Here is a 72,089-nt window from a genome sequence, read left to right on the forward strand (position 1 = left end):
TGGTGTGGGTAGGTGATGTGTTTGGGGTGTGGGTAGGTGATGTGTTTGTGGTGTGGGTAGGTGATGTGTTTGTGGTGTGGGTAGGGTGATGTGTTTGTGGTGTGGGTAGGTGATGTGTTTGGGGTGTGGGTAGGTGATGTGTTTGGGGTGTGGGTAGGTGATGTGTTTGTGGTGTGGGGTAGGTGATGTGTTTGTGGTGTGGGTAGGTGATGTGTTGTGGTGTGGGTAGGTGATGTGTTTGTGGTGGGGTAGGTGATGTGTTTGGGGTGTGGGTAGGTGATGTGTTGGGGTGTGGGTAGGTGGTGTGTTTGGGGGTGGTGGGTAGGTGATGTGTTTGTGGTGTGGGGTAGGTGATGTGTTTGGGGTGGGGTAGGGTGTGTTGGGGTGTGGGTAGGTGATGTGTTTGGGGGTGTGGGTAGGTGATGTGTTTGTGGTGTGGGTAGGTGATGTGTTTGGGGTGTGGGTAGGTGATGTGTTTGGGGTGTGGGTAGGTGATGTGTTTGGGGTGTGGGTAGGTGATGTGTTGGGGTGTGGGTAGGTGATGTGTTTGGGGTGTGGGTAGGTGATGTGTTGGGGTGTGGGTAGGTGATGTGTTTGTGGTGTGGGTAGGTGATGTGTTGTGGTGGGGGTAGGTGATGTGTTTGTGGTGTGGGTAGGTGATGTGTTTGGGGTGTGGGTAGGTGATGTGTTTGGGGTGTGGTAGGTGATGTGTTTGGGGTGTGGGTAGGTGATGTGTTTGTGGTGGGGGTAGGTGATGTGTTTGTGGTGTGGGTAGGTGATGTGTTTGGGGTGTGGGTAGGTGATGTGTTTGGGGTGTGGGTAGGTGATGTGTTTGTGGTGTGGGTAGGTGATGTGTTTGTGGTGGGGGTAGGTGATGTGTTTGTGGTGTGGGTAGGTGCTGTGTTTGGGGTGTGGGTAGGTGATGTGTTTGGGGTGTGGGTAGGTGATGTGTTTGTGGTGGGGGTAGGTGATGTGTTTGGGGTGTGGGTAGGTGATGTGTTGGGGTGGGGTAGATGATGTGTTTGGGGTGGGGGTAGGTGATGTGTTTGGGGTGGGGGTAGGTGGTGTGTTTGTGGTGTGGGTAGGTGATGTGTTTGTGGTGTGGGTAGGTGATGTGTTTGGGGTGTGGGTAGGTGATGTGTTTGGGGGTGTGGGTAGGTGATGTGTTTGGGGTGTGGGTAGGTGATGTGTTTGGGGTGTGGGTAGGTGATGTGTTTGTGGTGTGGGTAGGTGATGTGTTTGGGGTGTGGGTAGGTGATGTGTTTGTGGTGTGGGTAGGTGATGTGTTTGTGGTGTGGGTAGGTGATGTGTTTGTGGTGTGGGTAGGTGATGTGTTTGTGGTGTGGGTAGGTGGTGTGTTTGGGGTGTGGGTAGGTGATGTGTTTGTGGTGTGGGTAGGTAATGTGTTTGGGGTGTGGGTAGGTGATGTGTTTGGGGTGTGGGTAGGTGATGTGTTTGGGGTGTGGGTAGGTGATGTGTTTGGGGTGTGGGTAGGTGATGTGTTTGGGGTGTGGGTAGGTGATGTGTTTGTGGTGTGGGTAGGTGATGTGTTTGGGGTGTGGGTAGGTGATGTGTTTGGGGTGTGGGTAGGTGATGTGTTTGTGGTGTGGGTAGGTGATGTGTTTGGGGTGTGGGTAGGTGGTGTGTTTGGGGTGTGGGTAGGTGATGTGTTTGGGGTGTGGGTAGGTGATGTGTTTGGGGTGTGGGTAGGTGATGTGTTTGGGGTGTGGGTAGGTGGTGTGTTTGGGGTGTGGGTAGGTGATGTGTTTGGGGTGTGGGTAGGTGATGTGTTTGTGGTGTGGGTAGGTGATGTGTTTGTGGTGTGGGTAGGTGATGTGTTTGTGGTGTGGGTAGGTGATGTGTTTGGGTGTGGGTAGGTGATGTGTTTGGGGTGTGGTAGGTGATGTGTTTGGGGTGTGGTTAGGTGATGTGTTTGGGGTGTGGGTAGGTGATGTGTTAGTGGTGTGGGTAGGTGATGTGTTTGTGGTGTGGGTAGGTGATGTGTTTGGGGTGTGGGTAGGTGATGTGTTTGGGGTGTGGGTAGGTGATGTGTTTGGGGTGTGGGTAGGTGATGTGTTTGGGGTGTGGGTAGGTGATGTGTTTGGGGTGTGGGTAGGTGATGTGTTTGGGGTGTGGGTAGGTGGTGTGTTTGTGGTGTGGGTAGGTGATGTGTTTGTGGTGTGGGTAGGTGATGTGTTTGTGGTGTGGGTAGGTGATGTGTTTGTGGTGTGGGTAGGTGATGTGTTTGGGGTGTGGGTAGGTGATGTGTTTGGGGTGTGGGTAGGTGATGTGTTTGGGGTGTGGGTAGGTGATGTGTTTGTGGTGTGGGTAGGTGATGTGGTGTGGTGTGGGTGGTGATGTGTTTGTGGTGTGGGTAGGTGATGTGTTTGGGGTGTGGGTAGGTGATGTGTTTGGGGTGTGGGTAGGTGATGTGTTTGGGGTGTGGGTAGGTGATGTGTTTGGGGTGTGGGTAGGTGATGTGTTTGGGGTGTGGTAGGTGATGTGTTTGTGGTGTGGGTAGGTGATGTGTTTGTGGTGTGGGTAGGTGATGTGTTTGGGGTGTGGGTAGGTGATGTGTTTGTGGTGTGGGTAGGTGATGTGTTTGGGGTGTGGGTAGGTGATGTGTTTGTGGTGTGGGTAGGTGATGTGTTTGGGGTGTGGGTAGGTGATGTGTTTGGGGTGTGGGTAGGTGATGTGTTTGTGGTGTGGGTAGGTGGTGTGTTTGGGGTGTGGGTAGGTGATGTGTTTGGGGTGTGGGTAGGTGATGTGGTGTGGTGTGGGTAGGTGATGTGTTTGGGGTGTGGGTAGGTGATGTGTTTGGGGTGTGGGTAGGTGATGTGTTTGTGGTGTGGGTAGGTGATGTGTTTGGGGTGTGGGTAGGTGATGTGTTTGGGGTGTGGGTAGGTGATGTGTTTGTGGTGTGGGTAGGTGATGTGTTTGGGGTGTGGGTAGGTGATGTGTTTGGGGTGTGGGTAGGTGATGTGTTTGGGGTGTGGGTAGGTGATGTGTTTGTGGTGTGGGTAGGTGATGTGTTTGGGGTGTGGGTAGGTGGTGTGTTTGGGGTGTGGGTAGGTGATGTGTTTGGGGTGTGGGTAGGTGATGTGTTTGGGGTGTGGGTAGGTGATGTGTTTGTGGTGTGGGTAGGTGATGTGTTTGGGGTGTGGGTAGGTGATGTGTTTGGGGTGTGGGTAGGTGATGTGTTTGTGGTGTGGGTAGGTGATGTGTTTGGGGTGGGGGTAGGTGATGTGTTTGGGGTGTGGGTAGGTGATGTGTTTGTGGTGTGGGTAGGTGATGTGGACAGGTTCCTGCAGTTTGTTGGATATATTAACCAATGCCATAGTACCATTCAGTTTACCATGTGTCACAGCAGATCAGAGGTTAATTTCCTGGATGTCACGGTATCCCGTAATGAACATGTACTTACAACTGATTTATATGTGAAAGCCACTGACAGTAATAGTCTGCTTCTAGCAGACAGTTTCCACCCACATGGCCTAAAGAAAGGTTTACCCTACAGCCAACTTGTTCGTGTTAAACGAATTATAAAAGACACCCCCAAGTTGCCCATGCGGTTAGAAACAATGGGGAAGAAATTTCTAAATAAAGGCTACAGTAGTAAAACCATTAAGGAAGCAGTGACCAAGGTAGAACACCTCACTAGAGGGGAATTACTACAACAGAACCCCAAACCAAGAAGGGAAGGTGTGCCGTTCGTTACTACCTACAGTATAGCCTCACAGCAAATTAAGAGAGCAGTCTCAAAACATTGGCATCTTCTGCAAGGTGACCCCACAATTTCCCATCTTTTCAAAGACCCTCCCATTTTTGCCTATAAAAGGCCACGTAACATCAGGGATAGAGTGGTCAAAGCTGATTTATTGCAAACCGCACATCAAACATTTCTGACAAAACCCCAATTTGGTACCTTTCCCTGCAGGAGCTGTATCCATTGTAATGGAATAATTAGGGGTGAACACTTTTGTCACCCCCATACGGGGAGAAAATTTAAAACCAATGGTTTTTACACATGCCTAAGTTCTTACATTGTATACCTACTGAAATGCCCCTGTGGGATGTTATATGTGAGGAAAAGAATTAATTCACTGAAAGAACGTATAACTCAACATAAGAGTAACATCAGGAACCCGTTATCAGACACATCAGTGGCAGGACACTTTCGAGAAAAAGGACATAATATCTCGCAGCTTAGGTATCAAGTGATTGACCATGTGAAACCCCTCCGCAGAGGAGGGGATAGAGAGAGAACTCTTTTACAAAAAGGGGCTAAGTGGACCCATACACTGGATACGGTTGCCCCTAGGGGTATGAATGAAAGATTGGAGCTTCACTGGTTCCTATAATAACGGGCCGGCCTCCTAAATAGACCCACTTTTTTGCGGATGGCCAATAAGGGGTTACGATCCCCAATAAAGACCAGGACTGCTAAGGGTCTCCTTACTCACTTACCACTGCCTTGTACCTTTTTAACATTCCAAGGTTACCCTAACTATTTTGTACCAATATGTACTGAAATGAATATTTATTTCATGAGGGTTGTCTATCCTGCCACAAAGATTGTCTGAAGTATATACAGTATGCAGTATATGTACATACAATGGCATAATGTTCTAACAAAGTTTCATTCCATTTACAGCTATCTGTCAATTATATGGACCTCTTTTTCTCAAAGGACTGTCAGCAATGGATTACATTGGACACAGCAATAGAATGCTACATTGATGCATTATGGCACTATTAATAGCTTCACTTTATGCTTCCAGAAATAAGCCCTGCTACTTTACCAGTTAGTAAAATATCTCTGTTTATGTATTTGTTTTTTGCTCCTCCCTTTGGTGCCTGTTTCCCTAGCAACATGACGTCATTACGTTTTTACGTCGTGACGTCACGTGCGTCGTGACGTCACACCACGTGACGCCGTCAATCACTGTGGGCAGACATCTTGGGGTTGGCTCCAGGACTCTCCACTCTCTCACTCCTTCTGTGGGCCGTCACTGGGCTGAATGACGTCATCACGTTGTGACGTCGCGTGCGTCATGACGCGACGCTGCGCGGTGACGTCGGGGGCGTGCACAATTAGGCTGTGAGATTGGATGCAGCCCTGCACTTTTGGTTGTTACTGGGGAAGGTAATTATTTTGACCTTTGGGGGTATAAATAGATGTGCTAATGTGTTATCACTTTTGAGGTGTTAGCGCTGAGGAAGGGACTGCGTGTCCTGAAACGTTACCACTGTTAGCGCTGAGGAAGGGACTGCGTGTCCTGAAACGTTACCACTGTTAGCGCTGAGGAAGGGACTGCGTGTCCTGAAACGTTACCACTGTTAGCTCTGAGGAAGGGACTGCGTGTCCTGAAACGTTACCACTGTTAGCGCTGAGGAAGGGACTGCGTGTCCTGAAACGTTACCACTGTTAGCGCTGAGGAAGGGACTGCTTGTCCTGAAACGTTACCACTGTTAGCTCTGAGGAAGGGACTGCGTGTCCTGAAACGTTACCACTGTTAGCGCTGAGGAAGGGACTGCGTGTCCTGAAACGTTACCACTGTTAGCTCTGAGGAAGGGACTGCGTGTCCTGAAACGTTACCACTGTTAGCTCTGAGGAAGGGACTGCGTGTCCTGAAACGTTACCACTGTTAGCTCTGAGGAAGGGACTGCGTGTCCTGAAACGTTACCACTGTTAGCTCTGAGGAAGGGACTGCGTGTCCTGAAACGTTACCACTGTTAGCTCTGAGGAAGGGACTGCGTGTCCTGAAACGTTACCATTGTTAGCTCTGAGGAAGGGACTGCGTGTCCTGAAACGTTACCACTGTTAGCTCTGAGGAAGGGACTGCGTGTCCTGAAACGTTACCACTGTTAGCTCTGATGAAGGGACTGCGTGTCCTGAAACGTTACCTTTGTTAGCTCTGAGGAAGGGACTGCGTGTCCTGAAACGTTACCACTGTTAGCACTGAGGAAGGGACTGCGTGTCCTGAAACGTTACCACTGTTAGCGCTGAGGAAGGGACTGCGTGTCCTGAAACGTTACCACTGTTAGCTCTGGGGAAGGGACCGCGTGTCCTGAAACGTTACCACTGTTAGCGCTGAGGAAGGGACTGCGTGTCCTGAAACGTTACCACTGTTAGCGCTGAGGAAGGGACTGCGTGTCCTGAAACGTTACCACTGTTAGCTCTGATGCATCAATACATTTGAAATCATTTGATTCCACTACAATTTGTGCCTCCTCCTTTCTCCTATCTTACTATGTGGGATCCTATAGCTGCACTCCGTGTACCACACTCACTATGTGGGATCCTATAGCTGCTCTCCGTGTACCACACTCACTGTGTGTGCCTATAGCTACACTCCGTGTACCACACTCACTATGTGGGAGCCTATAGCTGCACTCCGTGTACCACACTCACTATGTGGGAGCCTATAGCTGCACTCCGTGTACCACACACACTATGTGGGAGCCTATAGCTACACTCCGTGTACCACACTCGCTGTGTGTGCCTATAGCTACACTCCGTGTACCACACTCACTATGTGGGAGCCTATAGCTGCACTCCGTGTACCACACTCGCTGTGTGTGCCTATAGCTACACTCTGTGTACCACACTCACTATGTGGGAGCCTATAGCTACACTCCGTGTACCACACTCACTATGTGGGAGCCTATAGCTGCACTCCGTGTACCACACTCACTATGTGGAAGCCTATAGCTGCACTCCGTGTACCACACTCACTATGTGGGAGCCTATAGCTGCACTCCGTGTACCACACTCCCTATGTGGGAGCCTATAGCTGCACTCCGTGTACCACACTCACTATGTGGGAGCCTATAGCTACACTCCGTGTACCACACTCACTATGTGGGAGCCTATAGCTGCACTCCGTGTTCCACACTCACTATGTGGGAGCCTATAGCTGCACTCCGTGTACCACACTCACTATGTGGGAGCCTATAGCTGCACTCCGTGTACCACACTCACTATGTGGGAGCCTATAGCTGCACTCCGTGTACCACACTCACTATGTGGGAGCCTATAGCTGCACTCCGTGTACCACACTCACTATGTGGGAGCCTATAGCTGCACTCCGTGTACACACACTATGTGGGAGCCTATAGCTGCACTCCGTGTACCACACACACTATGTGGGAGCCTATAGCTGCACTCCGTGTACACACACATTATGTGGGAGCCTATACAGCTGCACTCCGTGTACCACACACACTATGTGGGAGCCTATAGCTGCCCTCCGTGTACCACACTCACTATGTGGGAGCCTATAGCTGCACTCCGTGTACCAGACTCACTGTGTGGGAGCCTATAGCTGCACTCCGTGTACACACTCACTATGTGGGAGCCTATAGCTGCACTCCGTGTACACACTCACTATGTGGGAGCCTATACAGCTGCACTTTGTGTACCACACTCACTATGTGGGAGCCTATAGCTGCACTCCGTGTACCACACTCACTATGTGGGAGCCTATACAGCTGCACTCCGTGTACCACACACACTATGTGGGAGCCTATAGCTGCACTCCGTGTACACACACATTATGTGGGAGCCTATACAGCTGCACTCCGTGTACCACACACACTATGTGGGAGCCTATAGCTGCCCTCCGTGTACCACACTCACTATGTGGGAGCCTATAGCTGCACTCCGTGTACCAGACTCACTGTGTGGGAGCCTATAGCTGCACTCCGTGTACACACACTATGTGGGAGCCTATACAGCTGCACTCCGTGTACCACACACTATGTGGGAGCCTATACAGCTGCACTCCGTGTACCACACGGTCGGGGTAGGCATAGCCGGCCTTCATTAATAAAGGTGGAGCCCGGCTGGCTGACCCTGAAACCATATGGTATGGGCTGAGAGTGTCAGCTCTTGGGTCTAATATTGTACCTTACTGTGTTGCTGTAATTCTGTTCCTCTGTTATACTGTCCCCCATAGGGTTATAAACTAGGCACTATGTATGTGGGGTTAACTGTGTAAGCCCAGTGGGCCAGTTAATGCATTATCTGTGTATTCCCTTTGCCCCGTGGGCCTGCAGCTGCCTGTGTCAGCTTGTAAGTGGGTTGCCTTGTATGGGTGGCCTCTTATGAGAAATAGCTGCAGGGCAGGGGCTTCTGGAACATGAGGGGAAAGGGGGGGATATTTTAACCTGTCTTGCCTGCCAGCAAGGTATTCTTAGCTGGTGTCTTAGAGAAGAGAAGGTTTTAGAACCCCACATGATAGGTGCAGATGGTGGAGTGCAAGCTCTTCTGTCTAAATGTTGGTTCTCTGTGTTTTAAAACTGCAATGCATTGTGTTTGTCCTGTGATTTAAACCCAGGTTGGTGACAAAAGGCAGTGTGAATTAGCACGTGAATTACCTGTGAATTAGCATTTCAATGCCCCAGCTCAGATAGGGATTTCGAGCCCAAATCTCTCCAAGTTATTTCCCTTATAAGTATAAGCTCCCCCAAAGTATATTCTGTAAGGAAGTGTACTTTATATTGTGTTTTAATGTTTACTATAAGGTTCTATACAGAAAGCACAGGCATATATATATATATATGGTAAAGATGCTAGCTAGTTTGCATAGAATCCATAGTTCAGAGAGGAGAGGAATGGCAGAGGGGGGAAACCATTTGGTGAGCAGGATATTCAGATTAGGATGTCTTTGTTTTACATAGAAACCGCGGAGCCAGGGAAAAATGGCCCTGTATGTCAAAACTCATAAGCATGTTTTCCATTGGCAAATTTTGAATTTATCCCTCCTATCAGTGAATGCGTAATTTCAATCCCTGCTGTAATTGGCTATTACTCCTCAATGATTTAGATAGGAATCCAGCCTATATAAGAGCGTGCAGTAAAAGCAGCTCTCTCTCTTTTTCCTGTTGGAGATCTGAAGACAAGCAGCTGCTGGCAGGCCTCTCACATCGTGCTTCTGTGAACGAGCTATTCACACATGGAAGCCTGGGGAGGCCTAGCCAGCAGGCTGGATTTCGGTCCAGGAGCCCAGAACCAGGGCCCTATCAAGGTAAGCCTTTGCTGAACAGGCGCCTTGCAACTAGGAAAGGGTAGATCTCTTCCCCAGACCCCAGTAAGTGTGTATATTCTCTGTTTCTTGTATTTCTGTGTGTTTCCGAGGTCTTATCCGAATAAACCGCAATTTATTTTACTGCCTGTTTTGCCTTGTGACTGATCCCTTACATATAAAGGTGTATTTGGCCTGCCCTCCCGTGACACACACTCACTATGTGGGAGCCTATAGCTGCACTCCGTGTACCACACTCACTATGTGGAAGCCTATACAGCTGCACTCCGTGTACCACACTCACTATGTGGAAGCCTATAGCTGCACTCCGTGTACCACACTCACTATGTGGATGCCTATAGCTGCACTCCGTGTACACACACACACTATGTGGAAGCCTATAGCTGCACTCCGTGTACCACACTCACTATGTGAAAGCCTATAGCTGCACTCCGTGTACCACACTCACTATGTGGAGGCCTATAGCTGCACTCCGTGTACCACACTCACTATGTGGACGCCTATAGCTGCACTCCGTGTACCACACTCACTATGTGGATGCCTATAGCTGCACTCCGTGTACACACTCACAATGTGGACGCCTATAGCTGCACTCCGTGTACACACTCACAATGTGGACGCCTATAGCTGCACTCCATGTACAAACACACACTATGTGGAAGCCTATAGCTGCACTCCGTGTACCACACTCACTATGTGGGAGCCTATAGCTGCACTCCGTGTACCCCACTCACTATGTAGAAGCCTATAGCTGCACACCGTGTACCACACTCACTATGTGGAAGCCTATAGCTGCTCTCCGTGTACCACACTCACTATGTGGGAAAGTTGTGCGTTTCCATGTGGCAGAATCCCAGACGTGCGTTGTGGGAAGCGGATTACAACATGTAGTTTCTTATTCTGTTTTTTTGGTGATATCTGCGCTCGCCAACGCTTCGAACTAACCATAAGGAAGAAGAAAAACAGAAACCTTTCTTCAGAGGGCTGAGCTGCCAATTATTACTTAATATTTGCTTTTTGCACGTTCACATTATTCATACACTTATTGTACACGTGCTTATGTACCTTCATCACTAATTTAATGCACAAATTGCCACTCTATATAGGAGCGCAGTAATACCACTTTTTGTAATTAACAACACATACTCCAGCTGCAGGACGGTGCAGGGGGCTGCAGGACGGTGCAGGGGGCTGCAGGACGGTGCAGGGGGCTGCAGGACTGTGCAGGGGGCTGCAGGACGGTGCAGGGGGCTGCAGGACGGTGCAGGGGGCTGCAGGACGGTGCAGGGGGCTGCAGGACGGTGCAGGGGGCTGCAGGACGGTGCAGGATGGTGCAGGGGGCTGCCGTACGCTGCAGGACGGTGCAGGAGGCTGCAGGACGGTGCAGGAGGCTGCAGAGGGCTGCAGAGGGCTGCAGGACGGTGCAGGGGGCTGCAGGACGGTGCAGGAGGCTGCAGGACGGTGCAGGAGGCTGCAGGACGGTGCAGGGGGCTGCAGGACGGTGCAGGGGGCTGCAGGATGGTGCAGGAGGCTGCAGAGGGCTGCAGGACGGTGCAGGGGGCTGCAGGACGGTGCAGGGGGCTGCCGGACGGTGCAGGGGGCTGCAGGACGGTGCAGGGGACCGCAGGACGGTGCAGAGGGCTGTAAGACGGTGCAGGGGGATGCAGGACGGTGCAGAGGGCTGCAAGATGGTGCAGGGGGATGCAGGACAGTGCAGAGGGCTGCAGGACGGTGCAGGGGGCTGCAGGACGGTGCAGGGGGCTGCAGGACGGTGCAGGGGGCTGCAGGACGGTGCAGGGGACCGCAGGACGGTGCAGGGGACTGCAGGACGGTGCAGAGGACCGGAGGACAGAGCAACACATCTATATCCTCCCTTCTGATGTCTACACCGCTCGCTGCTGCTGCCAGCACATGGATTAACCTGTTCGCTACCAAAGCGGTGGCCAATATTGTAGGAACCATTAAAAAAAGCGCACAAGATGTGGCAGAGCAGATAGGAATTTCCTGCCAGAAATACAAATCCCAAAACTCAGATAAGAATGTGCACAGCCTGACCCCTATATCCTGCAGCCGGGTCTGTGTCCTGTGATGGGCGTGCAGTGACCAGTCCCAGAGGTCCCCTGCTGGCATCTTCTAGAAGGTCCTCTAGTAGGAGGGACACAAAGGCAGCTCCTGGCAGGGAGGTTTGAAAAGGTGAAGGAGGAGGAACTGTGGTTCTGAGGGGAAACTTACCTTGTTTTGGGTAATGCTGAACAAAGGGGATGTCCTGGGGGACGGACTTCTCCCCTCTGGGCTCCGGTGGGAGGCAGAGGAGAGGGACTCTGTCTCTAGGTAGCCCAGCTCTGAAGGGGTCTGTGACCTGTCCGTACTGTGCACAGATGGCTGCGTTGCTCTATTCCCCTCCCTGGACCCTGACCTAGCCGGCTCTACATGGTCACATGCAGCCTGTCTGCACCTGGTCCTCTCTGCTGACCTCTTCCTGCCCCTCTCATGCTTTGGAGACCCTTCCCTCCTGTGAGCGGCCCTGGCTGGGGCCTCCACGTGTCCCATCTTGTTCTTGTGAGATGCCTCGTCAGGGAAGGCCCCCTCCACGCTCCGCCTGCCCCCCGGCTCCTTGGTGGGGCTCAGCACTCTGGAGGTTATCTCGTCCAGGAACTGGGAGAATTTGGCTTTGTCCTGGCGGCTCTTCCTGTCTGGTGAGGGTGTCTCGCCCATCCCCTGGTCTCCCCAAGCGGGCGAGAGCATGGAGGGCGAGCGCTGTCTCTCCGATGTCCGACCTGGGATAATGGCGGTTTCGGGGTTTAAGTGCAGTGGGCCTGGATGCTTGAGGATGCTTTTCAGTGGCTGTGGGCAGGGGGAGCGCGGGCTCTTCCTGGGAACCAGCACCTCTGCCGGCTCTTTGAAGACCAGGCTCCGCTCCAGGCTCCGGCTCTTGCCGTCTCGCGCCTCTCCTGCTGGGATGACCATGTTCTCCTCGCTGCGGCTCAGGAATCTGCGCAGCCCGAGGAGTCGCGAGGCTCTGCCCTGCTTCCCTCTGCTCCGGAGGGATTTCACCCGGCGGAGAAGCGTGGGGGTCCTGGTCCTGCCCCTGTGTGGCGCCTCCCATTCGCGCCGCTCTGCGTCCCTGTCGTTGCTGGATGCGAGAGACCAGGAGGAGGAGCAGCTGACATTGCAGGCGTCCGAGCCCTCTGCCTCCCTCAGCCTTATTGCGTCCGCGCTGCTAATACAGGTGCGCTGGTACAGTGCCGCCCGCGCTGCAGTGCGCTGGTAGAGTGCCGCCCGCGCTGCAGTTACCTTGCTCTGCTGCTCCGCCGTGTCCTCCCGGGGCCCTGGCGACTGGTGACGGACCTCGCGGTGCTGCGGCGGGGCCTTGCGGTACGGCTTCTTGTTTGGGGCGGTACTGGTCATCGCGTTCGCCTGGCGGAAATGAAAGCAGAGAGCGTCAGGCGCATCATATGCGGAGGAGCCGGTAATGTTCTCCTCGCTGGGAGAGACGCCAGCTGACTAAGCTCCGGCAGGACACTGGGCACCCTCGTCCCCGCCTGTGTCACACACACACAGTCACACCCACGTGAGCAGTGACAGAGAGCTGCCACAGGCAGATTATTGATCGGAGAGGCTTTCCATCAGGGACACATTTATCGATGGGATTGATGGGGACGGGCTGCAGAGTGACATGTTAAGGCTGCAGTCCCACTTAGCAATCTATATTGGGACAATACACCACAGACTGGGATCTCTCCGGGGCAGGGACTCTCTTCCCTGCCGGTTAATGTCTGAAGGGTTTATTCCCACCATGTGTTATAATATTATGTCACACATATTGTAACGCGCTATGTACCTGGGTGGCGCGATATAAATAAAGATCTATATATATACACAAATAATGGAAAACACACGCCAGTTCCCCATGTCAGCAGTGGGACTCGGGCTCCGTGTTGGGGCTGTTCTGTGTATTTCAAAGTGTTTTCCTTTTGCACTTCTGCTTTCTGTGGCTGCGCTTATAGTGCCCGCGACATCTCTCCAAAACAAAACAATTGACTCCGTTGCGAGCGCTTATAGTAAGCGCGACAGGGGCGATGGAGCGACCAACAATTTGGAAGCGGGTTAAATTTGGTTTTCCAGAGACTGTCGCCACATGTGACTGTCTCTGAACTAATCAATGACCCCGTCGCTAGCGACATCGCTGAAAGTTAAATTATAACTTTCGCGGGTGGCAACGGGGACGGGTGACGTCATCAGTCACATCGCCAGCACTATAAGCGCGGCCTAAGTTGGAGGAGACACATGGGCTTCCTGCCACTCTCGCAGGCTTTCTGCCACTCTCGCAGGCTTCCCCCCCACTCCCGCAGGCTTCCCCCCACTCTCGCAGGCTTCCTGCCACTCTCGCAGGCTTCCCCCCCACTCTCGCAGGCTTCCTGCCACTCTCGCAGGCTTCCTGCCACACCCACAGGCTTCCCCCCCACGGCCGCAGGCTTTCCCCCCCACACCCGCAGGCTTCCCCCCCACTCTCGCAGGCTTCCCCCCCACTCTCGCAGGCTTCCCCCCACTCCCGCAGGCTTCCCCCCCACGCCCGCAGGCTTCCCCCCACTCCCGCAGGCTTCCCCCCCACTCTCGCAGGCTTCCTCCCCACTCTCACAGGCTTCCCCCCACTCCCGCAGGCTTCCCCCCCACGCCCGCAGGCTTCCCCCCCACTCTCGCAGGCTTCCCCCCCACTCTCGCAGGCTTCCCCCCACTCCCGCAGGCTTCCCCCCCACGCCCGCAGGCTTCCCCCCACTCCCGCAGGCTTCCCCCCATGCCCGCAGGATTCCTATCGACCTGTCTCCCTCCTGCCTTTTGCCTCTAAACTCCTTGAACGTCTTGTATTCTCTCGCTTGCTCCATTTTTCTCAACACCTATTCTCTCCTAGACCCTCTACAATCTGGCTTCCGCACTGCTCACTCCACCGAAACAGCCCTCACTAAAATAACTGACGACCTCCATGCTGCCAAAGACAGAGGTCATTACACTCTGCTCATATTACTCGACCTCTCTGCAGCATTTGACACTGTGGACCACCCTCTTCTCCTTCACATTCTCCATACTCTTGGTATTTGGAACAAAGCTCTATCCTGGATCTCCTTTTACCTCTCCCATCGTACTTTCAGTGTCTCTCTTGCTAACACCTCCTCTTCCTCTATTGATCTCTCTGTGGGGGTACCCCAGGGCTCTGTCCTGGGACCCCTTCTCTTTTCTCTGTATACACTTTCTCTTGTTGACCTAATCACATCTCTTGGGTTCAAATATCACCTCTATTCTGACGACACACACATTTACCTTTCAACCCCTGACCTTACCCCTGCTGTACAAACCAAAGTTTCTGAATGTCTCTCTGCGATATCATCCTGGATGGCCCTCCGCCGCCTTAAACTTAACATGGCAAAAACAGAGCTCCTCATACTTCCTCCCAAACCTGGCCCTACTACCTCCTTCCACATTACTGTTGGAAGTACGATCATACATCCAGTAGCCCAAGCACGCTGCCTAGGGGTCACACTCGACTCCTCTCTCACATTCAAAACATATCTGAAACCTGTCGCTTTTTCCTCTGCAATATAACAAAGATACGCCCTTTCCTCTTTTGCTCGACTGCTAAAACTCTGATTGAGACCCTCATTCTCTCCCGTCTCGATTACTGTAACCTCCTGCTGTCCGGCCTTCCTGCCTCTCACCTGTCTCCCCTACAATCTATCCTAAATGCTGCTGCCAGAATCACTCTACTCTTTCCTAAATCTCCTCACTTTTAAAGCTTTACACTCTTCTGCCCCTCCTTACATCTCAGCCCTAATTTCTCGCTATACACCTGCCCGACTCTTGCGTTCTGCTGAAGGATGTCTTCTCTCTACCCCCTTTGTATCTAAAGCCCTCTCCCGCCTTAAACCTTTCTCACTGACTGCCCCACACCTCTGGAATGCCCTTCCCCTCAATACCCGACTAGCACCCCCTCTATCCACCTTTAAAACCCACCTTAAGGCACACTTGCTTAAAGAAGCATATGACTAGCACTTTGGCTAATACTATACATGATACATAAAGCTTGGCCCCCTGCAGACGCACTTATTTGAATTCCCTCCTACTGTCTCTGTACTTTCTACCCACCAATTAGACTGTAAGCTCTTCGGAGCAGGGACTACTCTTCCTAAAAGTTACTTTTATGTCTGAAGCACTTATTCCCATTATGTGTTATTTGTATTACGTGTTATTTATATGATTGTCGCATGTATTACTGCTGTGAAGCGCTATGTACATTAATGGCGCTATATAAATAAAGACATACATATATACTCACACAGGATTCATCACAAAGGCTTCCTCACACTCACACAGGCTCCCTCACACTCACACAGGTTCCCTCACACTCACACAGGCTCCCTCACACTCACACAGGCTCCCTCACACTCACACAGGTTCCCTCACACCCACACAGGCTCTCTCACACTCACACACTCACACAGGCTCTCACACACTCACACAGGCTCTCACACAGGCTTCCTCACACTCACACAGGCTTCCTCACACTCACGAAATAGAAAATAGCTACCGCTCACCATTTATTAATTCTTAAAATGCACTGGTAATAGAAGGATAGGGTGCATACGGGATGGATAGTTAACTAGAATAGGGTGAAGGATCACGGAGGTGGCCTAAAAGACTCCTATTTGCACTCGCTAGACCAGATTTGCTAGGCTAGGAAAAATTCAATCCTTGGAGTTGCCCCCATAGCCATACATAAACACTTATAAAATCACATTTATTAAACATATATACAATAAACCTTATATCTAAAATACCACTGTGTGGCTCCAGTAAAACACAGAGAGAGCAGGGGTAGGGGAGTCCCATGACCCTGACGAAGCGCCTACGAGCGTGAAACGTGCGTTGGTACGTGATGACGCACTTCCGGTGACGTCATCCGGAGTCACAGAGAAGCAGGAAGCGGGAAGCCAAGAGCACTGAGAGGCTGTCAGGTCGTATGAGCACATAAGGGAGCTGTATATCCACTAGTGTTTGCTCTTAGATAGTACCAATGGCATAAACCTGTGTAAAGCAGCTAGACTGATCTGCTTTGCTCCGAGAGACAGAGGCGCCACGCTACACACAGTGACGCCCTGACTGTTATCTTAGGGATCAAGCGGTGCGTTCTTAGTGAGCACACTACAAAGGCAATATTCGGGCGCCTCCTGCACCTTATAAGAGGAAGGTAAAGGGATAAGTCTATTGGGGTCCCAGTACCACTCGGTCTGTATATAATATACCATACCATATATAGGGACGCTACTTATGACTATATATCCCCATGCTACACTGATATAAGGCACTCACTACTACCTAGCAACCTTTCCCACGCCGGGACTCCTGTCCACACCATATAGGGTATACGCCTCAATTACACCAATAGAGGATTGTGGTGGGAATCTCTCCTAAGAGTGTATAGGCATATCAATACGATCCTGTATACAATAGCAGTCTCTCAACATTTGGATAACTTTCTTGGCAATTACTCCCCTACCCCTGCTCTCTCTGTGTTTTCCTGGAGCCACACAGTGGTATTTTAGACATAAGGTCTATTGTATATATGTTTAATAAATGTGATTTTATAAGTGTTTATGTATGGCTATGGGGGCAACTCCAAGGATTGAATCTTTCCTAGCCTAGCAAATCTGGTCTAGCGAGTGCAAATAGGAGTCTTTTAGGTCACCTCCGTGATCCTTCAGCCTATTCTACTTCCTCACACTCACACAGGCTTCCTCACCCTCACACAGGCTTCCTCACACTAAAACAGGCTTCCTCAGCTCTCACACACACACACAGGCTCTCACACACTCACACAGGCTTCCTCACACTCACACAGGCTTCCTCACACTCACACAGGCTTCCTCACACTAAAACAGGCTTCCTCAGCTCTCACACACACACACAGGCTCTCACACACTCACACAGGCTTCCTCACACTCACACAGGCTTCCTCACACTCACACAGGCTTCCTCACACTCACAAAGGCTTCCTTACACTCACAAAGGCTTCCTCACACTCACACAGGCTTCCTCACACTCACACAGGTTCCCTCACACTCACACAGGTTCCCTCACACTCACACAGGCTCCCTTACACTCACACAGGCTTCCCCCCACAGGCTTCCTCTGTCTCTGTACGTTCTTCCCACCAATTAGATTGTAAGCTCTTCAGAGCAGGGACTCCTCTTCCTAAAAGTAACTTTTATGTCTGAAGCACTTATTCCCATTGTGTTATTTATATGATTGTCGTGTGTATTACTGGTGTGAAGCGCTGTGTACATTAATGGCGCTATATAAATAAAGACATACATATATACTCATACAGGCTCACTCACACAGGATTCCTCACACTCACACAGGCTCTCTCACTCAGGCTCTCTCCCACTCACACAGGCTTCCTTCCACTCACACAGGCTTCCTTCCACTCACACAGGCTTCCTCCCATTCACACAGGCTTCCTCCCACTCACACAGGCTTCCTCCCACTCACGTTACAGCCCCTCGTGACCTCTACGCGTTTTGCACTACGTGCTTCATCAGGAGATCACGTAGGGGGCTGCTCGTGAGTTTAAAAAAATCCTCCGACAGCCAATACGAGAGGTTTATCATGATTCATGGGTGTGCCAGTGCAAATCACTATCAGCTGAACTGAGGAGATAATATAATGTCACTCATTTACAGTCAGCATGATATTAACGACTCCTAAATGTTCTAAGTGTTTACATAATTCATGGTATATTAATACTTAGTATGTATAAGTATTCTATAATATAAAGTGGTGAAATAATAAATTTTATATAATGAGCAAACTAATATGAAATAATAAATAGAAATGGGTGTGCTTATATGTGTGAAGTTCTATGTGAAGAACTCAATTTGATGGGCTGTATAATATTTATATGATAGAATACTTATACAGATTAAGTATTAATATACCATCAATTATGTAAAAACTTAGTACCTTTAATAGTCATTAATATCATGCTGACTCTAAGTAAGTGACATTATATTATCGCAGCTACTGCCTGACTTTGGGCACTATTGCTAAGCCTGCTGTCTACAAGCACTCCTAAATCCTTCTCCATCAGGGATTCCCCCAAATTATCCCCATTTAATTTGTAAGTCGCCTTTTTATTCTTGAATCCCAAATCCATAACCTTACATTTATCTGTATTAAACCTCATCTGCCATTTACCTGCCCCCGTTTCCTGTCTCTCCAAGTCCTTCTGAAGAGAAATAACATCCTGCTCTGATTCTATTACCTTACATAATTTAGTATCATCAGCAAAGATGGAAACTTTGCTCTCGATCCCAACCTCAAGGTCATTAATAAACAAGTTAAAAAGCAGGGGTCCCAGTACCCATCCCTGAGGTACTCCACTCACGACTTTAGCCCAACCTGAAAAAGTTCCATTTATGACAACCCTCTGTTGTCTGTCCTTTAACCAGTTTTCAATCCAGGTGCATATATTATTACTGAGTCCAATTTCCTTTATTTTGTACATCAACCTCTTGTGTGAAACCGTATCAAAAGCCTTTGCAAAATCTAAGTAGACCACATCAACTGCATTACCCTGGTCTAAATTCCTACGTACCTCCTCAAAGAAACAAATAAGGTTAGTTTGGCAAGATCTATCCTTCATAAATCCATGCTGACTATTACTAATAATTTTGTTTTCCATTAGGTATTCCTGAATATTATCCCGTATTAAACCTTCAAGTAGTTTCCCTACTATTGAAGTCAGGCTTACAGGTCTGTAATTTCCCGGTTGTGATCTAGCTCCCTTTTTAAATATAGGCACCACATCTGCTTTACGCCAATCTTGTGGTACTGAGCCTGTGGAAATGGAGTCCTTGAATATTAAATATACAGGCAGTCCTCGATTATCCGACACAATGCGTTACTCAAAATGGCGTTGTAAAGCGAAACGTTGTAAAGCGAAACACGCTTTCCCATAGGAACACTGTTTAAATGAAAGGTTCCGTTCCTGAAGGCATTTTTAACACTAAAATACACCAAATATTTTATGCAGGCAATAAGATATGCAGCACACACATACAGTATATACAGTATTTATTATATATATATATATATAATATAACATAATATTATATAGTATAAAATTATATATATACGCTCTTACGACGCTTTGCAACGTTGTTTATGTGAATGTGTATATATATACACACATACACAACGTTGCAGAGCGTTGGATAAGCCGTTTTGGCGTTGTAAAAATGAACATAGGTATGCATTGCATAGCGTTGGATAAGCCATTCGTTGTAAAGCGAAGCGTTGTAAAACGAGGACTGCCTGTAATGGTTTGGCTATTACTGAGCGTAACTCCTTGACAACCCTTGGATGTAATGAGATGTAAGGATGGGCTGAGTATGCTGATGTATGAGAACCCTTGCATGTAATGAGATGTAAGGATGGGCTGAGTATGCTGATGTATGAGAACCCTTGGATGTAATGAGATGTAAGGATAGCTGAGTATGCTGATGTATGAGAACCCTTGGATGTAATGAGATGTAAGGATGGGCTGAGTATGCTGATGTATGAGAACCCTTGGATGTAATGAGATGTAAGGATGGGCTGAGTATGCTGATGTATGAGAACCCTTGGATGTAATGAGATGTAAGGATGGGCTGAGTATGCTGATGTATGAGAACCCTTGCATGTAATGAGATGTAAGGATGGGCTGAGTATGCTGATGTATGAGAACCCTTGGATGTAATGAGATGTAAGGATGGGCTGAGTATGCTGATGTATGAGAACCCTTGCATGTAATGAGATGTAAGGATGGGCTGAGTATGCTGATGTATGAGAACCCTTGGATGTAATGAGATGTAAGGATGGGCTGAGTATGCTGATGTATGAGAACCCTTGCATGTAATGAGATGTAAGGATGGGCTGAGTATGCTGATGTATGAGAACCCTTGGATGTAATGAGATGTAAGGATGGGCTGAGTATGCTGATGTATGAGAACCCTTGGATGTAATGAGATGTAAGGATGGGCTGAGTATGCTGATGTATGAGAACCCTTGCATGTAATGAGATGTAAGGATGGGCTGAGTATGCTGATGTATGAGAACCCTTGGATGTAATGAGATGTAAGGATGGGCTGAGTATGCTGATGTATGAGAACCCTTGGATGTAATGAGATGTAAGGATGGGCTGAGTATGCTGATGTATGAGAACCCTTGGATGTAATGAGATGTAAGGATGGGCTGAGTATGCTGATGTATGAGAACCCTTGGATGTAATGAGATGTAAGGATGGGCTGAGTATGCTGATGTATGAGAACCCTTGGATGTAATGAGATGTAAGGATGGGCTGAGTATGCTGATGTATGAGAACCCTTGGATGTAATGAGATGTAAGGATGGGCTGAGTATGCTGATGTATGAGAACCCTTGGATGTAATGAGATGTAAGGATGGGCTGAGTATGCTGATGTATGAGAACCCTTGGATGTAATGAGATGTAAGGATGGGCTGAGTATGCTGATGTATGAGAACCCTTGGATGTAATGAGATGTAAGGATGGGCTGAGTATGCTGATGTATGAGAACCCTTGGATGTAATGAGATGTAAGGATGGGCTGAGTATGCTGATGTATGAGAACCCTTGGATGTAATGAGATGTAAGGATGGGCTGAGTATGCTGATGTATGAGAACCCTTGGATGTAATGAGATGTAAGGATGGGCTGAGTATGCTGATGTATGAGAACCCTTGCATGTAATGAGATGTAAGGATGGGCTGAGTATGCTGATGTATGAGAACCCTTGGATGTAATGAGATGTAAGGATGGGCTGAGTATGCTGATGTATGAGAACCCTTGGATGTAATGAGATGTAAGGATGGGCTGAGTATGCTGATGTATGAGAACCCTTGGATGTAATGAGATGTGAGGATGGGCTGAGTATGCTGATGTATGAGAACCCTTGCATGTAATGAGATGTAAGGATGGGCTGAGTATGCTGATGTATGAGAACCCTTGGATGTAATGAGATGTAAGGATGGGCTGAGTATGCTGATGTATGAGAACCCTTGGATGTAATGAGATGTAAGGATGGGCTGAGTATGCTGATGTATGAGAACCCTTGGATGTAATGAGATGTAAGGATGGGCTGAGTATGCTGATGTATGAGAACCCTTGCATGTAATGAGATGTAAGGATGGGCTGAGTATGCTGATGTATGAGAACCCTTGGATGTAATGAGATGTAAGGATGGGCTGAGTATGCTGATGTATGAGAACCCTTGGATGTAATGAGATGTAAGGATGGGCTGAGTATGCTGATGTATGAGAACCCTTGGATGTAATGAGATGTAAGGATGGGCGGAGTATGCTGATGTATGAGAACCCTTGCATGTAATGAGATGTAAGGATGGGCTGAGTATGCTGATGTATGAGAACCCTTGGATGTAATGAGATGTAAGGATGGGCTGAGTATGCTGATGTATGAGAACCCTTGGATGTAATGAGATGTAAGGATGGGCTGAGTATGCTGATGTATGAGAACCCTTGGATGTAATGAGATGTGAGGATGGGCTGAGTATGCTGATGTATGAGAACCCTTGCATGTAATGAGATGTAAGGATGGGCTGAGTATGCTGATGTATGAGAACCCTTGGATGTAATGAGATGTAAGGATGGGCTGAGTATGCTGATGTATGAGAACCCTTGGATGTAATGAGATGTAAGGATGGGCTGAGTATGCTGATGTATGAGAACCCTTGGATGTAATGAGATGTAAGGATGGGCTGAGTATGCTGATGTATGAGAACCCTTGCATGTAATGAGATGTAAGGATGGGCTGAGTATGCTGATGTATGAGAACCCTTGGATGTAATGAGATGTAAGGATGGGCTGAGTATGCTGATGTATGAGAACCCTTGGATGTAATGAGATGTAAGGATGGGCTGAGTATGCTGATGTATGAGAACCCTTGGATGTAATGAGATGTAAGGATGGGCTGAGTATGCTGATGTATGAGAACCCTTGGATGTAATGAGATGTAAGGATGGGCCGAGTATGCTGATGTATGAGAACCCTTGGATGTAATGAGATGTAAGGATGGGCCGAGTATGCTGATGTATGAGAACCCTTGGATGTAATGAGATGTAAGGATGGGCTGAGTATGCTGATGTATGAGAACCCTTGGATGTAATGAGATGTAAGGATGGGCTGAGTATGCTGATGTATGAGAACCCTTGGATGTAATGAGATGTAAGGATGGGCTGAGTATGCTGATGTATGAGAACCCTTGGATGTAATGAGATGTAAGGATGGGCTGATGTATGAGAACCCTTGGATGTAATGAGATGTAAGGATGGGCTGAGTATGCTGATGTATGAGAACCCTTGCATGTAATGAGATGTAAGGATGGGCTGATGTATGAGAACCCTTGGATGTAATGAGATGTAAGGATGGGCTGAGTATGCTGATGTATGAGAACCCTTGGATGTAATGAGATGTAAGGATGGGCTGAGTATGCTGATGTATGAGAACCCTTGGATGTAATGAGATGTAAGGATGGGCTGAGTATGCTGATGTATGAGAACCCTTGGATGTAATGAGATGTAAGGATGGGCTGAGTATGCTGATGTATGAGAACCCTTGGATGTAATGAGATGTAAGGATGGGCTGAGTATGCTGATGTATGAGAACCCTTGGATGTAATGAGATGTAAGGATGGGCTGAGTATGCTGATGTATGAGAACCCTTGGATGTAATGAGATGTAAGGATGGGCTGAGTATGCTGATGTATGAGAACCCTTGGATGTAATGAGATGTAAGGATGGGCTGAGTATGCTGATGTATGAGAACCCTTGGATGTAATGAGATGTAAGGATGGGCTGAGTATGCTGATGTATGAGAACCCTTGGATGTAATGAGATGTAAGGATGGGCTGAGTATGCTGATGTATGAGAACCCTTGGATGTAATGAGATGTAAGGATGGGCTGAGTATGCTGATGTATGAGAACCCTTGGATGTAATGAGATGTAAGGATGGGCTGAGTATGCTGATGTATGAGAACCCTTGCATGTAATGAGATGTAAGGATGGGCTGATGTATGAGAACCCTTGGATGTAATGAGATGTAAGGATGGGCTGAGTATGCTGATGTATGAGAACCCTTGGATGTAATGAGATGTAAGGATGGGCTGAGTATGCTGATGTATGAGAACCCTTGGATGTAATGAGATGTAAGGATGGGCTGAGTATGCTGATGTATGAGAACCCTTGGATGTAATGAGATGTAAGGATGGGCTGAGTATGCTGATGTATGAGAACCCTTGGATGTAATGAGATGTAAGGATGGGCTGAGTATGCTGATGTATGAGAACCCTTGGATGTAATGAGATGTAAGGATGGGCTGAGTATGCTGATGTATGAGAACCCTTGCATGTAATGAGATGTAAGGATGGGCTGAGTATGCTGATGTATGAGAACCCTTGCATGTAATGAGATGTAAGGATGGGCTGAGTATGCTGATGTATGAGAACCCTTGGATGTAATGAGATGTAAGGATGGGCTGAGTATGCTGATGTATGAGAACCCTTGGATGTAATGAGATGTAAGGATGGGCTGAGTATGCTGATGTATGAGAACCCTTGCATGTAATGAGATGTAAGGATGGGCTGAGTATGCTGATGTATGAGAACCCTTGGATGTAATGAGATGTAAGGATGGGCTGAGTATGCTGATGTATGAGAACCCTTGGATGTAATGAGATGTAAGGATGGGCTGAGTATGCTGATGTATGAGAACCCTTGGATGTAATGAGATGTAAGGATGGGCTGAGTATGCTGATGTATGAGAACCCTTGGATGTAATGAGATGTAAGGATGGGCTGAGTATGCTGATGTATGAGAACCCTTGGATGTAATGAGATGTAAGGATGGGCTGAGTATGCTGATGTATGAGAACCCTTGGATGTAATGAGATGTAAGGATGGGCTGAGTATGCTGATGTATGAGAACCCTTGGATGTAATGAGATGTAAGGATGGGCTGAGTATGCTGATGTATGAGAACCCTTGGATGTAATGAGATGTAAGGATGGGCTGAGTATGCTGATGTATGAGAACCCTTGGATGTAATGAGATGTAAGGATGGGCTGAGTATGCTGATGTATGAGAACCCTTGGATGTAATGAGATGTAAGGATGGGCTGAGTATGCTGATGTATGAGAACCCTTGGATGTAATGAGATGTAAGGATGGGCTGAGTATGCTGATGTATGAGAACCCTTGGATGTAATGAGATGTAAGGATGGGCTGAGTATGCTGATGTATGAGAACCCTTGGATGTAATGAGATGTAAGGATGGGCTGAGTATGCTGATGTATGAGAACCCTTGGATGTAATGAGATGTAAGGATGGGCTGAGTATGCTGATGTATGAGAACCCTTGGATGTAATGAGATGTAAGGATGGGCTGAGTATGCTGATGTATGAGAACCCTTGGATGTAATGAGATGTAAGGATGGGCTGAGTATGCTGATGTATGAGAACCCTTGGATGTAATGAGATGTAAGGATGGGCTGAGTATGCTGATGTATGAGAACCCTTGGATGTAATGAGATGTAAGGATGGGCTGAGTATGCTGATGTATGAGAACCCTTGGATGTAATGAGATGTAAGGATGGGCTGAGTATGCTGATGTATGAGAACCCTTGGATGTAATGAGATGTAAGGATGGGCTGAGTATGCTGATGTATGAGAACCCTTGGATGTAATGAGATGTAAGGATGGGCTGAGTATGCTGATGTATGAGAACCCTTGGATGTAATGAGATGTAAGGATGGGCTGAGTATGCTGATGTATGAGAACCCTTGCATGTAATGAGATGTAAGGATGGGCTGATGTATGAGAACCCTTGGATGTAATGAGATGTAAGGATGGGCTGAGTATGCTGATGTATGAGAACCCTTGGATGTAATGAGATGTAAGGATGGGCTGAGTATGCTGATGTATGAGAACCCTTGGATGTAATGAGATGTAAGGATGGGCTGAGTATGCTGATGTATGAGAACCCTTGGATGTAATGAGATGTAAGGATGGGCTGAGTATGCTGATGTATGAGAACCCTTGGATGTAATGAGATGTAAGGATGGGCTGAGTATGCTGATGTATGAGAACCCTTGGATGTAATGAGATGTAAGGATGGGCTGAGTATGCTGATGTATGAGAACCCTTGCATGTAATGAGATGTAAGGATGGGCTGAGTATGCTGATGTATGAGAACCCTTGCATGTAATGAGATGTAAGGATGGGCTGAGTATGCTGATGTATGAGAACCCTTGGATGTAATGAGATGTAAGGATGGGCTGAGTATGCTGATGTATGAGAACCCTTGGATGTAATGAGATGTAAGGATGGGCTGAGTATGCTGATGTATGAGAACCCTTGCATGTAATGAGATGTAAGGATGGGCTGAGTATGCTGATGTATGAGAACCCTTGGATGTAATGAGATGTAAGGATGGGCTGAGTATGCTGATGTATGAGAACCCTTGGATGTAATGAGATGTAAGGATGGGCTGAGTATGCTGATGTATGAGAACCCTTGGATGTAATGAGATGTAAGGATGGGCTGAGTATGCTGATGTATGAGAACCCTTGGATGTAATGAGATGTAAGGATGGGCTGAGTATGCTGATGTATGAGAACCCTTGCATGTAATGAGATGTAAGGATGGGCTGAGTATGCTGATGTATGAGAACCCTTGGATGTAATGAGATGTAAGGATGGGCTGAGTATGCTGATGTATGAGAACCCTTGGATGTAATGAGATGTAAGGATGGGCTGAGTATGCTGATGTATGAGAACCCTTGGATGTAATGAGATGTAAGGATGGGCTGAGTATGCTGATGTATGAGAACCCTTGGATGTAATGAGATGTAAGGATGGGCCGAGTATGCTGATGTATGAGAACCCTTGGATGTAATGAGATGTAAGGATGGGCCGAGTATGCTGATGTATGAGAACCCTTGGATGTAATGAGATGTAAGGATGGGCCGAGTATGCTGATGTATGAGAACCCTTGGATGTAATGAGATGTAAGGATGGGCCGAGTATGCTGATGTATGAGAACCCTTGGATGTAATGAGATGTAAGGATGGGCTGAGTATGCTGATGTATGAGAACCCTTGGATGTAATGAGATGTAAGGATGGGCTGAGTATGCTGATGTATGAGAACCCTTGGATGTAATGAGATGTAAGGATGGGCTGAGTATGCTGATGTATGAGAACCCTTGGATGTAATGAGATGTAAGGATGGGCTGAGTATGCTGATGTATGAGAACCCTTGGATGTAATGAGATGTAAGGATGGGCTGAGTATGCTGATGTATGAGAACCCTTGGATGTAATGAGATGTAAGGATGGGCTGAGTATGCTGATGTATGAGAACCCTTGGATGTAATGAGATGTAAGGATGGGCTGAGTATGCTGATGTATGAGAACCCTTGGATGTAATGAGATGTAAGGATGGGCTGAGTATGCTGATGTATGAGAACCCTTGGATGTAATGAGATGTAAGGATGGGCTGAGTATGCTGATGTATGAGAACCCTTGCATGTAATGAGATGTAAGGATGGGCTGAGTATGCTGATGTATGAGAACCCTTGGATGTAATGAGATGTAAGGATGGGCTGAGTATGCTGATGTATGAGAACCCTTGGATGTAATGAGATGTAAGGATGGGCCGAGTATGCTGATGTATGAGAACCCTTGGATGTAATGAGATGTAAGGATGGGCTGAGTATGCTGATGTATGAGAACCCTTGGATGTAATGAGATGTAAGGATGGGCTGAGTATGCTGATGTATGAGAACCCTTGGATGTAATGAGATGTAAGGATGGGCTGAGTATGCTGATGTATGAGAACCCTTGGATGTAATGAGATGTAAGGATGGGCTGAGTATGCTGATGTATGAGAACCCTTGGATGTAATGAGATGTAAGGATGGGCTGAGTATGCTGATGTATGAGAACCCTTGGATGTAATGAGATGTAAGGATGGGCTGAGTATGCTGATGTATGAGAACCCTTGGATGTAATGAGATGTAAGGATGGGCTGAGTATGCTGATGTATGAGAACCCTTGGATGTAATGAGATGTAAGGATGGGCTGAGTATGCTGATGTATGAGAACCCTTGGATGTAATGAGATGTAAGGATGGGCTGAGTATGCTGATGTATGAGAACCCTTGGATGTAATGAGATGTAAGGATGGGCTGAGTATGCTGATGTATGAGAACCCTTGGATGTAATGAGATGTAAGGATGGGCTGAGTATGCTGATGTATGAGAACCCTTGGATGTAATGAGATGTAAGGATGGGCTGAGTATGCTGATGTATGAGAACCCTTGGATGTAATGAGATGTAAGGATGGGCTGAGTATGCTGATGTATGAGAACCCTTGGATGTAATGAGATGTAAGGATGGGCTGAGTATGCTGATGTATGAGAACCCTTGGATGTAATGAGATGTAAGGATGGGCTGAGTATGCTGATGTATGAGAACCCTTGGATGTAATGAGATGTAAGGATGGGCTGAGTATGCTGATGTATGAGAACCCTTGGATGTAATGAGATGTAAGGATGGGCTGAGTATGCTGATGTATGAGAACCCTTGGATGTAATGAGATGTAAGGATGGGCTGAGTATGCTGATGTATGAGAACCCTTGGATGTAATGAGATGTAAGGATGGGCTGAGTATGCTGATGTATGAGAACCCTTGGATGTAATGAGATGTAAGGATGGGCTGAGTATGCTGATGTATGAGAACCCTTGCATGTAATGAGATGTAAGGATGGGCTGAGTATGCTGATGTATGAGAACCCTTGGATGTAATGAGATGTAAGGATGGGCTGAGTATGCTGATGTATGAGAACCCTTGGATGTAATGAGATGTAAGGATGGGCTGAGTATGCTGATGTATGAGAACCCTTGGATGTAATGAGATGTAAGGATGGGCTGAGTATGCTGATGTATGAGAACCCTTGGATGTAATGAGATGTAAGGATGGGCTGAGTATGCTGATGTATGAGAACCCTTGGATGTAATGAGATGTAAGGATGGGCTGAGTATGCTGATGTATGAGAACCCTTGGATGTAATGAGATGTAAGGATGGGCTGAGTATGCTGATGTATGAGAACCCTTGGATGTAATGAGATGTAAGGATGGGCTGAGTATGCTGATGTATGAGAACCCTTGGATGTAATGAGATGTAAGGATGGGCTGAGTATGCTGATGTATGAGAACCCTTGGATGTAATGAGATGTAAGGATGGGCTGAGTATGCTGATGTATGAGAACCCTTGGATGTAATGAGATGTAAGGATGGGCTGAGTATGCTGATGTATGAGAACCCTTGGATGTAATGAGATGTAAGGATGGGCTGAGTATGCTGATGTATGAGAACCCTTGGATGTAATGAGATGTAAGGATGGGCTGAGTATGCTGATGTATGAGAACCCTTGGATGTAATGAGATGTAAGGATGGGCTGAGTATGCTGATGTATGAGAACCCTTGGATGTAATGAGATGTAAGGATGGGCTGAGTATGCTGATGTATGAGAACCCTTGGATGTAATGAGATGTAAGGATGGGCTGAGTATGCTGATGTATGAGAACCCTTGGATGTAATGAGATGTAAGGATGGACTGAGTATGCTGATGTATGAGAACCCTTGGATGTAATGAGATGTAAGGATGGGCTGAGTATGCTGATGTATGAGAACCCTTGGATGTAATGAGATGTAAGGATGGGCTGAGTATGCTGATGTATGAGAACCCTTGGATGTAATGAGATGTAAGGATGGGCTGAGTATGCTGATGTATGAGAACCCTTGGATGTAATGAGATGTAAGGATGGGCTGAGTATGCTGATGTATGAGAACCCTTGGATGTAATGAGATGTAAGGATGGGCTGAGTATGCTGATGTATGAGAACCCTTGGATGTAATGAGATGTAAGGATGGGCTGAGTATGCTGATGTATGAGAACCCTTGCATGTAATGAGCTGTAAGGATGGGCTGAGTATGCTGATGTATGAGAACCCTTGGATGTAATGAGATGTAAGGATGGGCTGAGTATGCTGATGTATGAGAACCCTTGGATGTAATGAGATGTAAGGATGGGCCGAGTATGCTGATGTATGAGAACCCTTGCATGTAATGAGATGTAAGGATGGGCCGAGTATGCTGATGTATGAGAACCCTTGGATGTAATGAGATGTAAGGATGGGCCGAGTATGCTGATGTATGAGAACCCTTGGATGTAATGAGATGTAAGGATGGGCCGAGTATGCTGATGTATGAGAACCCTTGGATGTAATGAGATGTAAGGATGGGCCGAGTATGCTGATGTATGAGAACCCTTGGATGTAATGAGATGTAAGGATGGGCCGAGTATGCTGATGTATGAGAACCCTTGGATGTAATGAGATGTAAGGATGGGCCGAGTATGCTGATGTATGAGAACCCTTGGATGTAATGAGATGTAAGGATGGGCCGAGTATGCTGATGTATGAGAACCCTTGGATGTAATGAGATGTAAGGATGGGCCGAGTATGCTGATGTATGAGAACCCTTGGATGTAATGAGATGTAAGGATGGGCCGAGTATGCTGATGTATGAGAACCCTTGGATGTAATGAGATGTAAGGATGGGCCGAGTATGCTGATGTATGAGAACCCTTGGATGTAATGAGATGTAAGGATGGGCCGAGTATGCTGATGTATGAGAACCCTTGGATGTAATGAGATGTAAGGATGGGCCGAGTATGCTGATGTATGAGAACCCTTGGATGTAATGAGATGTAAGGATGGGCCGAGTATGCTGATGTATGAGAACCCTTGGATGTAATGAGATGTAAGGATGGGCCGAGTATGCTGATGTATGAGAACCCTTGGATGTAATGAGATGTAAGGATGGGCCGAGTATGCTGATGTATGAGAACCCTTGGATGTAATGAGATGTAAGGATGGGCCGAGTATGCTGATGTATGAGAACCCTTGCATGTAATGAGATGTAAGGATGGGCCGAGTATGCTGATGTATGAGAACCCTTGGATGTAATGAGATGTAAGGATGGGCCGAGTATGCTGATGTATGAGAACCCTTGGATGTAATGAGATGTAAGGATGGGCCGAGTATGCTGATGTATGAGAACCCTTGCATGTAATGAGATGTAAGGATGGGCTGAGTATGCTGATGTATGAGAACCCTTGGATGTAATGAGATGTAAGGATGGGCTGAGTATGCTGATGTATGAGAACCCTTGGATGTAATGAGATGTAAGGATGGGCCGAGTATGCTGATGTATGAGAACCCTTGGATGTAATGAGATGTAAGGATGGGCCGAGTATGCTGATGTATGAGAACCCTTGGATGTAATGAGATGTAAGGATGGGCCGAGTATGCTGATGTATGAGAACCCTTGGATGTAATGAGATGTAAGGATGGGCTGAGTATGCTGATGTATGAGAACCCTTGGATGTAATGAGATGTAAGGATGGGCCGAGTATGCTGATGTATGAGAACCCTTGCATGTAATGAGATGTAAGGATGGGCTGAGTATGCTGATGTATGAGAACCCTTGGATGTAATGAGATGTAAGGATGGGCTGAGTATGCTGATGCCATCGGGGCCAGGGGCCTTATTAACTTTAATTGTTCAAGTCGCTTATGAACTTCTTCCTCAGTTAACCAATTGTTCATTAATATGGAGGTTGTGGCTTCCTCCTGCGGCACTACTATTGAACTTGATTCTTCCCTGGTAAACACAGAGGCAAAGAACTTGTTTAATACCTCAGCTTTTTCCTTATCTCCAATAATCTGCCTACCCATCTCACACTGAAAGGCGCCTATAGTTTCTTTTCTCATTTTTTTGTTATTAAGGTACTTAAAGAACTACCCATCTCACACTGAAAGGGGCCTACTGTATATTTTCTTTTTTAGTGAGGAGTGCGCTGATCACATGACCCCAATCTGCCGCTGGCGTGAGGCGTGTGCTGATCACATGACCCCAATCTGCCGCTGGCGTGAGGAGTGTGCTGATCACATGACCCCAATCTGCCGCTGGCGTGAGGAGTTTGCTGATCACATGACCCCAATCTGCCGCTGGCGTGAGGAGTGTGCTGATCAGATGACCCCAATCTGCCGCTGGCGTGAGGCGTGTGCTGATCACATGACCCCAATCTGCCGCTGGCGTGAGGAGTGTGCTGATCACATGACCCCAATCTGCCGCTGGCGTGAGGAGGGTGCTGATCACATGACCCCAATCTGCCGCTGGCGTGAGGAGTGCGCTGATCACATGACCCCAATCTGCCGCTGGCGTGAGGCGTGTGCTGATCACATGACCCCAATCTGCCGCTGGCGTGAGGAGTGCGCTGATCACATGACCCCAATCTACCGCTGGCGTGAGGAGTGTGCTGATCACATGACCCCAATCTGCCGCTGGCGTGAGGCGTGTGCTGATCACATGACCCCAATCTGCCGCTGGCGTGAGGAGGGTGCTGATCACATGACCCCAATCTGCCGCTGGCGTGAGGCGTGTGCTGATCACATGACCCCAATCTGCCGCTGGCGTGAGGCGTGTGCTGATCACATGACCCCAATCTGCCGCTGGCGTGAGGAGTGTGCTGATCACATGACCCCAATCTGCCGCTGGCGTGAGGCGTGTGCTGATCACATGACCCCAATTTGCCGCTGGTGTGAGGAGTGTGCTGATCACATGACCCCAATCTGCCGCTGGCGTGAGGCGTGTGCTGATCACATGACCCCAATCTGCCGCTGGCGTGAGGAGGGTGCTGATCACATGACCCCAACCACCGCTGGCGTGAGGCGTGTGCTGATCACATGACCCCAATCTGCCGCTGGCGTGAGGAGTGCGCTGATCACATGACCCCAATCTGCCGCTGGCGTGAGGCGTGTGCTGATCACATGACCCCAATCTGCAGCTGCCGTGAGGAGTGTGCTGATCACATGACCCCAATCTGCCGCTGGCGTGAGGAGTGCGCTGATCACATGACCCCAATCTGCCGCTGGCGTGAGGAGGGTGCTGATCACATGACCCCGATCTGCCGCTGGCGTGAGGAGTGTGCTGATCACATGACCCCAATCTGCCGCTGGCGTGAGGAGTGTGCTGATCACATGACCCCAATCTGCCGCCGGCGTGAGGAGTGTGCTGATCACATGACCCCAATCTGCCGCCGGCGTGAGGCGTGTGCTGATCACATGACCCCCAATCTGCCGCTGGCGTGAGGTGTGCTGATCACATGACCCCAATCTGCCGCTGGCGTGAGGAGTGCGCTGATCACATGATCCCAATCTGCCGCTGGCGTGAGGCGTGTGCTGATCACATGACCCCAATCTGCCGCTGGCGTGAGGAGTGTGCTGATCACATGACCCCAATCTGCCGCTGACGTGAGGAGTGTGCTGATCACATGACCCCAATCTGCCGCTGACGTGAGGAGTGTGCTGATCACATGACCCCAATCTGCCGCTGGCGTGAGGCGTGTGCTGATCACATGACCCCAATCTGCCGCTGGCGTGAGGAGGGTGCTGATCACATGACCCCAATCTGCCGCTGGCGTGAGGCGTGTGCTGATCACATGACCCCAATCTGCCGCTGGCGTGAGGCGTGTGCTGATCACATGACCCCAATCTGCCGCAGGCGTGAGGAGGGTGCTGATCACATGACCCCAATCTGCCGCTGGCGTGAGGAGGGTGCTGATCACATGACCCCAATCTGCCGCTGACGTGAGGAGTGTGCTGATCACATGACCCCAATCTGCCGCTGACGTGAGGAGTGTGCTGATCACATGACCCCAATCTGCCGCTGACGTGAGGCGTGTGCTGATCACATGACCCCAATCTGCCGCTGGCGTGAGGCGTGTGCTGATCACATGACCCCAATCTGCCGCTGGCGTGAGGCGTGTGCTGATCACATGACCCCAATCTGCCGCTGGCGTGAGGCGTGTGCTGATCACATGACCCCAATCTGCCGCTGGCGTGAGGAGTGTGCTGATCACATGACCCCAATCTGCCGCTGGCGTGAGGAGTGCGCTGATCACATGACCCCAATCTGCCGCTGGCGTTAGGCGTGTGCTGATCACATGACCCCAATCTGCCGCTGGCGTGAGGCGTGTGCTGATCACATGACCCCAATCTGCCGCTGGCGTGAGGAGTGTGCTGATCACATGACCCCAATCTGCCGCTGGCGTGAGGAGTGTGCTGATCACATGACCCCAATCTGCCGCTGGCGTGAGGAGTGTGCTGATCACATGACCCCAATCTGCCGCTGGCGTGAGGAGTGTACTGATCACATGACCCCAATCTGCCGCTGGCGTGAGGAGTGTGCTGATCACATGACCCCAATCTGCCGCTGGCGTGAGGAGTGTGCTGATCACATGACCCCAATCTGCCGCCGACGTGAGGAGTGTGCTGATCACATGACCCCAATCTGCCGCTGACGTGAGGAGTGCGCTGATCACATGACCCCAATCTGCCGCTGGCGTGAGGCGTGAGGCGTGTGCTGATCACATGACCCCAATCTGCCGCTGGCGTGAGGCGTGTGCTGATCACATGACCCCAATCTGCCGCTGGCGTGAGGCGTGTGCTGATCACATGACCCCAATCTGCCGCTGACGTGAGGAGTGTGCTGATCACATGACCCCAATCTGCCGCTGGCGTGAGGAGTGTGCTGATCACATGGTCCCAATCTGCCGCTGGCGTGAGGCGTGTGCTGATCACATGACCCCAATCTGCCGCTGGCGTGAGGAGGGTGCTGATCACATGACCCCAATCTGCCGCTGGCGTGAGGAGGGTGCTGATCACATGACCCCAATCTGCCGCTGGCGTGAGGAGTGTGCTGATCACATGATCCCAATCTGCTGCTGGCGTGAGGCGTGTGCTGGTCACATGACCCCAATCTGCCGCTGGCGTGAGGAGGGTGCTGATCACATGACCCCAATCTGCCACCGGCGTGAGGAGTGCGCTGATCACATGATCCCAATCTGCCGCTGGCGTGAGGCGTGTGCTGATCACATGACCCCAATCTGCCGCCGGCGTGAGGAGTGTGCTGATCACATGACCCCAATCTGCCGCTGGCGTGAGGAGGGTGCTGATCACATGACCCCAATCTGCCGCCGGCGTGAGGAGTGTGCTGATCACATGACCCCAATCTGCCGCTGGCGTGAGGAGTGCGCTGATCACATGACCCCAATCTGCCGCTGGCGTGAGGAGTGTGCTGATCACATGACCCCAATCTGCCGCTGGCGTGAGGAGTGTGCTGATCACATGACCCCAATCTGCCGCCGACGTGAGGAGTGCGCTGATCACATGACCCCAATCTGCCGCTGACGTGAGGCGTGTGCTGATCACATGACCCCAATCTGCCGCTGACGTGAGGAGTGTGCTGATCACATGACCCCAATCTGCCGCTGACGTGAGGAGTGCGCTGATCACATGACCCCAATCTGCCGCTGGCGTGAGGATGGTGCTGATCACATGACCCCAATCTGCCGCTGACGTGAGGAGTGCGCTGATCACATGACCCCAATCTGCCGCTGACGTGAGGAGTGCGCTGATCACATGACCCCATTCTGCCGCTGGCGTGAGGAGTGTGCTGATCACATGACCCCAATCTGCCGCTGGCGTGAGGAGTGTGCTGATCACATGACCCCAATCTGCCGCCGGCGTGAGGCGTGTGCTGATCACATGACCCCAATCTGCGGCTGGCGTGAGGAGTGTGCTGATCACATGACCCCAATCTGCCGCTGGCGTGAGGAGTGCGCTGATCACATGATCCCAATCTGCCGCTGGCGTGAGGCGTGTGCTGATCACATGACCCCAATCTGCCGCTGGCGTGAGGAGTGTGCTGATCACATGACCCCAATCTGCCGCTGACGTGAGGAGTGTGCTGATCACATGACCCCAATCTGCCGCTGACGTGAGGAGTGTGCTGATCACATGACCCCAATCTGCCGCTGGCGTGAGGCGTGTGCTGATCACATGACCCCAATCTGCCGCTGGCGTGAGGAGGGTGCTGATCACATGACCCCAATCTGCCGCTGGCGTGAGGAGGGTGCTGATCACATGACCCCAATCTGCCGCTGGCGTGAGGAGGGTGCTGATCACATGACCCCAATCTGCCGCTGACGTGAGGAGTGTGCTGATCACATGACCCCAATCTGCCGCTGACGTGAGGCGTGTGCTGATCACATGACCCCAATCTGCCGCTGACGTGAGGCGTGTGCTGATCACATGACCCCAATCTGCCGCCGGCGTGAGGCGTGTGCTGATCACATGACCCCAATCTGCCGCTGGCGTGAGGAGTGTGCTGATCACATGACCCCAATCTGCCGCTGGCTTGAGGAGTGCGCTGATCACATGATCCCAATCTGCCGCTGGCGTGAGGCGTGTGCTGATCACATGACCCCAATCTGCCGCTGGCGTGAGGAGTGTGCTGATCACATGACCCCAATCTGCCGCTGACGTGAGGAGTGTGCTGATCACATGACCCCAATCTGCCGCCGACGTGAGGAGTGCGCTGATCACATGACCCCAATCTGCCGCTGACGTGAGGCGTGTGCTGATCACATGACCCCAATCTGCCGCTGACGTGAGGAGTGCGCTGATCACATGACCCCAATCTGCCGCTGGCGTGAGGAGTGTGCTGATCACATGACCCCAATCTGCCGCTGGCGTGAGGAGTGTGCTGATCACATGACCCCAATCTGCCGCTGGCGTGAGGCGTGCGCTGATCACATGACCCCAATCTGCCGCTGACGTGAGGAGTGTGCTGATCACATGACCCCAATCTGCCGCTGGCGTGAGGAGTGTGCTGATCACATGACCCCAATCTGCCGCTGGCGTGAGGAGGGTGCTGATCACATGACCCCAATCTGCCGTCGGCGTGAGGCGTGTGCTGATCACATGACCCCAATCTGCCGCCGACGTGAGGAGTGTGCTGATCACATGACCCCAATCTGCCACTGACGTGAGGAGTGCGCTGATCACATGACCCCAATCTGCCGCTGGCGTGAGGCGTGTGCTGATCACATGACCCCAATCTGCCGCTGGCGTGAGGAGTGTGCTGATCACATGACCCCAATCTGCCGCTGGCGTGAGGAGGGTGCTGATCACATGATCCCAATCTGCCGCTGGCGTGAGGAGGGTGCTGATCACATGACCCCAATCTGCCGCTGGCGTGAGGCGTGTGCTGATCACATGACCCCAATCTGCCGCTGACGTGAGGAGTGTGCTGATCACATGACCCCAATCTGCCGCTGGCGTGAGGAGTGCGCTGATCACATGACCCCAATCTGCCGCTGACGTGAGGCGTGTGCTGATCACATGACCCCAATCTGCCGCTGACGTGAGGAGTGCGCTGATCACATGACCCCAATCTGTCGCTGGCGTGAGGAGTGTGCTGATCACATGACCCCAATCTGCCGCCGGCGTGAGGCGTGTGCTGATCACATGACCCCAATCTGCCGCTGTCGTGAGGAGTGTGCTGATCACATGACCCCAATCTGCCGCTGGCGTGAGGAGTGCGCTGATCACATGATCCCAATCTGCCGCTGGCGTGAGGCGTGTGCTGATCACATGACCCCAATCTGCCGCTGGCGTGAGGAGTGTGCTGATCACATGACCCCAATCTGCCGCTGACGTGAGGAGTGTGCTGATCACATGACCCCAATCTGCCGCTGACGTGAGGAGTGTGCTGATCACATGACCCCAATCTGCCGCTGACGTGAGGAGTGTGCTGATCACATGACCCCAATCTGCCGCTGGCGTGAGGAGTGTGCTGATCACATGACCCCAATCTGCCGCTGGCGTGAGGCGTGTGCTGATCACATGACCCCAATCTGCCGCTGGCGTGAGGAGGGTGCTGATCACATGACCCCAATCTGCCGCTGGCGTGAGGCGTGTGCTGATCACATGACCCCAATCTGCCGCTGGCGTGAGGCGTGTGCTGATCACATGACCCCAATCTGCCGCTGGCGTGAGGAGGGTGCTGATCACATGACCCCAATCTGCCGCTGGCATGAGGAGGGTGCTGATCACATGACCCCAATCTGTCGCTGACGTGAGGAGTGTGCTGATCACATGACCCCAATCTGCCGCTGACGTGAGGCGTGTGCTGATCACATGACCCCAATCTGCCGCTGGCGTGAGGCGTGTGCTGATCACATGACCCCAATCTGCCGCTGGCGTGAGGCGTGTGCTGATCACATGACCCCAATCTGCCGCTGGCGTGAGGCGTGTGCTGATCACATGACCCCAATCTGCCGCTGGCGTGAGGAGGGTGCTGATCACATGACCCCAATCTGCCGCTGGCGTGAGGAGGGTGCTGATCACATGACCCCAATCTGTCGCTGACGTGAGGAGTGTGCTGATCACATGACCCCAATCTGCCGCTGACGTGAGGCGTGTGCTGATCACATGACCCCAATCTGCCGCTGGCGTGAGGCGTGTGCTGATCACATGACCCCAATCTGCCGCTGGCGTGAGGCGTGTGCTGATCACATGACCCCAATCTGCCGCTGGCGTGAGGCGTGTGCTGATCACATGACCCCAATCTGCCGCTGGCGTGAGGAGTGTGCTGATCACATGACCCCAATCTGCCGCTGGAGTGAGGAGTGTGCTGATCACATGACCCCAATCTGCCGCTGGCGTGAGGAGTGTTCTGATCACATGACCCCAATCTGCCGCTGGCGTGAGGAGTGCGCTGATCACATGACCCCAATCTGCCGCTGACGTGAGGAGTGTGCTGATCACATGACCCCAATCTGCCGCTGGCGTGAGGCGTGTGCTGATCACATGACCCCAATCTGCCGCTGGCGTGAGGCGTGTGCTGATCATATGACCCCAATCTGCCGCTGGCGTGAGGAGTGTGCTGATCACATGACCCCAATCTGCCGCTGGAGTGAGGAGTGTGCTGATCACATGACCCCAATCTGCCGCTGGCGTGAGGAGTGTGCTGATCACATGACCCCAATCTGCCGCTGGCGTGAGGAGTGTGCTGATCACATGACCCCAATCTGCCGCTGACGTGAGGAGTGCGCTGATCACATGACCCCAATCTGCCGCCGACGTGAGGAGTGCGCTGATCACATGACCCCAATCTGCCGCTGGCGTGAGGAGGGTGCTGATCACATGACCCCAATCTGCCGCTGGCGTGAGGAGTGTGCTGATCACATGACCCCAATCTGCCGCTGACGTGAGGCGTGTGCTGATCACATGACCCCAATCTGCCGCTGACGTGAGGAGTGCGCTGATCACATGACCCCAATCTGCCGCTGGCGTGAGGAGTGTGCTGATCACATGACCCCAATCTGCCGCTGGCGTGAGGCGTGTGCTGATCACATGACCCCAATCTGCCGCTGGCGTGAGGAGGGTGCTGATCACATGACCCCAATCTGCCGCTGGCGTGAGGAGGGTGCTGATCACATGACCCCAATCTGTCGCTGACGTGAGGAGTGTGCTGATCACATGACCCCAATCTGCCGCTGGCGTGAGGCGTGTGCTGATCACATGACCCCAATCTGCCGCTGGCGTGAGGCGTGTGCTGATCACATGACCCCAATCTGCCGCTGGCGTGAGGCGTGTGCTGATCACATGACCCCAATCTGCCGCTGGCGTGAGGCGTGTGCTGATCACATGACCCCAATCTGCCGCTGGCGTGAGGAGTGTGCTGATCACATGACCCCAATCTGCCGCTGGAGTGAGGAGTGTGCTGATCACATGACCCCAATCTGCCGCTGGCGTGAGGAGTGTTCTGATCACATGACCCCAATCTGCCGCTGGCGTGAGGAGTGCGCTGATCACATGACCCCAATCTGCCGCTGACGTGAGGAGTGTGCTGATCACATGACCCCAATCTGCCGCTGGCGTGAGGCGTGTGCTGATCACATGACCCCAATCTGCCGCTGGCGTGAGGCGTGTGCTGATCATATGACCCCAATCTGCCGCTGGCGTGAGGAGTGTGCTGATCACATGACCCCAATCTGCCGCTGGAGTGAGGAGTGTGCTGATCACATGACCCCAATCTGCCGCTGGCGTGAGGAGTGTGCTGATCACATGACCCCAATCTGCCGCTGGCGTGAGGAGTGTGCTGATCACATGACCCCAATCTGCCGCTGACGTGAGGAGTGCGCTGATCACATGACCCCAATCTGCCGCCGACGTGAGGAGTGCGCTGATCACATGACCCCAATCTGCCGCTGGCGTGAGGAGGGTGCTGATCACATGACCCCAATCTGCCGCTGGCGTGAGGAGTGTGCTGATCACATGACCCCAATCTGCCGCTGACGTGAGGCGTGTGCTGATCACATGACCCCAATCTGCCGCTGACGTGAGGAGTGCGCTGATCACATGACCCCAATCTGCCGCTGGCGTGAGGAGTGTGCTGATCACATGACCCCAATCTGCCGCTGGCGTGAGGAGTGTGCTGATCACATGACCCCAATCTGCCGCTGGCGTGAGGAGTGTGCTGATCACATGACCCCAATCTGCCGCTGGCGTGAGGAGGGTGCTGATCACATGACCCCAATCTGCCGTCGGCGTGAGGCGTGTGCTGATCACATGACCCCAATCTGCCGCTGGCGTGAGGCGTGTGCTGATCACATGACCCCAATCTGCCGCTGGCGTGAGGCGTGTGCTGATCACATGACCCCAATCTGCCGCTGACGTGAGGAGTGTGCTGATCACATGACCCCAATCTGCCGCTGGCGTGAGGAGTGCGCTGATCACATGGTCCCAATCTGCCGCTGGCGTGAGGCATGTGCTGATCACATGACCCCAATCTGCCGCTGGCGTGAGGAGGGTGCAGATCACATGACCCCAATCTGCCGCTGGCGTGAGGAGGGTGCTGATCACATGACCCCAATCTGCCACCGGCGTGAGGAGTGCGCTGATCACATGACCCCAATCTGCCGCCGGTGTGAGGAGTGTGCTGATCACATGACCCCAATCTGCCGCTGGCGTGAGGAGTGTGCTGATCACATGACCCCAATCTGCCGCTGGCGTGAGGAGTGCGCTGATCACATGACCCCAATCTGCCGCTGGCGTGAGGAGGGTGCTGATCACATGACCCCAATCTGCCGCTGGCGTGAGGAGTGTGCTGATCACATGACCCCAATCTGCCGCTGGCGTGAGGAGTGTGCTGATCACATGACCCCAATCTGCCGCCGGCGTGAGGAGTGTGCTGATCACATGACCCCAATCTGCCGCCGGCGTGAGGCGTGTGCTGATCACATGACCCCCAATCTGCCGCTGGCGTGAGGAGTGTGCTGATCACATGACCCCAATCTGCCGCTGGCGTGAGGAGTGCGCTGATCACATGATCCCAATCTGCCGTTGGCGTGAGGCGTGTGCTGATCACATGACCACAATCTGCCGCTGGCGTGAGGAGTGTGCTGATCACATGACCCCAATCTGCCGCTGACGTGAGGCGTGTGCTGATCACATGACCCCAATCTGCCGCTGGCGTGAGGAGGGTGCTGATCACATGACCCCAATCTGCCGCTGACGTGAGGAGTGTGCTGATCACATGACCCCAATCTGACGCTGACGTGAGGCGTGTGCTGATCACATAACCCCAATCTGCCGCTGGCGTGAGGCGTGTGCTGATCACATGACCCCAATCTGCCGCTGGCGTGAGGCGTGTGCTGATCACATGACCCCAATCTGCCGCTGGCGTGAGGAGTGTGCTGATCACATGACCCCAATCTGCCGCTGGCGTGAGGAGTGTGCTGATCACATGACCCCAATCTGCCGCTGGCGTGAGGAGTGCGCTGATCACATGATCCCAATCTGCCGCTGGCGTGAGGCGTGTGCTGATCACATGACCCCAATCTGCCGCTGGCGTGAAGAGTGTGCTTATCACATGACCCCAATCTGCCGCTGACGTGAGGAGTGTGCTGATCACATGACCCCAATCTGCCGCTGAAGTGAGGAGTGTGCTGATCACATGACCCCAATCTGCCGCTGGCGTGAGGCGTGTGCTGATCACATGACCCCAATCTGCCGCTGGCGTGAGGAGGGTGCTGATCACATGACCCCAATCTGCCGCTGGCGTGAGGCGTGTGCTGATCACATGACCCCAATCTGCCGCTGGCGTGAGGCGTGTGCTGATCACATGACCCCAATCTGCCGCTGGCGTGAGGAGGGTGCTGATCACATGACCCCAATCTGCCGCTGGCGTGAGGAGGGCGCTGATCACATGACCCCAATCTGCCGCTGGCGTGAGGCGTGTGCTGATCACATGACCCCAATCTGCTGCTGACGTGAGGCGTGTGCTGATCACATGACCCCAATCTGCCGCTGGCGTGAGGAGTGTGCTGATCTCATGACCCCAATCTGCCGCTGGCGTGAGGCGTGTGCTGATCTCATGACCCCAATCTGCCGCTGGCGTGAGGAGGGTGCTGATCACATGACCCCAATCTGCCGCTGGCGTGAGTGCGCTGATCACATGACCCCAATCTGCCGCTGGCGTGAGGAGGGTGCTGATCACATGACCCCAATCTGCCGCTGGCGTGAGGAGGGTGCTGATCACATGACCCCAATCTGCCCCTGGCGTGAGGCGTGTGCTGATCACATGACCCCAATCTGCCGCTGACGTGAGGAGTGCGCTGATCACATGACCCCAATCTCCCGCTGGCGTGAGGCGTGTGCTGATCACATGACCCCAATCTGCCGCTGACGTGAGGCGTGTGCTGATCACATGACCCCAATCTGCCGCTGGCGTGAGGCGTGTGCTGATCTCATGACCCCAATCTGCCGCTGGTGTGAGGCGTGTGCTGATCACATGACCCCAATCTGCCGCTGGCGTGAGGCGTGTGCTGATCACATGACCCCAATCTGCCGCTGGCGTGAGGCGTGTGCTGATCACATGACCCCAATCTGCCGCTGACGTGAGGCGTGTGCTGATCACATGACCCCAATCTGCCGCTGGCGTGAGGAGTGTGCTGATCACATGACCCCAATCTGCCGCTGGCGTGAGGCGTGTGCTGATCTCATGACCCCAATCTGCCGCTGGCGTGAGGAGGGTGCTGATCACATGACCCCAATCTGCCGCTGGCGTGAGGAGTGCGCTGATCACATGACCCCAATCTGCCGCTGGCGTGAGGAGGGTGCTGATCACATGACCCCAATCTGCCGCTGGCGTGAGGTGTGCGCTGATCACATGACCCCAATCTGCCGCTGGCGTGAGGCGTGTGCTGATCACATGACCCCAATCTGCCGCTGGCGTGAGGCGTGTGCTGATCACATGACCCCAATCTGCCGCTGGCGTGAGGCGTGTGCTGATCACATGACCCCAATCTGCCGCTGGCGTGAGGAGGGTGCTGATCACATGACCCCAATCTGCCGCTGGCGTGAGGAGGGCGCTGATCACATGACCCCAATCTGCCGCTGGCGTGAGGCGTGTGCTGATCACATGACCCCAATCTGCTGCTGACGTGAGGCGTGTGCTGATCACATGACCCCAATCTGCCGCTGGCGTGAGGAGTGTGCTGATCTCATGACCCCAATCTGCCGCTGGCGTGAGGCGTGTGCTGATCTCATGACCCCAATCTGCCGCTGGCGTGAGGAGGGTGCTGATCACATGACCCCAATCTGCCGCTGGCGTGAGGAGTGCGCTGATCACATGACCCAAATCTGCCGCTGGCGTGAGGAGGGTGCTGATCACATGACCCCAATCTGCCGCTGGCGTGAGGAGGGTGCTGATCACATGACCCCAATCTGCCCCTAGCGTGAGGCGTGTGCTGATCACATGACCCCAATCTGCCGCTGACGTGAGGAGTGCGCTGATCACATGACCCCAATCTCCCGCTGGCGTGAGGCGTGTGCTGATCACATGACCCCAATCTGCCGCTGACGTGAGGCGTGTGCTGATCACATGACCCCAATCTGCCGCTGGCGTGAGGCGTGTGCTGATCTCATGACCCCAATCTGCCGCTGGCGTGAGGCGTGTGCTGATCACATGACCCCAATCTGCCGCTGGCGTGAGGCGTGTGCTGATCACATGACCCCAATCTGCCGCTGGCGTGAGGCGTGTGCTGATCACATGACCCCAATCTGCCGCTGACGTGAGGCGTGTGCTGATCACATGACCCCAATCTGCCGCTGGCGTGAGGAGTGTGCTGATCACATGACCCCAATCTGCCGCTGGCGTGAGGCGTGTGCTGATCTCATGACCCCAATCTGCCCCTAGCGTGAGGCGTGTGCTGATCACATGACCCCAATCTGCCGCTGACGTGAGGAGTGCGCTGATCACATGACCCCAATCTCCCGCTGGCGTGAGGCGTGTGCTGATCACATGACCCCAATCTGCCGCTGACGTGAGGCGTGTGCTGATCACATGACCCCAATCTGCCGCTGGCGTGAGGCGTGTGCTGATCTCATGACCCCAATCTGCCGCTGGCGTGAGGCGTGTGCTGATCACATGACCCCAATCTGCCGCTGGCGTGAGGCGTGTGCTGATCACATGACCCCAATCTGCCGCTGGCGTGAGGCGTGTGCTGATCACATGACCCCAATCTGCCGCTGACGTGAGGCGTGTGCTGATCACATGACCCCAATCTGCCGCTGGCGTGAGGAGTGTGCTGATCACATGACCCCAATCTGCCGCTGGCGTGAGGCGTGTGCTGATCTCATGAACCCAATCTGCCGCTGGCGTGAGGAGGGTGCTGATCACATGACCCCAATCTGCCGCTGGCGTGAGGAGTGCGCTGATCACATGACCCCAATCTGCCGCTGGCGTGAGGAGGGTGCTGATCACATGACCCCAATCTGCCGCTGGCGTGAGGCGTGTGCTGATCACATGACCCCAATCTGCCGCTGGCGTGAGGAGTGTGCTGATCACATGACCCCAATCTGCCGCTGGCGTGAGGAGTGCGCTTATCACATGACCCCAATCTGCCGCTGGCGTGAGGCGTGCGCTGATCACATGACCCCAATCTGCCGCTTGCGTGAGGAGGGTGCTAATCACATGACCCCAATCTGCCGCAGGCGTGAGGCGTGCGCTGATCACATGACCCCAATCTGCCGCTGGCGTGAGGCGTGTGCTGTTCACATGACCCCAATCTGCCGCTGGCGTGAGGAGTGTGCTGATCACATGACCCCAATCTGCCGCTGACGTGAGGAGTGCGCTGATCACATGACCCTAATCTGCCGCTGGCGTGAGGAGTGCGCTGATCACATGACCCCAATCTGCCGCTGGCGTGAGGCGTGTGCTGATCTCATGACCCCAATCTGCCGCTGGCGTGAGGCGTGTGCTGATCACATGACCCCAATCTGCCGCTGGCGTGAGGCGTGTGCTGATCACATGACCCCAATCTGCCGCTGGCGTGAGGCGTGTGCTGATCACATGACCCCAATCTGCCGCTGACGTGAGGCGTGTGCTGATCACATGACCCCAATCTGCCGCTGGCGTGAGGAGTGTGCTGATCACATGACCCCAATCTGCCGCTGGCGTGAGGCGTGTGCTGATCTCATGACCCCAATCTGCCGCTGGCGTGAGGAGGGTGCTGATCACATGACCCCAATCTGCCGCTGGCGTGAGGAGGGTGCTGATCACATAACCCCAATCTGCCCCTAGCGTGAGGCGTGTGCTGATCACATGACCCCAATCTGCCGCTGACGTGAGGAGTGCGCTGATCACATGACCCCAATCTCCCGCTGGCGTGAGGCGTGTGCTGATCACATGACCCCAATCTGCCGCTGACGTGAGGCGTGTGCTGATCACATGACCCCAATCTGCCGCTGGCGTGAGGCGTGTGCTGATCTCATGACCCCAATCTGCCGCTGGCGTGAGGCGTGTGCTGATCACATGACCCCAATCTGCCGCTGGCGTGAGGCGTGTGCTGATCACATGACCCCAATCTGCCGCTGGCGTGAGGCGTGTGCTGATCACATGACCCCAATCTGCCGCTGACGTGAGGCGTGTGCTGATCACATGACCCCAATCTGCCGCTGGCGTGAGGAGTGTGCTGATCACATGACCCCAATCTGCCGCTGGCGTGAGGCGTGTGCTGATCTCATGAACCCAATCTGCCGCTGGCGTGAGGAGGGTGCTGATCACATGACCCCAATCTGCCGCTGGCGTGAGGCGTGTGCTGATCTCATGAACCCAATCTGCCGCTGGCGTGAGGCGTGCGCTGATCACATGACCCCAATCTGCCGCTGGCGTGAGGCGTGTGCTGTTCACATGACCCCAATCTGCCGCTGGCGTGAGGAGTGTGCTGATCACATGACCCCAATCTGCCGCTGACGTGAGGAGTGCGCTGATCACATGACCCCAATCTGCCGCTGGCGTGAGGAGTGCGCTGATCACATGACCCCAATCTCCCGCTGGCGTGAGGCGTGTGCTGATCACATGACCCCAATCTGCCGCTGGCGTGAGGCGTGTGCTGATCTCATGACCCCAATCTGCCGCTGGCGTGAGGCGTGTGCTTATCACATGACCCCAATCTGCCGCTGGCGTGAGGAGTGCGCTGATCACATGACCCCAATCTGCCGCTGGCGTGAGGAGTGTGCTGATCACATGACCCCAATCTGCCGCTGGCGTGAGGCGTGTACTGATCACATGACCCCAATCTGCCGCTGACGTGAGGCGTGTGCTGATCACATGACCCCAATCTGCCGCTGGCGTGAGGAGTGTGCTGATCACATGACCCCAATCTGCCGCTGGCGTGAGGCGTGTGCTGATCTCATGACCCCAATCTGCCGCTGGCGTGAGGCGTGTGCTGATCTCATGACCCCAATCTGCCGCTGGCGTGAGGAGGGTGCTGATCTCATGACCCCAATCTGCCGCTGGCGTGAGGAGTGTGCTGATCACATGACCCCAATCTGCCGCTGGCGTGAGGCGTGTGCTGATCTCATGACCCCAATCTGCCGCTGGCGTGAGGCGTGTGCTGATCTCATGACCCCAATCTGCCGCTGGCGTGAGGAGGGTGCTGATCACATGACCCCAATCTGCCGCTGGCGTGAGGCGTGCGCTGTTCACATGACCCCAATCTGCCGCTGGCGTGAGCTGATCACATGACCCCAATCTGCCGCTGGCGTGAGGAGTGTGCTGATCACATGACCCCAATCTGCCGCTGACGTGAGGAGTGCGCTGATCACATGACCCCAATCTGCCGCTGGCGTGAGGAGTGCGCTTATCACATGACCCCAATCTCCCGCTGGCGTGAGGCGTGTGCTGATCACATGACCCCAATCTGCCGCTGATGTGAGGCGTGTGCTGATCACATGACCCCAATCTGCCGCTGGCGTGAGGCGTGTGCTGATCTCATGACCCCAATCTGCCGCTGGCGTGAGGCGTGTGCTGATCACATGACCCCAATCTGTAGCTGGCGTGAGGCGTGTGCTGATCACATGACCCCAATCTGCCGCTGGCGTGAGGCGTGTGCTGATCACATGACCCCAATCTGCCGCTGGCGTGAGGCGTGTGCTGATCTTATGACCCCAATCTGCCGCTGGCGTGAGGAGTGTGCTGATCACATGACCCCAATCTGCCGCTGGCGTGTGGCGTGTGCTGATCACATGACCCCAATCTGCCGCTGGCGTGAGGCGTGTGCTGATCACATGACCCCAATCTGCCGCTGGCGTGAGGAGTGTGATGATCACATGACCCCAATCTGCCGCTGGCGTGAGGAGTGTGCTGATCACATGACCCCAATCTGCCGCTGGCGTGAGGCGTGTGCTGATCACATGACCCCAATCTGCCGCTGGCGTGAGGCGTGTGCTGATCACATGACCCCAATCTGCCGCTGACGTGAGGAGTGTGCTGATCACATAACCCCAATCTGCCGCTGGCGTGAGGCGTGTGCTGATCACATGACCCCAATCTCCCGCTGGCGTGAGGAGGGTGCTGATCACATGACCCCAATCTGCCGCTGGCGTGAGGAGGGCGCTGATCACATGACCCCAATCTGCCGCTGGCGTGAGGTGTGTGCTGATCACATGACCCCAATCTGCCGCTGACGTGAGGCGTGTGCTGATCACATGACCCCAATCTGCCGCTGGTGTGAGGAGTGTGCTGATCTCATGACCCCAATCTGCCGCTGGCGTGAGGCGTGTGCTGATCTCATGACCCCAATCTGCCGCTGGCGTGAGGAGGGTGCTGATCACATGACCCCAATCTGCCGCTGGCGTCAGGAGTGCGCTGATCACATGACCCCAATCTGCCGCTGGCGTGAGGAGGGTGCTGATCACATGACTCCAATCTGCCGCTGGCGTGAGGAGTGCGCTGATCACATGACCCCAATCTGCCGCTGGCGTGAGGCGTGTGCTGATCACATGACCCCAATCTGCCGCTGGCGTGAGGCGTGTGCTGATCACATGACCCCAATCTGCCGCTGACGTGAGGAGTGCGCTGATCACATGACCCCAATCTCCCGCTGGCGTGAGGAGTGTGCTGATCACATGACGCCAATCTGCCGCTGACGTGAGGCGTGTGCTGATCACATGACCCCAATCTGCCGCTGGCGTGAGGCGTGTGCTGATCACATGACCCCAATCTGCCGCTGGCGTGAGGAGTGTGCTGATCACATGACCCCAATCTGCCGCTGGCGTGAGGAGTGCGCTGATCACATGACCCCAATCTGCCGCTGGCGTGAGGCGTGCGCTGATCACATGACCCCAATCTGTCGCTGACGTGAGGCGTGCGCTGATCACATGACCCCAATCTGCCGCTGGCGTGAGGCGTGTGCTGATCACATGACCCCAATCTGCCGCTGGCGTGAGGAGTGTGCTGATCACATGACCCCAATCTGCCGCTGGCGTGAGGCGTGTGCTGATCACATGACCCCAATCTGCCGCTGGCGTGAGGAGTGCGCTGATCACATGACCCCAATCTGCCGCTGGCGTGAGGAGGGTGCTGATCACATGACCCCAATCTGCCGCTGGCGTGAGGAGTGTGCTGATCACATGACCCCAATCTGCCGCTGGCGTGAGGCGTGTGCTGATCACATGACCCCAATCTGCCGCTGGCGTGAGGAGTGTGATGATCACATGACCCCAATCTGCCGCTGGCGTGAGGAGTGTGCTGATCACATGACCCCAATCTGCCGCTGGCGTGAGGCGTGTGCTGATCACATGACCCCAATCTGCCGCTGGCGTGAGGCGTGTGCTGATCACATGACCCCAATCTGCCGCTGGCGTGAGGAGTGTGCTGATCACATGACCCCAATCTGCCGCTGGCGTGAGGCGTGTGCTGATCACATGACCCCAATCTGCCGCTGGCGTGAGGCGTGTGCTGATCTTATGACCCCAATCTGCCGCTGGCGTGAGGAGTGTGCTGATCACATGACCCCAATCTGCCGCTGGCGTGTGGCGTGTGCTGATCACATGACCCCAATCTGCCGCTGGCGTGAGGCGTGTGCTGATCACATGACCCCAATCTGCCGCTGGCGTGAGGAGTGTGATGATCACATGACCCCAATCTGCCGCTGGCGTGAGGAGTGTGCTGATCACATGACCCCAATCTGCCGCTGGCGTGAGGCGTGTGCTGATCACATGACCCCAATCTGCCGCTGGCGTGAGGCGTGTGCTGATCACATGACCCCAATCTGCCGCTGACGTGAGGAGTGTGCTGATCACATGACCCCAATCTGCCGCTGGCGTGAGGCGTGTGCTGATCACATGACCCCAATCTCCCGCTGGCGTGAGGAGGGTGCTGATCACATGACCCCAATCTGCCGCTGGCGTGAGGAGGGCGCTGATCACATGACCCCAATCTGCCGCTGGCGTGAGGTGTGTGCTGATCACATGACCCCAATCTGCCGCTGACGTGAGGCGTGTGCTGATCACATGACCCCAATCTGCCGCTGGTGTGAGGAGTGTGCTGATCTCATGACCCCAATCTGCCGCTGGCGTGAGGAGGGTGCTGATCACATGACCCCAATCTGCCGCTGGCGTCAGGAGTGCGCTGATCACATGACCCCAATCTGCCGCTGGCGTGAGGAGGGTGCTGATCACATGACTCCAATCTGCCGCTGGCGTGAGGAGTGCGCTGATCACATGACCCCAATCTGCCGCTGGCGTGAGGCGTGTGCTGATCACATGACCCCAATCTGCCGCTGGCGTGAGGCGTGTGCTGATCACATGACCCCAATCTGCCGCTGACGTGAGGAGTGCGCTGATCACATGACCCCAATCTCCCGCTGGCGTGAGGAGTGTGCTGATCACATGACGCCAATCTGCCGCTGACGTGAGGCGTGTGCTGATCACATGACCCCAATCTGCCGCTGGCGTGAGGCGTGTGCTGATCACATGACCCCAATCTGCCGCTGGCGTGAGGAGTGTGCTGATCACATGACCCCAATCTGCCGCTGGCGTGAGGAGTGCGCTGATCACATGACCCCAATCTGCCGCTGGCGTGAGGCGTGCGCTGATCACATGACCCCAATCTGTCGCTGACGTGAGGCGTGCGCTGATCACATGACCCCAATCTGCCGCTGGCGTGAGGAGTGTGCTGATCACATGACCCCAATCTGCCGATGGCTTGAGGAGGGTGCTGATCACATGACCCCAATCTGCCGCTGGCGTGAGGAGTGCGCTGATCACATGACCCCAATCTGCCGCTGGCGTGAGGAGTGTGCTGATCACATGACCCCAATCTGCCGCTGGCGTGAGGAGTGTGCTGATCACATGACCCCAATCTGCCGCTGGCGTGAGGCGTGTGCTGATCACATGACCCCAATCTGCCGCTGGCGTGAGGAGTGTGCTGATCACATGACCCCAATCTGCCGCTGGCGTGAGGCGTGTGCTGATCACATGACCCCAATCTGCCGCTGGCGTGAGGAGTGCGCTGATCACATGACCCCATTCTGCCGCTGGCGTGAGGCGTGTGCTGATCACATGACCCCAATCTGCCGCTGGCGTGAGGAGTGCGCTGATCAGATGACCCCAATCTGCCGCTGGCGTGAGGCGTGTGCTGATCACATGACCCCAATCTGCCGCTGGCGTGAGGCGTGTGCTTATCACATGACCCCAATCTGCCGCTGGCGTGAGGAGTGTGCTGATCACATGACCCCAATCTGCCGCTGGCGTGAGGCGTGTGCTGATCACATGACCCCAATCTGCCGCTGGCGTGAGGAGTGTGCTGATCACATGACCCCAATCTGCCGCTGGCGTGAGGAGTGTGCTGATCACATGACCCCAATCTGCCGCTGGCGTGAGGAGTGTGCTGATCACATGACCCCAATCTGCCGCTGGCGTGAGGAGTGCGCTGATCACATGACCCCAATCTGCCGCTGACGTGAGGCGTGTGCTGATCACATGACCCCAATCTGCCGCTGACGTGAGGCGTGTGCTGATCACATGACCCCAATCTGCCGCTGGCGTGAGGAGTGTGCTGATCACATGACCCCAATCTGCCGCTGGCGTGAGGAGGGTGCTGATCACATGACCCCAATCTGCCGCTGGCGTGAGGCGTGTGCTGATCACATGACCCCAATCTGCCGCTGGCGTGAGGAGGGCGCTGATCACATGACCCCAATCTGCCGCTGGCGTGAGGAGTGTGCTGATCACATGACCCCAATCTGCCGCTGACGTGAGGAGTGTGCTGATCACATGACCCCAATCTGCCGCTGACGTGAGGAGTGTGCTGATCACATGACCCCAATCTGCCGCTGGCGTGAGGCGTGTGCTGATCACATGACCACAATCTGCCGCTGGCGTGAGGCGTGTGCTGATCACATGACCCCAATCTGCCGCTGGCGTGAGGAGTGTGCTGATCACATGACCCCAATCTGCCGCTGGCGTGAGGAGTGTGCTGATCACATGACCCCAATCTGCCGCTAGCGTGAGGCGTGTGCTGATCACATGACCCCAATCTGCCGCTGGTGTGAGGAGTGTGCTGATCACATGACCCCAATCTGCCTACTTCCACGCACACATACAGAAACCTACTTCCACACGCACATACACAAACCTACTTCCACACGCACATACACAAACCTACTTCCACGCACACATACAGAAACCTACTTCCACGCACACACACACAAACCTACTTCCACACGCACATACACAAACCTACTTCCACACGCACATACACAAACCTACTTCCACACGCACATACACAAACCTACTTCCACACACACATACACAAACCTACTTCTGGAATGTGTGAGCTGGATTCTACTATCAATAGCTACAGATTTTAAAATGTATTAATTGGTATGTCTCCAATCAATTTGCAAGATCCTAAAATGTAATTAACAATTTGGTGTGTCTGAGTTGATTAGGCAGACCCCTCCCTTAATTATTAGTCAATGTGGCTATGTTTTAGTATACTTAAGGCAGGATACCTTGGCTGTGAGACATATGGCTGTGTAACATCAAAGGGTAACATTTAAGTGTGTGGAGTTAATCTTGGAGTAAGTGTAACATTTAAGTGTGTGGAGTTAATCTTAGAGTTAGTGTAACATTTAAGTGTGTGGAGTTAATCTTGGAGTAAGTGTAACATTTAAGTGTGTGGAGTTAATCTTGGAGTAAGTGTAACATTTAAGTGTGTGGAGTTAATCTTGGAGTTAGTGTAACATTTAAGTGTGTGGAGTTAATCTTGGAGTTAGTGTAACATTTAAGTGTGTGGAGTTAATCTTGGAGTTAGTGTAACATTTAAGTGTGTGGAGTTAATCTTAGAGATAGTGTAACATTTAAGTGTGTGGAGTTAATTTTGGAGTTAGTGTAACATTTAAGTGTGTGGAGTTAATCTTGGAGGTGTAGATTGGAGGAAGATCTGGATTCTGTACAACAACTTTACAACTGTGAGAACTTCACTTCCTAAAAGCTGTGATTATTTGTACTCTTCCTAACCTCCAATACCTGGCCTGTCTCTCCTCCTGTATCTCACTATGCCCTCCCTATTGCTTTTTCTGTTTACTGTTTCCTCACTCCTTGGTGAATGTCCCTGTTCTCACCAACTTCCCCACTCCCCACTGCACCATTATTTATACACCTCTCTCCCAATAACCCTCAATAAAAAACACCCACACATCCTCTATTCACACCCTCTATCTCCTCCCTCCTGCTGCTGGGGATCACCCCTAATCCTGAAGCCAGACACAAACCCCTGATCTCACCCACGGCTCCCTGCCATCTCTTCTCACCCACGCCTCCCTGCCATCTCTTCTCACCCACGACTCCCTGCCATCTCTTCTCACCCACGGCTCCCTGCCATCTCTTCTCACCCACGCCTCCCTGCCATCTCTTCCCCTGTAAATGGTGTTAACCTTTTCATTTAACACTGACTAACCTTAAAACTTGCCCCACAAATCAAGCATCCCAATAGCCTGCACTCATGGCTATTGTCCCACAGTCACTTATACCACCCATTGTGGTCAAGCACAGCCATCTACAGCATGTATTGTCTCACCTGCTGTCTCTGTAATTTTCCCCTCTTAGATTGTAAACTCTTCGGGGGAGGGATTTCCTGTCCCATTGTCTGATTTTGCTGCACTTATTGTAATATTATAATTCCCTGTACTGTATTCTTTGTGAAGCGCTGAGTACACTTTTGGCGCTATATAAATACATACAATACTTCCACACGCACATACAGAAACATACTTCCACACGCCAGTCAGCTATGGGAGGAGGACATTCACGGATCGGTCAGCAGCTCAGGCAATTATTTCTCCTTACAGCTGCACACAGTAAATAAAATCTGTATCCAGGACAGCAGCTTCACGTGATCGAGTCTCTCTAAGGAAGCCAGTAACACAGAGTTGTTGAAAAGCAGTGGGACGTGGCGACGTGGGACCTGTTCCTCCTGCCTTCTGGGTAAAGTGTCATGCGGTCAGTCTTGTACTCACCAGCGATGGCCGCGGGACTCAGTCAGGCCTCTCGCACTCAGGGTTCCTATAAAGAACAGAGCACAAGTATGTTACACGGGGGGGCGGGGCATGGCGCAGGAGGCGGGGGTAGGGCACAGGAGGCGGGGGGCAGGGCGCAGGAGGCGGGGGGCAGGGTGCAGGGCAGGGTGCAGAATATGTAGGGTAAAACACTGGTGCATCGCAGTCCGGACCCCAGGGTGGGGAACTTCCCAAAGTGACAGAAATGCTGGGTATGATGTGTACAAGCCACAGAGTCATGGATACATGGGAGGGCTCCCGCCACAGATACATGGGAGGGCTCCCGCCACAGATACATGGGAGGGCTCCCGCCACAGATACATGGGAGGGCCCCCGCCACAGATACATGGGAGGGCTCCCGCCACAGATACATGGGAGGGCTCCCGCCACAGATACATGGGAGGGCTCCCGCCACAGATACATGGGAGGGCCCCCCGCCACAGATACATGGGAGGGCTCCCGCCACAGATACATGGGAGGGCTCCCGCCACAGATACATGGGAGGGCCCCCCGCCACAGATACATGGGAGGGCCCCCCGCCACAGATACATGGGAGGGCTCCCGCCACAGATACATGGGAGGGCCCCCGCCACAGATACATGGGAGGGCTCCCGCCACAGATACATGGGAGGGCTCCCGCCACAGATACATGGGAGGGCCCCCGCCACAGATACATGGGAGGGCTCCCGCCACAGATACATGGGAGGGCTCCCGCCACAGATACATGAGAGGGCTCCCGCCACAGATACATGGGAGGGCTCCCGCCACAGATACATGGGAGGGCTCCCGCCACAGATACATGGGAGGGCCCCCCGCCACAGATACATGGGAGGGCCCCCCGCCACAGATACATGGGAGGGCCCCCCGCCACAGATACATGGGAGGGCCCCCCGCCACAGATACATGGGAGGGCCCCCCGCCACAGATACATGGGAGGGCCCCCCGCCACAGATACATGGGAGGGCTCCCGCCACAGATACATGGGAGGGCCCCCCGCCACAGATACATGGGAGGGCTCCCGCCACAGATACATGGGAGGGCTCCCGCCACAGATACATGGGAGGGCTCCCGCCACAGATACATGGGAGGGCCCCCGCCACAGATACATGGGAGGGCTCCCGCCACAGATACATGGGAGGGCTCCCGCCACAGATACATGGGAGGGCCCCCCGCCACAGTCATGGATACATGGGAGGGCTCCCGCCACAGATACATGGGAGGGCTCCCGCCACAGATACATGGGAGGGCCCCCCGCCACAGATACATGGGAGGGCCCCCCGCCACAGATACATGGGAGGGCTCCCGCCACAGATACATGGGAGGGCTCCCGCCACAGATACATGGGAGGGCCCCCCGCCACAGATACATGGGAGGGCTCCCGCCACAGATACATGGGAGGGCTCCCGCCACAGATACATGGGAGGGCCCCCCGCCACAGATACATGGGAGGGCCCCCCGCCACAGATACATGGGAGGGCTCCCGCCACAGATATATGGGAGGGCCCCCCGCCACAGATACATGGGAGGGCTCCCGCCACAGATACATGGGAGGGCTCCCGCCACAGATACATGGGAGGGCCCCCGCAACAGATACATGGGAGGGCCCCCCGCCACAGATACATGGGAGGGCCCCCCGCCACAGATACATGGGAGGGCCCCCCACCACAGATACATGGGAGGGCTCCCGCCACAGATACATGGGAGGGCTCCCGCCACAGATACATGGGAGGGCTCCCGCCACAGATACATGGGAGGGCCCCCGCCACAGATACATGGGAGGGCCCCCCGCCACAGATACATGGGAGGGCTCCCGCCACAGATATATGGGAGGGCCCCCCGCCACAGATACATGGGAGGGCCCCCGCCACAGATACATGGGAGGGCTCCCGCCACAGATACATGGGAGGGCTCCCGCCACAGATACATGGGAGGGCCCCCCACCACAGATACATGGGAGGGCCCCCCACCACAGATACATGGGAGGGCCCCCCGCCACAGATACATGGGAGGGCCCCCCACCACAGATACATGGGAGGGCCCCCCACCACAGATACATGGGAGGGCCCCCCGCCACAGATACATGGGAGGGCCCCCCGCCACAGATACATGGGAGGGCCCCCCACCACAGATACATGGGAGGGCCCCCCACCACAGATACATGGGAGGGCCCCCCGCCACAGATACATGGGAGGGCTCCCGCCACAGATACATGGGAGGGCCCCCCGCCACAGATACATGGGAGGGCCCCCCGCCACAGAGTCATGGATACATGGGAGGGCCCCCCGCCACAGAGTCATTGATACATGGGAGGGCCCCCCGCCACAGATACATGGGAGGGCCCCCCGCCACAGATACATGGGAGGGCCCCCCGCCATAGATACATGGGAGGGCCCCCCGCCACAGATACATGGGAGGGCCCCCCACCACAGATACATGGGAGGGCCCCCCACCACAGATACATGGTAGGGCTCCCGCCACAGATACATGGGAGGGCTCCCGCCACAGATACATGGGAGGGCCCCCCGCCACAGATACATGGGAGGGCCCCCCGCCACAGATACATGGGAGGGCCTCCCGCCACAGATACATGGGAGGGCTCCCGCCACAGATACATGGGAGGGCTCCCGCCACAGATACATGGGAGGGCCCCCCGCCACAGATACATGGGAGGGCTCCCCGCCACAGATACATGGGAGGGCTCCCACCACAGATACATGGGAGGGCTCCCGCCACAGATATATGGGAGGGCTCCCGCCACAGATACATGGATACATGGGAGGCCTCCCGCCACAGATACATGGATACATGGGAAGGCTCCCGCCACAGAGTCATGGATACATGGGAGGGCTCCCGCCACAGTCATGGATACATGGGAGGGCTCCCGCCACAGTCATGGATACATGGGAGGGCTCCCGCCACAGAGTCATGGATACATGGGAGGGCTCCCGCCACAGAATCATGGGAGGGCTCCCGCCACAGTCATGGATACATGGGAGGGCTCCCGCCACAGATACATGGGAGGGCCCCCCGCCACAGATACATGGGAGGGCCCCCCGCCACAGATACATGGGAGGGCCTCCCGCCACAGAGTCATGGGAGGGCCTCCCGCCACAGATACATGGGAGGCCTCCCGCCACAGAGTCATGGATACATGGGAAGCCTCCCGCCACAGAGTCATGGGAGGGCTCCCGCCAGAGTCATGGATACATGGGAGGGCTCCCGCCACAGATAGATGGATACATGGGAAGGCTCCTGCCACAGAGTCATGGATACATGGGAAGGCTCCCGCCACAGACTCATGGATACATGGGAGGGCTCCCGCCACAGATACATGGATACATGGGAGGGCTCCCGCCACAGAATCATGGATAAATGGGAAGGCTCCCGTCCCAGAGTCATGGATACATGGGAGGGCTCCCGCCACAGAGTCATGGATACATGGGAAGGCTCCTGCCACAGAGTCATGGATACATGGGAGGGCTCCCGCCAAAGAGTCACGGATACATGGGAGGGCTCCCGCCACAGATACATGGAAACATGGGAGGGCTCCCGCCACAGATACATGGATACATGGGAGGGCTCCCGCCCCAGAGTCATGGATACATGGGAGGGCTCCCGCCACAGATACATGGATACATGGGAGGGCTCCCGCCCCAGAGTCATGGATACATGGGAAGGCTCCCGCCACAGAGTCATGGATACATGGGAGGGCTCCCGCCACAGATACATGGATACATGGGAGGGCTCCCGCCCCAGAGTCATGGATACATGGGAAGGCTCCCGCCACAGAGTCATGGATACATGGGAGGGCTCCTGCCACAGAGTCATGGATACATGGGAGGGCTCCCGCCAAAGAGTCACGGATACATGGGAGGGCTCCCGCCACAGATACATGGAAACATGGGAGGGCCACCCGCCACAGACTCATGGATATATGGGAGGGCTCCCGCCACAGATACATGGATACATGGGAGGGCTCCCGCCCCAGAGTCATGGATACATGGGAGGGCTCCCGCCACAGATACATGGATACATGGGAGGGCTCCCGCCACAGACTCATGGATATATGGGAGGGCTCCCGCCACAGATACATGGATACATGGGAGGGCCTCCCGCCACAGAGTCATGGATATATGGGAGGGCTCCCGCCACAGATACATGGATACATGGGAGGGCTCCCGCCACAGAGTCATGGATATATGGGAGGGCTCCCGCCATGGATACATGGGAGGGCTCCCGCCACAGATACATGGAAACATGGGAGGGCCACCCGCCACAGACTCATGGATATATGGGAGGGCCTCCCGCCACAGAGTCATGGATACATGGGAGGGCTCCCGCCACAGATACATGGATACATGGGAGGGCTCCCGCCACAGATACATGGAAACATGGGAGGGCCACCCGCCACAGACTCATGGATATATGGGAGGGCTCCCGCCACAGATACATGGGAGGGCTCCCGCCACAGAGTCATGGATACATGGGAGGGCTCCCGCCACAGATACATGGAAACATGGGAGGGCCACCCGCCACAGACTCATGGATACATGGGAGGGCTCCCGCCACAGATACATGGGAGGGCTCCCGCCACAGTCATGGATACATGGGAGGGCTCCCGCCACAGAGTCATGGATACATGGGAGGGCTCCCGCCACAGATACATGGGAGGGCTCCCGCCACAGTCATGGATACATGGGAGGGCTCCCGCCACAGAGTCATGGATACATGGGAGGGCTCCCGCCACGGTCATGGATACATGGGAGGGCTCCCGCCACAGAGTCATGGATACATAGGAGGGCTCCCGCCAGTGTCATGGATACATGGGAGGGCTCCCGCCACAGACTCATGGATACATGGGAGGGCTCCCGCCACAGATACATGGATACATGGGAGGGCTCCCGCCACAGAGTCATGGATACATGGGAGGGCTCCCGCCACAGAGTCATGGATACATGGGAGGGCTCCCGCCACAGATACATGGATACATGGGAGGGCTCCCGCCACAGATACATGGATACATGGGAGGGCTCCCGCCACAGTCATGGATACATGGGAGGGCTCCCGCCACAGAGTCATGGATACATGGGAGGGCCTCCCGCCAGTGTCATGGATACATGGGAGGGCCTCCCGCCACAGAGTCATGGATACATGGGAGGGCCTCCCGCCAGTGTCATGGATACATGGGAGGGCCTCCCGCCACAGAGTCATGGATACATGGGAGGGCTCCCGCCAGTGTCATGGATACATGGGAGGGCCTCCCGCCACAGAGTCATGGAAACATGGGAAGGCTCCCGCCACAGACTCATGGATACATGGGAGGGCTCCCGCCACAGAGTCATGGATACATGGGAGGGCCTCCCGCCAGTGTCATGGATACATGGGAGGGCTCCCGCCACAGAGTCATGGATACATGGGAGGGCTCCCGCCACAGTCATGGATACATGGGAGGGCTCCCGCCACAGTCATGGATATATGGGAGGGCTCCCGCCACAGAGTCATGGATACATGGGAGGGCTCCCGCCACAGATACATGGATACATGGGAGGGCCTCCCGCCACAGATACATGGATACATGGGAGGGCCTCCCGCCACAGAGTCATGGATACATGGGAAGGCTCCCGCCACAGAGTCATGGATACATGGGAGGGCTCCCGCCACAGATACATGGATACATGGGAGGGCTCCCGCCACAGAGTCATGGATACATGGGAGGGCCCCCGCTACAGATACATGGGAGGGCTCCTGCCACAGTCATGGATACATGGGAGGGCTCCCGCCACAGGGTCTTGGATACATGGGAAGGCCTCCCGCCACAGAGTCATGGATACATGGGAGGGCTCCCGCCACAGAGTCATGGATACATGGGAGGGCTCCCGCCACAGGGTCTTGGATACATGGGAAGGCTCCCGCCACAGAGTCATGGATACATGGGAGGGCTCCCGCCACAGAGTCATGGATACATGGGAAGGCTCCTGCCACAGAGTCATGGATACATGGGAGGGCTCCCGTCACAGAGTCATGGATACATGGGAGGGCCTCCCGCCACAGAGTCATGGATACATGGGAGGGCTCCCGCCACAGAGTCATGGATACATGGGAGGGCTCCCGCCACAGGGTCTTGGATACATGGGAAGGCCTCCCGCCACAGAGTCATGGATACATGGGAGGGCTCCCGCCACAGAGTCATGGATACATGGGAAGGCTCCTGCCACAGAGTCATGGATACATGGGAGGGCTCCCGTCACAGAGTCATGGATACATGGGAGGGCCTCCCGCCACAGAGTCATGGATACATGGGAGGGCTCCCGCCACAGAGTCATGGATACATGGGAGGGCTCCCGCCACAGGGTCTTGGATACATGGGAAGGCCTCCCGCCACAGAGTCATGGATACATGGGAGGGCTCCCGCCACAGGGTCATGGATACATGGGAGGGCTCCCGCCACAGGGTCATGGATACATGGGAGGGCTCCCGCCACAGGTGGCCGAGAAACACAGTACAGTAACCGAGTAACAAACAGCTGGGGAGAAGCAGCAGGAAATTCTATCTAGTCCGAATGGGTCATTCTCCCACCAAGACTTCCTCTGTCCGGTAATGGTCAGCACGGCAGCGTCGGACTAATGCTGATTTACTCCCGAGAGCTCAGAATAAGGCGCGGACATGGACAGACACGGACGCACAGACACGGACATCTGCATGCTGCCCTCTCTCCCTGCCAGGTCTGGGTGCTGCCCTCTCTCCCTGCCAGGTCTGGGTGCTGCCCTCTCTCCCTGCCAGGTCTGGGTGCTGCCCCCTCTCCCTGCCAGGTCTGGGTGCTGCCCTCTCTCCCTGCCAGGTCTGGGTGCTGCCCTCTCTCCCTGCCAGGTCTGGGTGCTGCCCTCTCTCCCTGCCAGGTCTGGGTGCTGCCCTCTCTCCCTGCCAGGTCTGGGTGCTGCCCTCTCTCCCTGCCAGGTCTGCGTGCTGCCCTCTCTCCCTGCCAGGTCTGGGTGCTGCCCTCTCTCCCTGCCAGGTCTGGGTGCTGCCCTCTCTCCCTGCCAGGTCTGGGTGCTGCCCTCTCTCCCTGCCAGGTCTGGGTGCTGCCCTCTCTCCCTGCCAGGTCTGGGTGCTGCCCTCTCTCCCTGCCAGGTCTGGGTGCTGCCCTCTCTCCCTGCCAGGTCTGGGTGCTGCCCTCTCTCCCTGCCAGGTCTGGGTGCTGCCCTCTCTCCCTGCCAGGTCTGGGTGCTGCCCTCTCTCCCTGCCAGGTCTGGGTGCTGCCCTCTCTCCCTGCCAGGTCTGGGTGCTGCCCTCTCTCCCTGCCAGGTCTGGGTGCTGCCCTCTCTCCCTGCCAGGTCTGGGTGCTGCCCTCTCTCCCTGCCAGGTCTGGGTGCTGCCCTCTCTCCCTGCCAGGTCTGGGTGCTGCCCTCTCTCCCTGCCAGGTCTGGGTGCTGCCCTCTCTCCCTGCCAGGTCTGGGTGCTGCCCTCTCTCCCTGCCAGGTCTGGGTGCTGCCCTCTCTCCCTGCCAGGTCTGGGTGCTGCCCTCTCTCCCTGCCAGGTCTGGGTGCTGCCCTCTCTCCCTGCCAGGTCTGGGTGCTGCCCTCTCTCCCTGCCAGGTCTGGGTGCTGCCCTCTCTCCCTGCCAGGTCTGGGTGCTGCCCTCTCTCCCTGCCAGGTCTGGGTGCTGCCCTCTCTCCCTGCCAGGTCTGGGTGCTGCCCTCTCTCCCTGCCAGGTCTGGGTGCTGCCCTCTCTCCCTGCCAGGTCTGCGTGCTGCCCTCTCTCCCTGCCAGGTCTGGGTGCTGCCCTCTCTCCCTGCCAGGTCTGGGTGCTGCCCTCTCTCCCTGCCAGGTCTGGGTGCTGCCCTCTCTCCCTGCCAGGTCTGGGTGCTGCCCTCTCACCCTGCCAGGTCTGGGTGCTGCCCTCTCTCCCTGCCAGGTCTGGGTGCTGCCCTCTCTCCCTGCCAGGTCTGGGTGCTGCCCTCTCTCCCTGCCAGGTCTGGGTGCTGCCCTCTCTCCCTGCCAGGTCTGGGTGCTGCCCTCTCTCCCTGCCAGGTCTGGGTGCTGCCCTCTCTCCCTGCCAGGTCTGGGTGCTGCCCTCTCTCCCTGCCAGGTCTGGGTGCTGCCCTCTCTCCCTGCCAGGTCTGGGTGCTGCCCTCTCTCCCTGCCAGGTCTGGGTGCTGCCCTCTCTCCCTGCCAGGTCTGGGTGCTGCCCTCTCTCCCTGCCAGGTCTGGGTGCTGCCCTCCTCTCCCTGCCAGGTCTGGGTGCTGCCCCCTCTCCCTGCCAGGTCTGGGTGCTGCCCTCCTCTCCCTGCCAGGTCTGGGTGCTGCCCTCTCTCCCTGCCAGGTCTGGGTGCTGCCCCCTCTCCCTGCCAGGTCTGGGTGCTGCCCTCTCTCCCTGCCAGGTCTGCGTGCTGCCCTCCTCTCCCTGCCAGGTCTGGGTGCTGCCCTCTCTCCCTGCCAGGTCTGGGTGCTGCCCTCTCTCCCCTGCCAGGTCTGGGTGCTGCCCCCTCTCCCTGCCAGGTCTGGGTGCTGCCCTCTCTCCCTGCCAGGTCTGGGTGCTGCCCTCTCTCCCTGCCAGGTCTGGGTGCTGCCCCTCCTCTCCCCCTGCCAGGTCTGGGTGCTGCCCTCTCTCCCTGCCAGGTCTGGGTGCTGCCCCCTCTCCCTGCCAGGTCTGGGTGCTGCCCTCTCTCCCTGCCAGGTCTGGGTGCTGCCCTCTCTCCCTGCCAGGTCTGGGTGCTGCCCTCTCTCCCTGCCAGGTCTGGGTGCTGCCCTCTCTCCCTGCCAGGTCTGGGTGCTGCCCTCTCTCCCTGCCAGGTCTGGGTGCTGCCCCCTCTCCCTGCCAGGTCTGGGTGCTGCCCTCTCTCCCTGCCAGGTCTGGGTGCTGCCCTCTCTCCCCTGCCAGGTCTGGGTGCTGCCCTCTCTCCCTGCCAGGTCTGGGTGCTGCCCTCTCTCCCTGCCAGGTCTGGGTGCTGCCCTCTCTCCCTGCCAGGTCTGGGTGCTGCCCTCTCTCCCTGCCAGGTCTGGGTGCTGCCCCTCTCTCCCTGCCAGGTCTGCGGTGCTGCCCCTCTCTCCCTGCCAGGTCTGGGTGCTGCCCCCCTCTCCCTGCCAGGTCTGGGTGCTGCCCTCTCTCCCTGCCAGGTCTGGGTGCTGCCCTCTCTCCCTGCCAGGTCTGGGTGCTGCCCTCTCTCCCTGCCAGGTCTGGGTGCTGCCCCCTCTCCCTGCCAGGTCTGGGTGCTGCCCCCTCTCCCTGCCAGGTCTGGGTGCTGCCCTCTCTCCCTGCCAGGTCTGGGTGCTGCCCTCTCTCCCTGCCAGGTCTGGGTGCTGCCCTCTCTCCCTGCCAGGTCTGGGTGCTGCCCCCTCTCCCTGCCAGGTCTGGGTGCTGCCCTCTCTCCCTGCCAGGTCTGGGTGCTGCCCTCCTCTCCCCTGCCAGGTCTGGCGTGCTGCCCTCTCTCCCTGCCAGGTCTGGGTGCTGCCCTCTCTCCCTGCCAGGTCTGGGTGCTGCCCTCTCTCCCTGCCAGGTCTGGGTGCTGCCCTCTCTCCCTGCCAGGTCTGGGTGCTGCCCTCTCTCCCTGCCAGGTCTGGGTGCTGCCTCCTCTCCCTGCCAGGTCTGGGTGCTGCCCTCTCTCCCTGCCAGGTCTGGGTGCTGCCCTCCTCTCCCTGCCAGGTCTGGGTGCTGCCCTCTCTCCCTGCCAGGTCTGGCGTGCTGCCCCTCTCTCCCTGCCAGGTCTGGGTGCTGCCCTCCTCTCCCCTGCCAGGTCTGGGTGCTGCCCCCTCTCCCTGCCAGGTCTGGGTGCTGCCCTCTCTCCCTGCCAGGTCTGGGTGCTGCCCTCCTCTCCCTGCCAGGTCTGGGTGCTGCCCCCTCTCCCTGCCAGGTCTGGGTGCTGCCCTCCTCTCCCTGCCAGGTCTGGGTGCTGCCCTCTCTCCCTGCCAGGTCTGGGTGCTGCCCTCTCTCCCCTGCCAGGTCTGCGGTGCTGCCCCCTCTCCCTGCCAGGTCTGGCGTGCTGCCCCTCTCTCCCTGCCAGGTCTGGGTGCTGCCCTCTCTCCCTGCCAGGTCTGGGTGCTGCCCCTCTCTCCCTGCCAGGTCTGGGTGCTGCCCCTCTCTCCCTGCCAGGTCTGCGGTGCTGCCCCCTCTGGGGCTCCCTGCCAGGTCTGGGTGCTGCCCCTCTCTCCCTGCCAGGTCTGGGTGCTGCCCTCTCTCCCTGCCAGGTCTGGGTGCTGCCCTCTCTCCCTGCCAGGTCTGGGTGCTGCCCTCTCTCCCTGCCAGGTCTGGGTGCTGCCCCTCTCTCCCTGCCAGGTCTGGGTGCTGCCCTCTCTCCCTGCCAGGTCTGGGTGCTGCCCTCTCTCCCTGCCAGGTCTGCGTGCTGCCCTCTCTCCCTGCCAGGTCTGGGTGCTGCCCCTCTCTCCCTGCCAGGTCTGGGTGCTGCCCTCTCTCCCTGCCAGGTCTGGGTGCTGCCCTCTCTCCCTGCCAGGTCTGGGTGCTGCCCTCTCTCCCTGCCAGGTCTGGGTGCTGCCCCTCTCTCCCTGCCAGGTCTGGGTGCTGCCCTCTCTCCCTGCCAGGTCTGGGTGCTGCCCTCTCTCCCTGCCAGGTCTGGTGCTGCCCCCTCTCTCCCTGCCAGGTCTGGGTGCTGCCCTCTCTCCCTGCCAGGTCTGGGTGCTGCCCTCTCTCCCTGCCAGGTCTGCGTGCTGCCCTCTCTCCCTGCCAGGTCTGGGTGCTGCCCTCTCTCTCCCTGCCAGGTCTGGGTGCTGCCCTCTCTCTCCCTGCCAGGTCTGGGTGCTGCCCCCCTCTCCCTGCCAGGTCTGGGTGCTGCCCCTCTCTCCCTGCCAGGTCTGGGTGCTGCCCTCTCTCCTGCCAGGTCTGGGTGCTGCCCTCTCTCCCTGCCAGGTCTGGGTGCTGCCCTCTCTCCCTGCCAGGTCTGGGTGCTGCCCTCTCTCCCTGCCAGGTCTGGGTGCTGCCCCCCTCTCCCTGCCAGGTCTGGGTGCTGCCCCCCTCTCCCTGCCAGGTCTGGGTGCTGCCCTCTCTCCCTGCCAGGTCTGGGTGCTGCCCCTCTCTCCTGCCAGGTCTGGGTGCTGCCCCTCTCTCCCTGCCAGGTCTGGGTGCTGCCCTCTCTCCCTGCCAGGTCTGGCGTGCTGCCCTCTCTCCCTGCCAGGTCTGGGTGCTGCCCTCTCTCCCTGCCAGGTCTGCGTGCTGCCCTCTCTCCCTGCCAGGTCTGGGTGCTGCCCCCTCTCCCTGCCAGGTCTGGGTGCTGCCCCCTCTCCCTGCCAGGTCTGGGTGCTGCCCTCTCTCCCTGGCCAGGTCTGGGTGCTGCCCTCTCTCCCTGCCAGGTCTGGGTGCTGCCCTCTCTCCCTGCCAGGTCTGGGTGCTGCCCTCTCTCCCTGCCAGGTCTGGGTGCTGCCCTCTCTCCCTGCCAGGTCTGGGTGCTGCCCTCTCTCCCTGCCAGGTCTGGGTGCTGCCCCTCTCTCCCTGCCAGGTCTGGGTGCTGCCCTCTCTCCCTGCCAGGTCTGGGTGCTGCCCTCTCTCCCTGCCAGGTCTGGGTGCTGCCCTCTCTCTCCCTGCCAGGTCTGGGTGCTGCCCCCTCTCCCTGCCAGGTCTGGGTGCTGCCCTCTCTCCCTGCCAGGTCTGGGTGCTGCCCTCTCTCCCTGCCAGGTCTGGGTGCTGCCCTCTCTCCCTGCCAGGTCTGGGTGCTGCCCTCTCTCCCTGCCAGGTCTGGGTGCTGCCCTCTCTCCCTGCCAGGTCTGGGTGCTGCCCTCTCTCCCTGCCAGGTCTGGGTGCTGCCCTCTCTCCCTGCCAGGTCTGGCGTGCTGCCCTCTCTCCCTGCCAGGTCTGGGTGCTGCCCTCTCTCCCTGCCAGGTCTGGGTGCTGCCCCTCCTCTCCCTGCCAGGTCTGCGTGCTGCCCTCTCTCTCCCTGCCAGGTCTGGGTGCTGCCCCCTCTCCCTGCCAGGTCTGGGTGCTGCCCTCTCTCCCTGCCAGGTCTGGGTGCTGCCCTCTCTCCCTGCCAGGTCTGGGTGCTGCCCCTCTCTCCCTGCCAGGTCTGGGTGCTGCCCTCCTCTCCCTGCCAGGTCTGGGTGCTGCCCTCTCTCCCTGCCAGGTCTGGGTGCTGCCCTCTCTCCCTGCCAGGTCTGGGTGCTGCCCTCTCTCCCTGCCAGGTCTGGGTGCTGCCCTCTCTCCCTGCCAGGTCTGGGTGCTGCCCTCTCTCCCTGCCAGGTCTGGGTGCTGCCCCCTCTCCCTGCCAGGTCTGGGTGCTGCCCTCTCTCCCTGCCAGGTCTGGGTGCTGCCCTCTCTCCCTGCCAGGTCTGGGTGCTGCCCTCTCTCCCTGCCAGGTCTGGGTGCTGCCCTCTCTCCCTGCCAGGTCTGGGTGCTGCCCTCTCTCCCTGCCAGGTCTGGGTGCTGCCCTCTCTCCCTGCCAGGTCTGGGTGCTGCCCCCTCTCCCTGCCAGGTCTGGCGTGCTGCCCTCTCTCCCTGCCAGGTCTGGGTGCTGCCCCCTCTCTCCTGCCAGGTCTGGGTGCTGCCCTCTCTCCCTGCCAGGTCTGGGTGCTGCCCTCTCTCCCTGCCAGGTCTGGGTGCTGCCCTCTCTCCCTGCCAGGTCTGGGTGCTGCCCTCTCTCCCTGCCAGGTCTGGGTGCTGCCCCCTCTCCCTGCAGGTCTGGGTGCTGCCCTCTCTCCCTGCCAGGTCTGTGTGCTGCCCCCTCTCCCTGCCAGGTCTGGGTGCTGCCCCCTCTCCCTGCCAGGTCTGGGTGCTGCCCTCCTCTCCCTGCCAGGTCTGGGTGCTGCCCTCTCTCCCTGCCAGGTCTGCGTGCTGCCCTCTCTCCCTGCCAGGTCTGGGTGCTGCCCCCCTCTCTCCCTGCCAGGTCTGGGTGCTGCCCTCTCTCCCTGCCAGGTCTGGGTGCTGCCCTCTCTCCCTGCCAGGTCTGGGTGCTGCCTCCTCTCCCTGCCAGGTCTGGGTGCTGCCCTCTCTCCCTGCCAGGTCTGGGTGCTGCCCTCCTCTCCCTGCCAGGTCTGCGTGCTGCCCTCTCTCCCTGCCAGGTCTGGGTGCTGCCCTCTCTCCCTGCCAGGTCTGGGTGCTGCCCTCTCTCCCTGCCAGGTCTGGGTGCTGCCCTCTCTCCCTGCCAGGTCTGGGTGCTGCCCTCTCTCCCTGCCAGGTCTGGGTGCTGCCCTCTCTCCCTGCCAGGTCTGGGTGCTGCCCCCCTCTCCCTGCCAGGTCTGGGTGCTGCCCTCTCTCCCCTGCCAGGTCTGGGTGCTGCCCCCTCTCCCTGCCAGGTCTGGGTGCTGCCCCTCTCTCCCTGCCAGGTCTGGGTGCTGCCCTCTCTCCCTGCCAGGTCTGGGTGCTGCCCCTCTCTCCCTGCCAGGTCTGGGTGCTGCCCTCTCTCCCTGCCAGGTCTGGGTGCTGCCCTCTCTCCCTGCCAGGTCTGGGTGCTGCCCTCTCTCCCTGCCAGGTCTGGTGCTGCCCTCTCTCCCTGCCAGGTCTGGGTGCTGCCCTCCTCTCCTGCCAGGTCTGGGTGCTGCCCTCTCTCCCTGCCAGGTCTGGGTGCTGCCCTCTCTCCCTGCCAGGTCTGGGTGCTGCCCCTCTCTCCCTGCCAGGTCTGGGTGCTGCCCTCTCTCCCTGCCAGGTCTGGGTGCTGCCCTCTCTCCCTGCCAGGTCTGGGTGCTGCCCTCTCTCCCTGCCAGGTCTGGGTGCTGCCCTCTCTCCCTGCCAGGTCTGGGGTGCTGCCCTCTCTCCCTGCCAGGTCTGGGTGCTGCCCTCTCTCCCTGCCAGGTCTGGGTGCTGCCCTCTCTCCCTGCCAGGTCTGGGTGCTGCCCTCTCTCCCTGCCAGGTCTGGGTGCTGCCCTCTCTCCCTGCCAGGTCTGGGTGCTGCCCTCTCTCCCTGCCAGGTCTGGGTGCTGCCCTCTCTCCCTGCCAGGTCTGCGTGCTGCCCTCTCTCCCTGCCAGGTCTGGGTGCTGCCCTCTCTCCCTGCCAGGTCTGGGTGCTGCCCTCTCTCCCTGCCAGGTCTGGGTGCTGCCCTCTCTCCCTGCCAGGTCTGGGTGCTGCCCTCTCTCCCTGCCAGGTCTGGGTGCTGCCCTCTCTCCCTGCCAGGTCTGGGTGCTGCCCTCTCTCCCTGCCAGGTCTGGGTGCTGCCCTCTCTCCCTGCCAGGTCTGGGTGCTGCCCTCTCTCCCTGCCAGGTCTGGGTGCTGCCCCCTCTCTCCCTGCCAGGTCTGGGTGCTGCCCCTCTCTCCCTGCCAGGTCTGCGTGCTGCCCCTCTCTCCCTGCCAGGTCTGGGTGCTGCCCTCTCTCCCTGCCAGGTCTGGGTGCTGCCCTCTCTCCCTGCCAGGTCTGGGTGCTGCCCTCTCTCCCTGCCAGGTCTGGGTGCTGCCCTCTCTCCCTGCCAGGTCTGGGTGCTGCCCTCTCTCCCTGCCAGGTCCTGGGTGCTGCCCTCCTCTCTCCCTGCCAGGTCTGGGTGCTGCCCTCTCTCCCTGCCAGGTCTGGGTGCTGCCCCTCTCTCCCTGCCAGGTCTGGGTGCTGCCCTCTCTCCCTGCCAGGTCTGCGTGCTGCCCTCTCTCTCCCTGCCAGGTCTGGGTGCTGCCCTCTCTCCCTGCCAGGTCTGGGTGCTGCCCCTCTCTCCCTGCCAGGTCTGGGTGCTGCCCTCTCTCCCTGCCAGGTCTGGGTGCTGCCCTCTCTCCCTGCCAGGTCTGGGTGCTGCCCTCTCTCCCTGCCAGGTCTGGGTGCTGCCCTCCTCTCCCTGCCAGGTCTGGGTGCTGCCCTCTCTCCCTGCCAGGTCTGGGTGCTGCCCTCTCTCCCTGCCAGGTCTGCGGTGCTGCCCCTCTCTCCCTGCCAGGTCTGGGTGCTGCCCCTCTCTCCCTGCCAGGTCTGGGTGCTGCCCTCTCTCCCTGCCAGGTCTGCGGTGCTGCCCCTCTCTCCCTGCCAGGTCTGGGTGCTGCCCTCTCTCCCTGCCAGGTCTGGGTGCTGCCCTCCTCTCCCTGCCAGGTCTGGGTGCTGCCCTCTCTCCCTGCCAGGTCTGCGGTGCTGCCCTCTCTCCCTGCCAGGTCTGGTGCTGCCCTCTCTCCCTGCCAGGTCTGGGTGCTGCCCTCTCTCTCCCTGCCAGGTCTGGGTGCTGCCCTCTCTCCCTGCCAGGTCTGGGTGCTGCCCTCTCTCCCTGCCAGGTCTGGGTGCTGCCCTCTCTCCCTGCCAGGTCTGGGTGCTGCCCCTCTCTCCCTGCCAGGTCTGGGTGCTGCCCTCTCTCTCCCTGCCAGGTCTGGGTGCTGCCCTCTCTCCCTGCCAGGTCTGGGTGCTGCCTCTCTCCCTGCCAGGTCTGGGTGCTGCCCTCTCTCCCTGCCAGGTCTGGGTGCTGCCCTCTCTCTCCCTGCCAGGTCTGGGTGCTGCCCTCTCTCCCTGCCAGGTCTGGGTGCTGCCCTCTCTCCCTGCCAGGTCTGGGTGCTGCCCTCTCTCCCTGCCAGGTCTGGGTGCTGCCCTCTCTCCCTGCCAGGTCTGCGTGCTGCCCCTCTCTCCCTGCCAGGTCTGGGTGCTGCCCTCTCTCCCTGCCAGGTCTGGGTGCTGCCCTCTCTCCCTGCCAGGTCTGGGTGCTGGCCCTCTCCCCTGCCAGGTCTGCGGTGCTGCCCCCTCTCTCCCTGCCAGGTCTGGGTGCTGCCCTCTCTCTCCCTGCCAGGTCTGGGTGCTGCCCTCTCTCTCCCTGCCAGGTCTGGGTGCTGCCTCTCTCCCTGCCAGGTCTGGGTGCTGCCCTCTCTCCCTGCCAGGTCTGGGGTGCTGCCCTCTCTCTCCCTGCCAGGTCTGGGTGCTGCCCTCTCTCCCTGCCAGGTCTGCGTGCTGCCCTCTCTCCCTGCCAGGTCTGGGTGCTGCCTCTCGTCTCTCCCTGCAGGTCTGGGTGCTGCCTCTCTCTCCCTGCCAGGTCCCTGGGTGCTGCCCTCTCTCCCTGCCAGGTCTGGGTGCTGCCCTCTCTCCCTGCCAGGTCTGCGGTGCTGCCCGCCGCTCTCTCCCTGCCAGGTCTGGGTGCTGCCCTCGTCTCCCTGCAGGTCTGGGTGCTGCCCTCTCTCCCTGCCAGGTCTGGGTGCTGCCCTCTCTCCCTGCCAGGTCTGGTTGCTGCCCCCTCTCTCCTGCCAGGTCTGGGTGCTGCCCCTCTCCCTGCCAGGTCTGGCGTGCTGCCCCTCCTCTCCCTGCCAGGTCTGGGTGCTGCCCCCTCTCTCCCTGCCAGGTCTGGGTGCTGCCCCTCTCTCCCTGCCAGGTCTGGGTGCTGCCCTCCTCTCCCTGCCAGGTCTGGGTGCTGCCCTCTCTCCCTGCCAGGTCTGTGTGCTGCCCCCTCTCCCTGCCAGGTGCTGGGTGCTGCCTCCTCTCTCCTGGCCAGGTCTGGGTCGGTGCTGCCCTCTCTCCCTGCCGAGAGAGGTCTGGGTGCTGCCCCCTCTCCCTGCCAGGTCTGGGTGCTGCCCTCTCTCCCTGCCAGGTCTGGGTGCTGCCCTCTCTCCCTGCCAGGTCTGGGTGCTGCCCTCTCTCCCTGCCAGGTCTGGGTGCTGCCCTCTCTCCCTGCCAGGTCTGGGTGCTGCCCTCTCTCCCTGCCAGGTCTGGGTGCTGCCCCTCTCTCCCTGCCAGGTCTGGGTGCTGCCCCCTCTCCCTGCCAGGTCTGGGTGCTGCCCTCTCTCCCTGCCAGGTCTGGGTGCTGCCCCCTCTCCCTGCCAGGTCTGGGTGCTGCCCCTCTCTCCCTGCCAGGTCTGGGTGCTGCCCTCTCTCCCTGCCAGGTCTGGGTGCTGCCCTCTCTCCCTGCCAGGTCTGGGTGCTGCCCTCTCTCCCTGCCAGGTCTGGGTGCTGCCCTCTCTCCCTGCCAGGTCTGGGTGCTGCCCTCTCTCCCTGCCAGGTCTGGGTGCTGCCCTCTCTCCCTGCCAGGTCTGGGTGCTGCCCTCTCTCCCTGCCAGGTCTGGGTGCTGCCCCTCTCCCTGCCAGGTCTGGGTGCTGCCCTCTCTCCCTGCCAGGTCTGGGTGCTGCCCTCTCTCCCTGCCAGGTCTGGGTGCTGCCCTCTCTCCCTGCCAGGTCTGGGTGCTGCCCTCTCTCCCTGCCAGGTCTGGGTGCTGCCCTCTCTCCCTGCCAGGTCTGGGTGCTGCCCTCTCTCCCTGCCAGGTCTGGGTGCTGCCCTCTCTCCCTGCCAGGTCTGGGTGCTGCCCTCTCTCCCTGCCAGGTCTGGGTGCTGCCCTCTCTCCCTGCCAGGTCTGGGTGCTGCCCTCTCTCCCTGCCAGGTCTGGGTGCTGCCCTCTCTCCCTGCCAGGTCTGGGTGCTGCCCTCTCTCCCTGCCAGGTCTGGGTGCTGCCCTCTCTCCCTGCCAGGTCTGGGTGCTGCCCTCTCTCCCTGCCAGGTCTGGGTGCTGCCCTCTCTCCCTGCCAGGTCTGGGTGCTGCCCTCTCTCCCTGCCAGGTCTGGGTGCTGCCCTCTCTCCCTGCCAGGTCTGGGTGCTGCCCTCTCTCCCTGCCAGGTCTGGGTGCTGCCCTCTCTCCCTGCCAGGTCTGGGTGCTGCCCTCTCTCCCTGCCAGGTCTGGGTGCTGCCCTCTCTCCCTGCCAGGTCTGGGTGCTGCCCTCTCTCCCTGCCAGGTCTGGGTGCTGCCCTCTCTCCCTGCCAGGTCTGGGTGCTGCCCTCTCTCCCTGCCAGGTCTGGGTGCTGCCCTCTCTCCCTGCCAGGTCTGGGTGCTGCCCTCTCTCCCTGCCAGGTCTGGGTGCTGCCCTCTCTCCCTGCCAGGTCTGGGTGCTGCCCTCTCTCCCTGCCAGGTCTGGGTGCTGCCCTCTCTCCCTGCCAGGTCTGGGTGCTGCCCTCTCTCCCTGCCAGGTCTGGGTGCTGCCCTCTCTCCCTGCCAGGTCTGGGTGCTGCCCTCTCTCCCTGCCAGGTCTGGGTGCTGCCCTCTCTCCCTGCCAGGTCTGGGTGCTGCCCTCTCTCCCTGCCAGGTCTGGGTGCTGCCCTCTCTCCCTGCCAGGTCTGGGTGCTGCCCTCTCTCCCTGCCAGGTCTGGTGCTGCCCTCTCTCCCTGCCAGGTCTGGGTGCTGCCCTCTCTCCCTGCCAGGTCTGGGTGCTGCCCTCTCTCCCTGCCAGGTCTGGGTGCTGCCCTCTCTCCCTGCCAGGTCTGGGTGCTGCCCTCTCTCCCTGCCAGGTCTGGGTGCTGCCCTCTCTCCCTGCCAGGTCTGGGTGCTGCCCTCTCTCCCTGCCAGGTCTGGGTGCTGCCCTCTCTCCCTGCCAGGTCTGGGTGCTGCCCCTCTCCTGCCAGGTCTGGGTGCTGCCCTCTCTCCCTGCCAGGTCTGGGTGCTGCCCTCTCTCCCTGCCAGGTCTGGGTGCTGCCCTCTCTCCCTGCCAGGTCTGGTGCTGCCCTCTCTCCCTGCCAGGTCTGGGTGCTGCCCCTCTCTCCCTGCCAGGTCTGGGTGCTGCCCTCTCTCCCTGCCAGGTCTGGGTGCTGCCCTCTCTCCCTGCCAGGTCTGGGTGCTGCCCTCTCTCCCTGCCAGGTCTGGGTGCTGCCCTCTCTCCCTGCCAGGTCTGGGTGCTGCCCTCTCTCCCTGCCAGGTCTGCGTGCTGCCCTCTCTCCCTGCCAGGTCTGGGTGCTGCCCTCTCTCCCTGCCAGGTCTGCGTGCTGCCCTCTCTCCCTGCCAGGTCTGGGTGCTGCCCTCTCTCCCTGCCAGGTCTGGGTGCTGCCCTCTCTCCCTGCCAGGTCTGCGTGCTGCCCTCTCTCCCTGCCAGGTCTGGGTGCTGCCCTCTCTCCCTGCCAGGTCTGGGTGCTGCCCTCTCTCCCTGCCAGGTCTGGGTGCTGCCCTCTCTCCCTGCCAGGTCTGGTGCTGCCCTCTCTCCCTGCCAGGTCTGGGTGCTGCCCTCTCTCCCTGCCAGGTCTGGGTGCTGCCCTCTCTCCCTGCCAGGTCTGGGTGCTGCCCTCTCTCCCTGCCAGGTCTGGGTGCTGCCCTCCTCTCCCTGCCAGGTCTGGGTGCTGCCCTCTCTCCCTGCCAGGTCTGGGTGCTGCCCTCTCTCCCTGCCAGGTCTGGGTGCTGCCCTCTCTCCCTGCCAGGTCTGGTGCTGCCCTCTCTCCCTGCCAGGTCTGGGTGCTGCCCTCCTCTCTCCGACCCGTTCTCTCCCTGCCAGGTCTGCGTGCTGCCCTCCTCTCTCCGACCCGTCTCTCCCTGCCAGG

The 72,089-nt window shown here is 56.2% G+C and overlaps 1 long non-coding RNA gene across 1 annotated transcript; it reads right to left on the reverse strand.

Annotated features, from left to right (window-relative positions):
* Positions 1–9,870: 9,870 nt before the first annotated feature.
* Positions 9,871–52,999, reverse strand: LOC142475774 (uncharacterized). Its single transcript, XR_012791135.1, has 3 exons — positions 52,951–52,999; positions 12,345–12,467; positions 9,871–9,990 (listed from the first exon to the last, which is right to left on the reverse strand). It is a non-coding gene; the product is annotated as an uncharacterized LOC142475774 (long non-coding RNA).
* Between the last annotated feature and the right edge of the window lie 19,090 nt (positions 53,000–72,089).

The sequence above is a fragment of the Ascaphus truei genome, unplaced genomic scaffold (assembly GCF_040206685.1).
Source record: "Ascaphus truei isolate aAscTru1 unplaced genomic scaffold, aAscTru1.hap1 HAP1_SCAFFOLD_1374, whole genome shotgun sequence".
Classification (NCBI taxonomy): domain Eukaryota; kingdom Metazoa; phylum Chordata; class Amphibia; order Anura; family Ascaphidae; genus Ascaphus; species Ascaphus truei.